The sequence below is a fragment of the Hibiscus syriacus genome, unplaced genomic scaffold (assembly GCF_006381635.1).
Source record: "Hibiscus syriacus cultivar Baekdansim isolate YM2019G1 unplaced genomic scaffold, ASM638163v2 tig00110637_pilon, whole genome shotgun sequence".
NCBI classification, from domain to species: domain Eukaryota; kingdom Viridiplantae; phylum Streptophyta; class Magnoliopsida; order Malvales; family Malvaceae; genus Hibiscus; species Hibiscus syriacus.
Window position 1 is genome coordinate 3,445,453 of NW_024062808.1, and position 72,089 is coordinate 3,517,541.

A 72,089-nucleotide genomic window follows, 5' to 3' on the forward strand; every position below is an offset into this window, starting at 1 on the left:
CCTCTTACTAAATATCCTTAAATTAGTGTTTGTAAAACACTCATGCTAGTATGTCATATTCTCCTATGCCATAACCAACTATCATGTTCATCCTTAGCAACTAGGCACAAGTTAGTCATATTTATTGTATCTAAATGCACCATGTAAATGTTTCCTATTCTATGACCAACAAGAATAATCTGATTAGATGAAATGTCAATGACTTTACAACCATTAGTTTCAAACATGACATTGTATCCCTTATCGCATAATTGACTAATACTCAATATATTATGCTTTAATCCATTCACATATAATACATTTTAAATTTGTATGGAAGAGGTATTACCTATAGTACATATACCTTCAATGTGACATTTTGAATTATCGCCAAAAGTCACATCTCCTCAATTTTTGTCATTTAGCTCTATGAACCGACTCTTGTCTTCGGTCATGTGTCTTGAACATCCACTATCAAGGTACCATAAGTTTGAATTTGTTTCTTGTGCCTTGTAGCAATACTCATTTCCCTACAAACATAGATTTATTTTTTATTTTTGGTACCCAATTTCTTTTGGGTTCATATTCATTAGTCTCCAAAATTCTAGTCCCCTTAAGCATCCATTTATGTAGGATATCCTTATCTTTAGTATTAATGAGTTCTTTACGAACCCATATACTTCTAATAATTTTTTCATTAGAGGTTCTTCGGGGACCTCTATGATTGTAGTTTTTAAAACTTTTTCTAACAAAGTTGGATTTTGAATTTTCTCCATTTTCAAAACGTTTTGTTCCAACTTTATCAAAAGAAGCTTTAAGATCATCAATTTTCTTTTGATGATCATCATTTAATCTTGAAAGTAAATTATGCAAATCAGTAATTTTCTTTTCAAACTCATCTAGTTTGATTTACAAATCTTTAATTTTACTTTCAAGATCATTGTTGGTCTTGGATACGAGATTATTTTCGTTTTTCAATTTTGAAATATCATTTTGTATTTTAAAAATAATTTCACATAATCCGAAGCCAACCCAGTATATTCCTCTAATAGCTCATCAAAAGAATAATCTTCAAAATTAAATGAGCTAGAGGTTACCTGAGAGCTTTCACCGATGGCCATCAAGCACAAGTTTGCTACTTCTTGTTCCTCTTCATCGGAACCTTCATCATCGCTCCATGTTACCACGTGAGCCTTGTGCTTTTTCTTCGATTGACCATTCTTCTTTAATTGTGGGCAATCGTATTTGACATGACCTGACTTTTTGCACTCGTAGCAAATGATAGGGCCATTCTCCTTCGGTTCGTTTTTGAAGCCTTCATTTTGTTTGAAATTTTATTTATTTATTTATTTATACATACATTGCATTTTGTTTTTATTACTGTCGGAGGTCTTTCACGGAAGCTGCTCTCAACCTGGCGTTGGGGCAGCCTACTACCCTACCTCCCCCTTACCCTATTTCATATGGGAATAGGGTTTTGTTTTTGTTGTTGTTGATTTCATTTGAATTTTCTTCCTCAGTTGGGATTCATCAATTTTCTGAACCGTTTGGAAAATAATGTCATTTCCTCTTTATCGTCATCTTCATCCGAATCACCCTCATCTCTTGTAAATTTTAGAGCAACTCCCACATTCTTCTTTTTCTCCTTCTCCTTCTTTGTCTCGTCAATATTCTCGAGGTTTACCTCATCTTGAAGCATCATTTCATGGGTGAGGAGAGAATAAATTATCTCTTCGAGAGTTAAAGACTTTACGTTTTTAGCCTCGATGATTGTCATTTTCTTTTATTGTCAAGCTTTCGGAAGAGAGTAAACTAACTTCCTCACAAGCTTCTCATTTGGAATGATCTATCCATATGATTTAAGACCATTGACAATCGTGGAAAATCTATCCATCATAGCTTTGATATCTTCGTCCGGTTTCATCCTGAAATTTTTATAGCTATGAGTTAGAAGACTAATTTTAGATTCTTTTACCTCGTCTGTGACTTCATGAGTGACTTGTAGTTTATCCCATATCTCTTTTGTGGTTATACAAGATGAAACTCTCTCATATTCATCTGGTCTAAGAGCAAAAAAAATAATATGGATAGCCTTTGAGTTGAGCTGGAACATTCTTGTCTCTGCTTCACTCCACAATCTTGAATGAGTGGAAGGAATGAAATATCTGTCTTCTATAATATTACATGCTCCTATGTCACTTTCTTGAATGAAGTACCTCATTCTATTCTTCCAATAAGCATAATTAGCTCCATTGAAGAAAAAGAGGCTTGTTGATAGGCATTGAATCAAGACCAAAGTCGAAGTTTGAAGTGGATGTCATTGATGACTTGAATATCGATATAAATCTTCCCAAATCGAATCATGATGCGATTAAACCTTCAAATGAGAAAGGCTCTGATACCAATTATTGACTTAATCGATCGACAAAAAAACTAAGAGGGGGTGAATTGACAATTAAAATTTTGGTGGAAGCTTTTGCATAAAATAGAAAAATAATTGCACAACGATTTAGAGTGGTTCGATTTTCTCAACCAAAGTCTATGTCTACTGTCTTAGCATTCCACACCAAGGATTTTCTAAAAAATTCACTAATTTGTTCTTTCTTTTGAGGACAAAGAGTAACCTTACAACTCCCTCAAGAATTATACCCCAAATTCTTGAGAACACTCTCTCCCAAAGAGAAATACACAAATTTGCAAACTTACAGAAAAACCTCACAAGGTAAGATGTTTGCACAATTATAGAACAAAGAAAGAACACTAAAAAAATAATACAATTGAGCACAATAAGTTTTCTTGAAAGAAAAATGAATATTGAATGAAAATTTGGCTTGAAATTCTCAAACTTGAGGTTTGATGCTTTTTCTTTGATTCTCTAGCTTCTTTTCTTAATTGTTGTTGATCAATGGCTCCTAAGCTTGTTTAAATACACCTTGAATCACTTCTGAATGTTGGGGATCATTGGTGAAGTCAATACAGCCATTATTATGTGAAAATAATTAAATAAAACAGTTGGGAGCTTGTGTGCATCGGTACACCATCAGGGTGCATCGGTACTCTATGTGTAAAATTCAAATATTTCGACCGTTATAAGACTTAGTGCATCGGTACACTAGGGGTGCATCGGTACACTAATTACATTCGATATTTCAAAAGAGCCAGGAGTGCATCAGTGTATGGTATGTGCATCGGTACATAAAATGCATTCGATGTTTCATTAAATTCAAGAGTGCATCGATGCATGGCTGTGCATCGGTACACAAAATGCATTAGAAATAGGGTGTGCATCGATGTATCATGAAGTGCATCGGTACATCCCTTTATAAAATTGATTTTTGGCTTGATTATGGTTCGAAATACTTCGTAAAAATTATTTCAAAAATATTTTAAGTTTAAAACACAATTTTACACTTTAGTAAGGATTGAAATTGATCTTTGAAAAGCTTGGAGTAATATTTTGATATTCAAATAATTGAATCAAATATACTCTAAAAATGATTTATAAAATATTAAAATTCAATAACACTTAATTTGTTATATTGAAACTTCAAAATGTTTTCAACAATTTTCCTTTAGCACAACATCACAGATTTTATCTTTATCAAATTTTAGTTTTGGCAATCCTCTTACTAAATCTCCTTGAATTAGTCTTTGTAAAACACTTATGCTAGTGTATCCTAGTCTCTTATGCCATAACCAACTATCATGTTCATCCTTAGCAACTAGGCACAAAATTAGTCATATTTATTGAATCTATATGCACCTTGTAAATGTTTCCTATTCTATGACCAACAAGCATAATTTGATTAGATGTAATGTCAATAATTTTAAAACCATTTGTTTCAAATAAGACATTGTATCCTTTATCGCATAATTGACTAATACTCAATATATTATGCTTTAACCCATTCACATATAATACTTTTTCTATTTGTATGGAAGAGGTATTATCTATAGTACCTATACATTCAATGTAACCAAAGGTTACCACTCCTCCATTTTTGTCATTAAGCTCTATAAACCGGCTCTTGTCTCCGGTCATGTGTCTTGAGCATCCACTATCAAGGAACCATGAATTTGAAATTGTATTTTGCGCCTTGTAGTCGTGCTCCTTTTCTTACAAACATAGTTTAATTTTGGATTTTTTGTACCCAATTTCTTTTGGGTCCATATTCATTAGTTTCTAAAATCCTAGTCCCCTTGGGTACCATTTTTGTAGGATATCCTTATCTTTAGTAACAATGAGTTCTTTAGGAACCCATATACTTCTAACGAGTTTACCATTATAGGTTCTTTGGGGACCTCTATGATTGTAGTTTTTTAAAAATTTTCTAACAAAGTTGGATTTTGAACTTTCTCCATTTTCAAAACGTTTTGTTCCAACTTTATTGAAAGAAGCTTTAAGATCATCAATTTCTTTTTTATGATCTTAATGAACTCTTGAAAGTAAAGTTATGCAAATCAGTATTTTTCTTTTCAAAATTTTCAATTTTGATTTGCAATTCATTAATTTTACTTTCAAGATCATTGTTGGTCTTCGATATGAGATCATTTTTCGTTTTTCAATTTTGAAATATCATTTTTTGTGTTTCAAAACTAATTTCTCATAATCTGAAACCAACCCAGTATACTCTTTTACTAACTCATCAAAAGAATAATCTTCGAAATCAAATGAGTTAGTGGCCATCACTCCAAGTAGCCACATGTGCCTTGTGTTTTTTCTTGGATTGACCATTTTTCTTTAATTACGGGAAATCGTATTTGACATGCCCGAGCTTTTTGCATTCGTAGCAAATGATCGGGTCCTTCTCCTTTGGTTCATTTTTGAAGGCTTTATTTATTTTGAATTTTCTTCCTGTGTTGGGCTTCATTAATTTTCTGAACCGTTTGGCAAATAATGCCATTTCCTCGTCATCATCATTTTCATCTGAATCACTCTCATCTTTTGTGGATTTTAGAGCAACTCTAGCTTTTTTCTTCTTCTTCGTCTCCTTCTTTGGCTCATCCCTTTTTTTGAGGTTTACATTATCTTGAAGAATCATTTCATGCGTGAGGAGAGAACCAATAAGCTCATCGAGGGTTAAAGATTTTAAATTTTTAGCCTCGATAATTGCCGTCTAATTTTATTGCCAAGCTTTTGGAAGAGAGAAAACTAACTTCCTCACAAGCTTATCGTTTGTAATGATCTCTTTATATTATTTGAGACCATTAACAATCACGGAAAATCTATCTGTCATAGCTTTGATGTCTTCATCCGATTTCATCCTGAAATTTTCATAGCTATGTGTTAGAAGACTAATTTTAGATTTTATGCCTTCATGAGTGACTTGTAGTTTATCCCATATCTCCTTGGTAGTTGTACAAGATGAAACTCTCTTATATTCATCTGGTCCAAGAGCACAAAAAATAATATGGATAGCCTTTGAGTTGAGTTGAAACATTCTTGTCTCTTCTTCATTCCACAATCTTGAGTGAGTGGAAGGTATGATGTATCCGTCTTCTATGATATTCCATGCTCCCATATCACTTGATTGAATGAAGTACCTCATTCTATTCTTCCAATAAGCATAATTTGCTCCATTTAAGAAAGGAGGCTTGTTGACGAGCATTGAATCGAGACCGAAGTCGAAGTTTGAAGTGGAGGCCATTGATGACTTGAATATCGATATAACTCTTCCCGAATCGACTTAAGAGGTGGTTAAACTTTCAAATGAGTGTAGGTCTGATACCAATTGTTGAGTTACTCGATCGGCAAAATAGCCAAGAGGGGGGTAAATTGGTAATTAAAATTTTGGTGGAAGCTTTTGTAGAAAATAGAAAATAATTGCACAACGATTTAGAGTGGTTCAACTTTCTCAACCAAAGTCTACGTCCACTACCTTATCTATCCACACCAAAGATTTTTCATAAATTCACTAATTTTTCTTTCTTTTGAGGACAAAGAGTAACCTTACAAATCCCTCAAGAATTATACCCAAAATTCTTGAGAATACTCTCCACCAAAGAGAACAATACAAATTTCACAAAATTACAGAAAACCTCACTAGGCAAGACGTTTGCACAATTCTAGAACAAAGAAAGAACACTCAAGAATGAATACAATTGAGTACAAATGGTTTTCTTGAAAGAAAAAATGAATATTGAATGAAAAATAGGCTTGAATTGCTCAAACTTGATGTTTAAGGCTTTCTCTTTGATTCTCTCTCAATTCTAGTTGATCAATGTCTTCAGAACTTGTTTAAATACACCTTGGATTGATTCTAGCTGTTGTGAATCATTTGGGTGATGTTAGAGCTGTTGTAGTATGAAAACCTTCTTGTAAAAGGCTGTTGGGAGTGTGGAGTATCGGTACACCTTCAATGGGTATGGGTACCTACAATGTAAAATTCAAATATTTCAACCATTAAATGATCAGGGGTATCGGTACCTCTAAGAGGGTATCGGTACCTATTGGGCATTTTGTTTTTCTCGGAGTCAAAATTGGCATAGGGGTATCGATACCCATTTGGCATTCTGTTTTTCTCGGAGCCAAAATTGGCATAGGGGTATCGGTACACCCAATGAGGGGTATCGGTACCTCCCTAATTAAAACTTATTTTTGGCTCGATTAAGGCTCGAAATACTTTGTAAAAATTAACATTTGAAAAACTTGGAGTAATATTTTGATATTCAAATAATTTAATCGAATTTATAATTTAAAATATAAAATCTTAAAATTCATTAACACTTAATTTGTTATATCGAAACATCAAATTGTTTTCAACGATATAGACCATATCATTCGATGCTAAACAAACATAGCCACGATGTTGTTAGATATAGCCAAGAAAAACACATGCCTGGGAGCGAATGAATAGCTTGTGAGATTGAAATGATCAAGTATAAGGAAAATAAAGGCACCCAAACACCTGGAGATAATCATAAGTTGGTGTCTGATCAAACAACTTCTCGAAGGGAGTATAACCATTTTAGAACTGATGTGAGCAGACGATTAAAAAGGTGGACAGCTACAACAACTACATAAGACCAGAATTTGTAAAGCAATGAGGCTCGAACAAGAAGAGTGAGAGCCATTTCCATAATATGGATGTGTTTTCTTTCCACACCATCGTTTTGCTGAGACGTGTGAGGACAAGTTACTTGATGATGAATCCCAGCTTGTAAGAGAACATTAGTCAATGGATGGTATTCTTCACCCCAATCGATTTGAACAATCAAGATGTCAGAGTTAAATTGAGTACGACCCAACTGTTTAAATAGATGAAAGACTTTGATGGCTTCATTCTTTTCCTTTAGAAGGTATAACCATGTATGTCTAGAAAAACCATCCACAAAAAGATAAGTAATACTTAAAGCCATTAGAGGGGATATGTGCAAGACCCCAAAGGTTTGTAAACAAAACTTAAAATGGTTTAGTGTAAATAGTGTTGGACCGAGAAAAGGGCAAAGCGTGACCTTTTGCCCATTTGGAAAACAGTACATAAAGAAAACTTCGCATTATTAACATTTCTCAAAGAAAAAGTATTACAAGTGAATCTTAGAATTCGTAAAACATCATGAAAAGGATGACCCAAACAATCATGCCAAACATCATAAGTAATCTTAGATCCACTAGCCAAATTCACCATAGGTAAAGAGTCTTCATTGGACAAGAAAGAACGAAATTCATATAAACCATCATATTCCACCCCACGCAGGACCACAACTCTCGTATCTTCATCACGCACTAAGAAGTTATGAGCATGAAATTCCAGAAAAACTCGATTATCACGAGCAAACTTAGATACAGAGATAAGATTCTTTTTAATGTGATGAACATGAAGCAAGTTTGGTAGCCGTAAAGAACGAGAGCCAGAATGCAAAGAAATATGACTAATTTTATTAATAGGCAAGGAATTATCGTTACTCATTAGTAACTTACCAAGCCTAGAGTAAGTTGTACTATCAGCGAGTTCCCCAGCATTAGCTGTAACGTGATACATAGCACCCAAGTCAACACACCAAGTAGTTATGTTGTTAGATGAAGATGAGTTTCCATGGCCATGACTAGATCCACAGTACCCAAAACCTGACGTAGATGCATTGTTAGACGACCATTATAGTCAGAAGAAAACACAATGGCAAGACTCATCAAAGCGATACCAGTATCGATCAACTAGATGGCCAATTTTCTCACACAATTGACATTGAAGTTTGTTACGACCTCGGCCTCAACTACCAGAAGCACTCGGAGGTCTTCCTCACCTACCCAATTGTGGATTCGAACCAGAATACGTATTGTCAACAGTAGAGTAACCAATGGAAACCTGAGCAACATTAGCACTAATATGAAGATTATCAAATTGATCAAAGTTCTTTTGTTGTGTCTCTACATCAACAAGTACATAAACAATACCTTCCAAAGTGAAAGGGTCACGACTCGTCATGATTATAACAATAAAAGGACGATATTTCGATGGTAAACCATTGAGGAATATGGCAATGCATTCAAACTCTAAGATGGGGCAGCCATACGCAGCCAGTGCATCGTAAATCTCTTTAACGTGAGAAATATAAGCTCACATGTCAAGGTCACCCTTCTTAACCGTTTTCATCTTGTAGTGTAGATTCATGATAGTGGTGATTGATTTGCTCGCAAAGAATGTTGTTACCATTTTTTAGATTTTTGAGGCAGACTCCGCTCCCACCAGCTGAGGAAGTAAAGATGAACTTATAGTAGAAAGTAACCAGGAGGTTAAGGCACTATCTTGAGCCATGAACACCTTATAATCTTCATTTTCCACTGGGAACCCATCATCTCCTTCCACCATAGCGGGCGGTGGTTGTACAACACCAGTCAATAACTTTTCAAGCCAATGAATTTGAACAGCAATCAACACTTTTTTCTTCCAAATAAGAAAATTATATTCATCAAGCACCACACTGATTTTCTTGTTAGTGAAAACCTTTCCAGTAGGAAACAAACGTCGCAGAACTAGTAACCCCAGAGTCGAGAGAAGCTCATTTATTTGCAACCATGAAGACGGGAAAAACAACTCCCACAGATAGTCAAAACACCAGCAAAAAAGCACCCAGATCAGAAGCGATTGATACCATGTTGTAAAACAAGTAAAAACACAGAATTAAAAAATGTATTTCTCATTGATCTCTTTCTGGTTTACACAAGGACTCCTCTTATAGGCTTAGACTCTTTCTAGAATTATAACAGCTAGTCATTTATGTTATAACAAACTTGCCAGCTCATGCAACAAATTTCACACATAGCACTAACCAACTCTCCACACAACACAACTCTATATTGGCTCAACATTTGATAATGACAACAAGTGAATTTAGGGATTGAAGATTTAATATTTAGGGATTTTTTTTTAAATTTTGCAAATTTAGAGGATTTTCTGAAAATTTAATTTTTATTATAAATTATATATAAATATTTTTTTGTATATATTAATATTGTTTATAATATATTTATATGATAAATAACATTTTAGTTTTAAAGCATAAATTATGAATAATATTGAGTGTAGTTTGATATGTATATTAGGTTTTTTTAATACAAAGGGAGAACAAGATCAAGGCTAAATCACAAGAGTATTAGCCAAGTTACCGTCGCGCGGTATATAATAAGATTGAAGTTGTCAATTGCGAGAATATCTATATTATTTTTTGTCAGAATTTTGTAAAATCTTAAGTTTCGTCAAGTGGTTAAGTTTTAATTTTCTTTTCAAAAAGATTAGAGTTTGAATTCTTTCAAATGTAAAATTTTAATAAATTTCTTTCAATAAATGATGTCGTTTTGAATTTTTTGAGAATCAAAACAGTTTCACCAAATGGCGTTATTTTGGTATGACAATCACGTCAACAATCGTCAATCATTGATATAATTGAAATGAAAATTTAATATTATAATTAAAAAAATCAAAGTTCAGTGATATAAACAATACAATACATAAACTTTAATGGTATCTGATATAATTTATCTTAAAATCTTAAGAGGTATGAAATCATAAAATTTCACGAATATGAAATTAGATATCAATAAACAATATAAAAAGTATTTCAATTATAAAAATTTTAAAATTTCTAAAAATGTTTTTGTAACTTACCATCCTTCTCGACTCTCCATCCATCCATCGGTAACTTTGATAACAACATTGACACAAATTCAGGATTGGTGAATGTATATACTCTTTTAATCAATTGGCATGTGGTTAAGTCTTTCGATCAAAGCTTTTGCCCTCAAATAGATAAATTTTTAGATAATTTCGGCTTACCACATCATTCGTTCTCCTAATCAATAATATACATCTATATATATTTTTTAAGGTGAATATTCACCTCTTTCATACACGTAAGTAAAATATTAGTAGTTATTTGAAAGATATTTTAAAATTTATGACTCTCATTTACTGGGATCACGAATGACATAATGAGACAGATTCATCAAATAATTTCTCATAAACTTTACGATTTTGTTTATTACGGTGGAAGATGTTGCTTAGTCAAACCGTATTTTAAATTGAATTAATTAAAGAAAATCCTTGGTAATTAAAGAACATCCTTGGTTTAACCGTAGTGTTTCATTTTTGGTTAGGTAAGAAGTGATAAGAAAAAAGTGAAACAACGGCATCTGTTTATGAACTTTTAGTCACAAGTCAAGCAAAAGCAGGAACACATGCTTCTTTTTACATTTCAACAGGAAAAAAGCATCACTTTTGAGCTTGTCTCCGGGAGACAAAAATTGTAGCGCATGCTCAATCTGTAAAAGTGATTTGATTTGGTCACATGGAAAGAAATAAGATTTTATGTAACGACGTACAAATATTTAAAAATTTAAAGAGAAAAATTACTTTAATTATAATTTAGAAAAAAATATTTAATAATTTTTTAAATTTATTTTCTAAAAAAATGATTTATATAGTGCATAATGGAAGATGCATGGAACACTTGACTATGTTACGGAATACGGCTATCGGATATAGCAAAATCGCAACTGATAATTTGAGAAAATAAAAATGAAGATAAATAAGACACAAAATTTACGTGGAAAACCCCTAAATAATATACGGTAAAAACCACGGGTAAAAGTAGAAGAATTTCACTATTAGAAAATAGGAATTACAACTTCTATCGATCTAACAAGGAGAAAACAATGACAATTCTCTCTTGATAAAAAGGAGAAAATAACTCTCAAGAAACTCTCTAAATTCTCTAGTATTGGGAGAAAACTAGAATGATTTAGGATGGTTTTGAAGCTATATAGGTTAGGGTATTTATAGTTAAAGCTTAAGGACTAATATTATAAATATCCTAAAGTCTAGGGACTAAAAGAGTAATTTTTCCATGCCATTTTTCAAACAAAACATGCTGCCAACTTGGACCAAATTAGCAGTCGCCGGCTACCATCATTTTTTATTTTCAACAATCTCCCACTTGAAGATTTTATTGGAACAATCATATTTTCACACCATTATTTCTACCTTATACTATCATGTTGCTTATGTTTCTGACAGGCCACAAGAGGATCGAAACCAAGTAAATGTATCAGCATTTACCGCCTTCGTCATGAAATCTGCTATGTTGTCTTTGGTATGGATTTTCTGCATATCTACCATCCCTTCTTCTATCTTTTCACGAATGAAGTGGTACTGAAATCGTATGTGTTTTTGAATGAAATATTGGATTTCTTGCTAGATGCAAGGTGCTTTGACTGTCACAAAACAAAGAGACATACTCTTGATTGTGCCCAAGCTCCTCCAATAGCATCTTCAACCAGATTGCTTCTTTACTGGCTTGTGTAGCTGCTACATATTCTGTCTCTGTTGTGGATGTAGACACAACTGACTACAATTTTGAATCCCAGCTTACAGATCCACCAGCAATTTTGAACACATATCCTATAGTAGATTTGCTTTTATCCAAATCCCTTGTATAGTCAGAATCAACATACCCATTGATAAGTAAATTTGATCATCTGTAACATAATGCAACATTTGAGGTCCCTTTGATGTATCTCAAAATCCACTTTATTGTATTCCAATGCTCTTTGCCTGGATTCACCATGTACCGACTAACCACTCCCACTGCTTGTGTAATGTATGGTCTTGTGCATATCATAGCGAACATTAAACTTCCCACTGCCGATGCAAACGGCACTCGAGACATATCCATCATCTCTTCTCCACTGCTAGGACTCATACAGGAGGATATTTGAAGTTAATAGGAAGAGGGGTAGAAATTGGCTTATAATCTGTCATGTTGAATCGTGACAAGATCTTCTTCAAATAATTCTTTGTGAAAGCCAAATCTTCCTATTACTTATGTCTCGGTGAATTTGCATCCTTAGAATCTTGTTTTTTGATCCCAAGTTCTTCATTTCAAATTCCCTAGCTAGTTGTGCCTTCAATTCTTCAATATGATCTTTGTTGGGTCCTGCAACCAACATGTCACCCACATACAACAGCAATATAACCAAATCGTTATTATCAAACCTCTTGAAATAAGCACAAGGGTTTGCATTAAGACTGTTGTATCCAAGGCACATAATGAAGGAATCAAATCTCTTATACCAACACCTCGATGCCTACTTTAGACTGTATAGAGATTTGTTCAACCTGCAAACCAAGTTCTTCTTTTCTTTTTCTTCAAAACCTTCAGGTTGGAGCATATAAATCTCTTCTTCAAGATTTCCATGAAGAAAAGCTGTTTTAACATCTAGCTGCTCTAGATGTAAGTTCAATGTAGCACACATTGCTAATACTACTCGAACTGTTGTTAGTCAAACCACAAGAGAAAAGATTTCATTGAAATCAATACGTTTTTTTTAGCATATCCTTTGACCACCAGTCTTGCACGATACCTCTCAACTTGATCGTTACCATTTCACTTGATTTTAAAGACTCATTTGTTACCAATTGGCTTCCTTCCTTGTGGTAGTGGCACAAGGTCTCATGTATTATTTTTATGAAGGGCTTTGATTTCTTCTTGCATCGCCATCATCCACAGTGAAGCATCTGAGCTGTTTATTGCCACCTGGAATGTTGATGGCTCATCGTCCTCTGTTAAAAGGCAGTATGTAATATTTCATTCTATAACATAATCTGAGTGCCAATTGGGACGTCTTCTCACACGATCTGATTGACGAGTTGTTGGAGCTTCAGAACTCTCTGGTTCTTGTTGGTTCTGCTTCAGAAGAATCTCCTTGTTCAAACTTCTTTTCCACATGTATCTGTGTAGTCTCTGACTCTTTAGCGCTATCATCGTCTTCTTTTCTTTGTAGTTTATCTTCTACAAAGATAACATCTCTGTCGATGATCACTTTTCGGGTAGTGGGATCCCACAAGCGATACCCCTTTACTCCATTAGCACAATTTGGTGATATGATCCCATATCATTCTAGATGTCTTCTTCTTCTCGATGCTTGACAATACTTCATCTGCTAACGCTATATGAAAAGTTTGCCATAGCATTCCCGTCCATTTCGATCCATTTGTTGTCATCTTTGAAATCTACCGGCCTTTCACTCATAGCTGCTAGACAATCGTCTTTCCTCAGGATGACCTTCATCTTCAATTTCTACAACGAGAAATTTCTCTCATTGAACTTTTCAATATCAAATTTCGTTGCCATAACTTATATTATGGATAGCTCCCACTATTTCACTATCGTGAATAGTTCTCTAAAACCTTCAAAGAATGAGTAATACCTTCTTACTTTCTTATGTTGGAGGATCCACCTTTTGGTGGCAACTACAAAGACAATAAGTAGATATTACACACTCAAATCTGGCTTTGATACCAATTGTTGCAGAATATGGCTATCGGATAAAGAAAAATCGCAACTGATAATTTGAGAAAATAAAAATGAAGATAAAGAATACACAAAATTTACGTGGAAGATCCCTAAATAATATAGGGTAAAAACCACGAGCAAAGATAGAAGAATTTCACTATGAGAAAATAGGAATTACAATTTCTCTCGATCTAACAAGGAGAAAACAATGACAATTCTCTCTTAATAAAAAGGAGAAAATAACTCTAAATAAACTCTCTAAATTCTCTAGTATTGGGAGAAAGCTAGAATGATTTGGGATGATTTTGAAGCTAAATGGGTTAGGGTATTTATAGTTGAAGCTTAAGGACTAATCTTGTAAATATCCTAAAGTCTATGGACTAAAAGAGTAATTTTCCCATGCCATTTTTCAAACAAATGCTGCCAACTTGGACCAATTTAGCAGTCCGCCGGCTACCATCATTTTTGACTTTCAACAACGTCTTCATTAAGACATATGGAAGATATGATGTCATCTCCTTTGCATAAGGAAGATATGATCGTGTATGGGCAAGAACGACTCAGAAGAGAATGACAGAAGACGGCGAAACTTTCATATGTCTTCATGAAGACGTCAAACATTATATGCATCTTCCATACATACTGTTTATTTCATCCTATTTTAGAGAATAATTCTGACGGATAATATAGGGAGAATTATTTTTCCCGCCTTATTATTTGCATGATTTTGTTAATTTAAAGGTTTGAAATTATAAAATTTTAAAGACACAAAATTAAATTATTAATAAAAAATATATTAAAAATAAGTTATATAAGAAATTAATTTTTTTAAAGAATACCATTGCAGATTACACCCCTGAAATGTCAAATTTTATAATCTGCAACTGTTCTATTATCATAATTTTTTAATGAAAACTATTGTGAATTATAAAGTCAAGGTTTATAAGTAATGAATTATCCTCTTAAATATTAAAAGTAATCTCTTAATTACTAATAAAAAAAACATAAGATGGGTCACTTTCATTTCGTTTTATTAAGATGGTTTACTAAAGGTTAACATTTTATTAAGTTTTGGTGACATGATAAGTTAAATATATAAAATTAAAATTATATTATTTCCACGTAGATAATACATGGATTAAGTTTTGGTCACTTTTCTTTCGTATTTGTACACTTTTATTTACTAAATTTTAAAAAATATAAGTTTTGGTCACTTATGTTATCGTTTTATTAAGTTTTGGTCACTTGGATGTTTTATTAAGTTTTGATCACTTGGATGTTGAATGTTGTTGGTTTGACGATGTGATCTGTCAGAAAAAAAGTTTAATTTTATTTTAACCCCTACACTTTAGACAAAATACTGATTATGAATCTTTTTATGAATTCAAATTAGTTTAGGGAATATATTTCAATTTATCCATTTTTAATAGATTTTCTTCTCAACCTTATTGTTGTTCATCATCTCTATGCTTCTCCTTCAAACATCTATGCTCCATTTGTCTTCTTTCAAGATGCTGCATTTCAAGAATAATGAAAGATTTCTAACTTCGGATAACAAATAATAATATCAAAAGTTCAGAGAAAAATGATAAGGTGGATATCTCGAGATAAAATGTAGCTGGGTAATCTTAGTTATACAAAATAAAATTCAATTTCCAAAGATTGAGATTGCATAATGTTAAATCCAACAAGAAACAAAAAGACAAATCAATGGATCCAATAACCCGATAACAGGACATAACTCTTCGTGGTGATTTTCCCTTGAGAAAGCGTCTTCGGTGAAACATAATCAATGGATCTAAACAACCTGATAACTGGATCCGTGAATTGATCTATTGAACTCAATCCAAAATCTATGATCGTTCTTTCTGGAGGTTCTGAGTTCGAGCATAATATTTGCAAGATGTATAAACGTTCATCATCAATTGGTTGAAAGTATTTCGAACATATACTACCTTATAAAAATATATTTGTCCTAGTTATATATAAATATTTCGGTCAGGCCCGTATTTAAGCATGGGCAAAAGGGGAACTTGCCCAGGGCCCCTTCTTGCCCGAGGCCCAAAATTATGGAATTCATATATAATTAAAAAATAATAAATTATTCTCTAGTCATCCATATATTATTTTACTTTTGTTTTGGTTATTCAATTATTAATTTTTTTTAAAAAATTATACTTAACGTTACATTTTAATTTTGTTGGTTATCCATCATTAAAAAATCAACAATGATGTTGATATGATATTTCTAAATTATTTTTTTTGTTTTTTATTAAAATTATATTTCATTTTTTTTTTGCTGTTGAAGGTGCACCCTGAGCAACTATTCAAGCCACCCATTTTTTACATGGGCCCTAATTTTCTATCATATTGTTTATTTTTTAATTTAACCCTTTAATTTTCTTTAATTTTTTTTATCTTTATAATTGATGCCCTTAATTGTTTTCAATCCCATTTTTTAAAAATTTATAATTGATGATCATATGTTTTACAATATCACTTTTTATCTTTATAATTGAGACCCCTAATTTTTTTCAATCCCATTTTTTTACTTATATAATTAAGGTCCCTAATTTTTTTCAATGTCATTTTTTATCTTTGAAATTGAGGCCCCTAAATTTTTTTAATATCACTTTTTACCTTTATAATTAGGCCTGTAAATGAACTGAACATTCATCGAACCGTTCATAAACCGTGCGGCGGGAAATTCGTTTATGTGCGTTTATTTATTAAATGAACGAACATGAACAAGATTTTGTGTTTGTTTAATTAAATGAACGAACATGAACATAGGTCTCGTTCGTTCATTTACGTTCGTGAACGTTCGGTTATGTTCGTTCGTTTATGTTCATTCGGTTATGTTCGTTTATGTTTAATCCAATCTTTTTAAATCAATTTTGGTGACCAATTTGTAAGTATCTTAAAAATATTAATTAATCTGATATTCTGATGACCAACTCCATAATTAACCCAATTTTATTTGGAAAATCCAACAATATTAACATGGTTAGTTCTTTTTGAACGATCCATAAGCTCGTACCCAACACCGTCAACATCCACTGCGCCGAAACCCTATGCGACTGCACCACCAGTTGGTTATCCGATGAGCAAAGAGGAGTCACAGAAATTGGTTGCTTTCGAAACCAAGTCCAAAGGTGATGGATTCCGGAAGGGGTGTTAAGTATTAAGCACTGTTTCTTCTACTCAAATAATCTTCTTTTCTTTCATATATAATGAAGTATTCCGAATTTACAAGTAAATAGTGATCAACCAGCAACTCAAGTCAGCTTACTTTGAACTCAATAACCCAATAATGGTGAGACCTTATTCCATATGTTGAGAAGTTCTTTAACGCGTTTCATCAAACAAATTTTGTGCACTATCCGGATATGGAAGTTTAGCCAACCGAGAAAGAATGGTTTTTGATGTATGAGTTGGTGTGAACAACAAACCAATATACTTCTCTCATCTCCCAATTTTCAACTTCTACATAGCACGAAGCTGAGGACATGTTTGTTTGATCCCCAATGATTAAGGTCGACAATCACATGAAACACAATATGTGTTCATCTCGACTGTTGTTGAAGGAGAGAGGAAGAAATAAAAGTGGAGGAACGTTAGGCAATCCCATATCAGTAGCAAATAAGCAGTTCGGGGTTGATAACTTATATAAAAGAAGATGGGGAGAATAGGTTTAAACATCTTTGCGCTTGGGGCAATGTCGAGCTTGAATCGAGCTCAGAATCGAGCTTCAATCGAGCTTGAGTCTCGAGTTTTAATCGAGCTCTTAATTTTTTTTTGAGTTCGAGCCTTTTCGAGTTCGAGTCGAGTTTCAATATTATATTTCGAGTTCGAGTCGAGCTTGATAATTTTAAGCTCGCGAGTTTTCGAGTCGAGTCGAGCTAACTTTGAAAGTTTTCGAGTTCGAGTCGAGCTCAGCAATACTCGAACTCGACTCGGCTCGTTTACACCCCTAGGTAGGGTCTCCAACGTTTATGTTCGTTTATTTTCGTGTTCATTTATGTTCGTGTTCGTTTATGTTTATGTTCGTTTATGTTCGTTTATTTATTAAATGAACGAACATGAACAAGTATATTCCTTAATAAACGAACATGAACAAAAAAAAATTCGTTTATGTTCGTGTTCGTTTCTGTTCGTTTATTTATTAATTGAACGAACATGAACATACCTCCATTCGTGTGCGTTCGGTTCGTTTACATGCCTATTTATAATTGAGGTCCCTAATTCTTTTTCAATCATACATTTTTACTTTTATAGTTTAAGCCCCCTAATTTAATCATTTTTATACAATTTATTAACATAATATTAAATTAATTGTTCAAAGTATTAGAATATACTTTCGTTTTATAAAGGTTTATATTCACTCAGGGCTCTAAAATGTCTGATACGACTTTGTAATTATTAGATAATTTATTAAATGTAATAAAAAATAATTTACAAACAAATTTATTTATTTTTTCTTGCTCTTACAATTTAAGTTCTTTTTCAGTACTCATTACGGGAGGCCTAATTTTTATATTTGCTCCGGACCACTAAAATCTCATAAATGGTCCTGATTTCGGTCCAAAGTCAGGTGAGCACGAGCTCTCGAACTGAACTTTTATCGGGTCTCTATTGGGCTGATTGGCCTTAGTTAGCACCGCTTAAGAGTGTGAACCTTAATTTTAGCTTTAAAGCTCGGCCCAGATATACTGCTGATGTTGGAAACGGCTTATAAGAGAGTAAATTATGCAACAAGTCACTCTATTTTATCGTCTGTAACAATCAAATCATTCAATTGAAAAAGTAAGCATTATTGAATTTAATTTTCTAGAATAGGCCATTTAATTAGAAAATGTTAATCGATTTATAACAATTGAATCACTTTATTTATCAATCATAATAATTAAAATATTCAATAGTATCAGTTAACATCTATTTTATTTTAATGATAAACTGACATTTTTATAGGAAAAAATACCTCACATATCACTCAATTATTAGTAAGATTATAAAGGGTTAATAAATTTCAAAAATTAAAAACAAGTCAATTAATCAATTATTACAAACATGTCAGTATATTATTAAAAATAAAAAATATAATTTTTTTAGTTACAATCAAGTCAATTTGTCAATTGTAAAAATTAATTTATCAATTTGTTATAATCAAATCACTCAATTATAACTATAAAGTTAATGCTCGTTACACACTTAAACGACATTGACATGTTTGTAACAATCAAATATGGAGTGACTTGTTTGTAAGTTTTTAAAATTTAGTGACTCATTTGTAATTTTATTAATAACTTAATGTCATGTGATATATTTTATCTTTTTTACAATCAACTGGTATGTTTGTTTCGCTATAATTCGTTTTCCAGAAAATGTTTTTCTCATTTTCCAGTGTTAGGTTGGCGAAAAACATATGATCAATGTAATTCATTTCCTGTTCTACTGAATTTCTTATGCATTTTCTAGAAAATAACTTACCATTTAATTTTCTGTAAGTTATTTTACGAACTTTTTACTTCAAAGCATAAACACTCAAAACATTATTATTATATATATATAATATTAAAATATTATTTTAATATCATTTTAATAAAAATATAAATTATTAAATCAAATTCATTAATAAAATAAAATAATATTATATTTTATTGTTATAATTATATTATTATACTTTTATTTTAATAATATATAATTAATAAAATTAATATAATTTATTAATTTTATAAAAATAATATTATTTAATTGTTGAATATTTAATATATACTCTTTAAAATATAATATTCTTATTTTAATATTAAATTTTTTAATATTTTAAAAATATTATTATTTTAATAAATAATTAATAATATATTATTCTCATTTTAATAAATAATTAATATAATTTTTAATATAATGTAGCAATAGTATTATTTTTATTTATAAAATTATAGATATAATATTATAATAATAATATTGACATAAATAATATTAAATAATATTATTCATTGTATTTTATATTTATAATAAAAAATTTAAAAAATATCAATAAAAAATAAATTATACAATATCATCCAAATATCATCAGGAAGATATAATTTATTTTATGAAATTCATTTTTTAGAATATGTTTTCCGAAACAAACATACCTGACTCGTTTGTATTTTGTTTTTTAAATTACGGAATTATTTATAATCTTATTCATGGGGTGACCATTTTCTCTGAAAATGGCGTCAACGCCTCGAACGACATCGGTCCAACTGACGAAGAAGCTGAAAGAGGATTTCATTGATATGCGTTCTTCAAAGAATCTCAACTAACTGGAGCCAGACCATCCATTCAGGATGGCGGGTAGGAGAAGTAAGCCGCTTGTGCTCTCTTCCACCAAAGTTGTCGTCAACTCGGTGCTGAGTTCTACGCGACTCAACGAAGCCGATCCAGCTGATCTTTCTGGTGACGGTTTGCGTTTGAAGGCGGGGATTCTAAAGATTTCGAAGGACAAATTTGATATTTCGGATCCCAAATTAGCTTCACTTGACGATTCAGCTTTGATAGGCCCCTCTACTTCTACATTGAAGAGACTATCTGTAACTTCTGGCTCACTGGTGAGTTTGAATTTTTTTGACTTAACTGAAGTATCTGCCTTTGCTGCTTACGGTTACTAGAATGAATTCTCCTGCTGTTGTATTTAACTTTTTTCCTGGTCGTTTATGCTATGTTTGTTTGCTAGGAGAACTTGTAAAGGGAAAGAAATGAAATTTGGACTCTTTTCTTTAAATTCCATGGTTCACGAAGTTAATTTTGATTTTGCGTTTGTGGTTTCTCTTGTTTCAAAGTCAAATTCTGAATCTTAGTAGAAAATTGAGTTAATATACATCATTTGTAATGTAATAACGATGACGATAATTATTGCAAAGAAATAAGGAATGTTCTTAATATAACAACTGACCTCAGGTCTTCCACTCCCCCCCCCCCTTTTTGTGCGTTTCTTTTAGGTGCTTGTTAAAAATTTGGACGCAAAGATTCAAAGAATTGCTCAAATTGTTGTTTTAGATCCTTCAAATTCCCATGTCAGCACGTCTCTACGACAAGAATCCTTTTCCGGTCCTCTGCATATAATGCTTGTCTTTCCATGTTGGAAATAAGATTAGTAGTTAATTTGTTACTAGTTAGGACTTAGTTTGTTATTAGTTTGTTATGATTTGTTGGTTACTTGGGCTATATAAGCCATACTTTTGTATTAGGTTGAAATATAGTTTATCCACTATTTAATAAAAAAACTTCTATCATCTCTCTCTCTTTACATTTTCTCCTTCCTTATTTGCTAACTCAGGCCACCGGCCTTTCATCACTATCAGCCTCCATGGTTGCTTTCTCACATGGTATCATTCGCTAAAAGATCCTGGCATCGTTTTCTCTTCAGCCGTTGCGTCGATGATTGAGTTCCTTTACTCTCACGTCATTGCTACTGCAGAGTTTGTAGATTTTTTTTTTCGATCTCCAGTTTTGTTGCCGTTGTTATGTTGCTTCTGCTACTAGTTGCTTCCATTCTCATCGATCTATGAAAGAAATTGATTCGTAGGTTGTAGTCATTCGTTGCTGCCTTTTTGGATTTATTATCGATTTCACTGCCACCGGTTATTTCTGCTTCCTTAGTTAAATGATATACTTCTTCAGTCGCGAGTTTCATCTGGGTCATCACTTGATGATTGACTTCCTTTCTCTCATGCCCTTGCTGCCACAATGAGTTACAATTCCAAAATTGATGGTGCTAAAGAGTTTGTGAGATTTGTTGTTTTCTCTAACACAATCAATAAAGAAAGAAAAGCAGGATTCTGTTTGGGAAGAGAAAAAAAAAAGAAACAGATTGCAAGTTAGATTGAATTTTCGTAGTGGCCTTTCTTTGTTTAGTTAGTTCTCGTGTTTCTATAGTTTAGCATGATTGACTTCTGCCGATTTTGTTATCTTACTGCTCTTGAAATTTGGTGTTCTATATGGCATGGTTCTATCTGCTTGGATTCTTATTGAAGTTTGGATACTATGCTGGTTGGTTCTTTGTGTGGTGAGGATATTGCAATTTTGCGTTATATGCGCCTCCAATGTGTTTGGCTAAATACTTCAGTGATATTTTTGTTCTGTTATGTGTTACACTGCTAGTTGAAAACAGATGTTGACTGGTTTGTGAGGACAAGTTCTTTGTAAGTTGATGTTGAATGTTGGACATTGATACAACATTGCTTTGCTCAGCTATTGACATTTTGGTTTCTATATTGACCGTTATTTCTTCTCCAAAGTTTGTCATGGAACTTTGAGGCTTAACAACCAAGTTACCGTAGAAGAAAATTTCTGGGGAGGGTTTAAGAGCTTAACAACCTTGCTTTCCTTAACCAGACAAAATATGGTGTTTTCTTGCCCAAGAGAGGCTTCAGATTGCATCCGGGAGCTCGAAGCTTAACCACATTTCTTCCAACAAAAAGAAGGTTTGAATAAGTGAAGAATAATGACAGTGAAAATGAAGAAAAGAAGGAAAAAGTCTTGAAGAAAAAAAAAGAGAGAAGTTGAATTCCACCTCACTAAGCTTGATTTCCTTTGCTGCATGTTGCTGATTGATTTGGTTTAAGCTGGTATTGCTGTTGAATTGTGGACACTTTTACTACAGATTTGGGTTGCTCGATTAATTTCAGTTTGCATTTTTTGTTACCTGTTTGCTTCTATCACAAGGTGATCATGAAATTTTGAGGCTTAACAGCCAAGTTTACTTGGAAAGAAAATTATCTGGGGAGGATTAAGAATTTAACAACTTTGTCCTCCTTAACCAGACAAAATATGGTGTTTTCTTGCTCAAGAGCGGCTTCAGATTACACCCAGATGCTCGTAGCTTAACCGCCTTGCTTCCAGTATAAAGAAAGTCTAAACAATTGAGGAAGGACAGTGAAGGTGAAACAAACTAGAAAGCATGAAGAGGTTTCTTTTTGGTGTTAGTAATCTGTTGAAGTGTTCAAGAACAATTGTCCATGTCTACATCAGCTTACTATTTTTTTTAAAGAATATCAAGATCTGAAGAAGCAGGTAGAATGTTGGAAATAAGATTAGTAGTTAATTTGTTACTAGTTAGGACTTAGTTTCTTATTAGTTTGTTATGATTTGTTGGTTACTTGGCTATATAAGTCATACTTTTGTATTAGGTTGAAATAGAGTTTATCCACTATTCAATAAAAAAACTTCTGTCATCTCTCTCTTTACGTTTTCTCAAGTTATCCGCCTAATTACTCTGTATTCTTCGACCATGATGTTGCCTATGTGTCTCCTCTGTTAGCTTTTAACATTAACCTACACATATCGTGCTTGAGATCTCTTGTCTATAAAGGAAAAGAGACTTTCGCTTCCCTCTTTGAAGGCAATGTGGATGATAAGGCTTGCATGGGAGACACTGATTCTTCTGCTATCAGTTTATGGTTGGAACCTTTGGGTCGACCGCCCAAATATGCATCGCACTTAAGGATTTCCTTTGTTAAGATACCAGAATGCAGTTCCCTGGAATCTTTGAGAGGAATTTCTTCTATTGAAGCCAATGATCGACAGGAAATGATTGATTCGGCATTGCACAAGTATTTTGAAGTGGATAGATATTTAACAAGGGAAGATGTTTTCAGCATTTTCTTAAATTGGAACTGCAATTTAGCCATTTGCATTCCTTTCTGCTCAAGGTTGCTAAATCAGAATGATAATATCATCTATTTCAAGGTAACGGTTTGTGTATATATTAGTTACTTCCAGTAGAACAATACATGTAGGTAGTATAACAATGTGTCACACTGTCATCAGACGGTAATTCTTGTATTCAGGTTGTTGCTGTGGAACCATTGTCGTAACCGGTTTTCGTCCGGGCACGAAATATTTATTTGGCGGAAAAATTGATGTGAATAAATGGTTTTTGAAAATAATTTGAGAGTCGCCATCGGCCTTTTGGGTTAGGTAGGTCGAATACCTAAAAATTATTTTTTAAAAGAGTTTTAAGAAAACATCAATTAAAAAATGAACTGATCTGCATTTATAACCAAAAATTCGTTCTTTTTAATAAAAAGGGATTTGTGGTCGGTTACGTTTAGGGAAGGATTAGCACCCCTACAACGCTCAAAATTTGTACTTTTTAATTATAAATTGTCTCTATTAAAAAATTTCAAAATATATTTAATTTATAATCCTATTATTTCGAAATTATATAAAAAATATTTATTTATTTAAAAATATCGGAAAAGTACTTCTAGGTGCCTTAAGACAGTTCTTTTCTTTGATATTAATAAATATTAATTTTCATAAAATTAAATAATATTTTTTATAATATTTAATTTTAAAATACCAGAATAGGACATCCAGTTGTATTAAGACTGCCATTTTCTTCGATATTGAAAAATAAATGTTAAAATAATTTATTTAAAATAAATATTTATTTATTATATATATATTTATGACTACATAAAAAATATTTAAATATATAAACAAGTAAAATTAAAATAATAAAAATACAATTAGAACTATATATTTAAAAGCAATAAAATAAATAAAAATACTTAAAATTATTGACTAAATTATATTAAATTAAAATTAAAAACCTAATTCAATATTAATCAAAATTATAGGGATTAAACATGCTATTTTCTTATTTATTAATTTAGTGACTAAAATAAAATTATATAAAATTCGGATATTAGAATAAAATAAATTAAAACATACTATTCAGATTAAGATATTAATTATTAAAATTATAGGACTAAATGTGTTATTTATCCTAAATATATTATTTTAATACAAAGGACTAAAATAAATAAAATTAAAATTAAAGAACCGAATTAAAAGGATTATAAACTCGATTTAGTGACTAAAATGTAAGAGATACAAGTTATAATGGCTGCGGACGGGATTTAACAATTAAAATTTGCACAAATAGTCCTTCCCGAAACGACGTCGTTCGGGAAGGCCTATTTAAGGTCTGAAACGGTTGGCCCGAAGGGCCAGCCTTCATTTCTCATTTTCTCCTCTCTCTCTTCTCTGAGAGAATTTCTCTCTCGCTTCTCTCTAAACAGAGAGAAGCCAGCCGGCCGGCAGCCGCTCGTCGGTGTTGATCCCGCCGCCGGCCACCGCCTTCGGTGGCTGGAATAATTTTTTTTTACATTAAAACGTAGATCGGACCGTCCTAATGACAGTTCCGATGGTCTTTTCTTCTAAACGGCCCCCGATCGGAATAGATCTAAAAAATACCTTCGATTTTCGAAGGTTTTTGGTGACGTCTAGAGGCCGGTGGTGACTCCGATCAAGGCGGTGGCTTTCACGGTAAGTCTCTCTTCTTCCTTTCCTTGCTGTGTTGTGGGGTTTTCTTTGTTTTTGTTCTCCGTTCTTCTCTTTTTTTTTTCTGTTGGCTATCTCTCCTTTTTTCTTCTTTGCAGGTTAGGTGATGGCTTTATAGCCATCACCGGCTTATCTCGGACCGTCCAAAAGGTGGAGTTCGGTGAGTCACCGAGCTATGGTGACTCACCCCATAGAGCTTGCGAAGTGGGCGGCGGGTGTGAAGCAGCAAAGCTTCTGGATTCTTCAGCGAGGCGGCGGCGTCGTGGCTGAAGTGGATTCGAGCATCTGGCAATTGACCGTCGACGTGGGGCGGCTGGAGGCAGAGGCGACTGCTGCGCTAGGGTTAGAAACCCTAGCTGAAACCCTAAATGTTTAGGGTTTCAGTTTGGTTTGGGCCGGTTGATTGGGCCTTTGATTTTGGGCTTGTATTTATTATTATTTTATATTTAATATATTTAATAATAATAATAATTATAATATTTATAATAATAATAATTATAGTAATAATAATAATAAATAAATCAAAATGGGTAAAAAAAATTAGTAATTTCAGCTGCCCCTCTTTGCTCATTCTTGTGTTAACAAGAATAGGGCAAAGACGAAAAGATATAATTTTTTTTATCCATTTGGCTTCATTGATTATGATGGAGATGTTGAATAAATTCTTCTCTCTTTCTTCAGATGAGTTTCTTCTCATTATGAACTTTCCGCTGGAGATGATGTGAACCTATTTCCTTATGTGATAGAGTATTCAAAAGGTAAATAAGCTCTTCTCATTATGAACTTCTTCTTTCTTTTTCAGATGAGTTCTTCTCATTATGAACTTTTTCTGGAAAGGTTGAGCTAATCTATTTACTTCTGTGACAGAATTATGCAAAAGGTGAACAAGCTCTTCTCATTGTGAACTTCTTCTTCTTCAGATGAGTTCTTCTCATTATGAACTTCTTTTTCTTCAGATGAATTCTTCTCATTATGAACTCTACCTGGCAATGTTAATCCATCAAATGATGAATTTAAACAAAAGGTTGAACAAATTCTTCTCATTATGAACTTATTCTTCCTTCTTCAGTTGACGAATTCTTCTCATTATGAACTCTTCTTCTTCAGATGACGAGTTCTTCTGATTATGAACTCTATCTGGCAATGTTAATCCATCAATTGATGAATTTAAACAAAAGGTTGAACAAGTTCTTCTCATTATGAACTTTTTCTTCCTTCTTCAATGACGAATTCTTCTCATTATGAACTCTCTTCTTCAGATGACGAGTTCTTCTGATTATGAACTCTATCTGGCAATGTTAATCCATCAATTGATGAATTTAAACAAAAGGTTGAACAAGTTCTTCTCATTATGAACTTCTTCTTCCTTCTTCAGATGAGTTCTTCTTATTATGAACTTCTTCTGGAAAAGCTGATCCATCAAGTGATGGATTTGAGCAAAGGTTGAACAAACTCTTCTCATTTGAACTCTTCTTCCTTCTTCAGATGAGTTCTTCTTATTATGAACTTCTTCTGGAAAAGCTGATCCATCAAGTGATGGATTTGAGCATAAGGTTGCAATTCTTCATTATGAATTTATTCTTCCTCCTTCAATTAATGAGTTTCTTCTCATTAGAACTCTACCTGGAAATTTTAATCCATCACATGATGAATTCAAACAAAAGGTTAAACAAATTCTTCTCATTATGAACTTCTTCTTCCTTCTTCAGATGAGTTCTTCTCATTATGAACTTCTCTGGAAAAGTTGATCCATCAGTGATGGATTAAATTTTGCTAAATCTTTGAAATTCCTGTCAAATTCAACATGGAGAATGAATGAAAATGCACCTATTTTTGAAATGCCTAAATATGATGCATGATTGTTAGTTATTTGATTTCAGATTGGTGAACTGAATATTTCTTCAGTTGTAGAAACCCAATAATCTTTCTTCTTCAAATCAGAGAATCTATCATCTTTGACAAATGTAGATGTAGATATAATGTCATAAAACCTCTTGAGAATAAACTCAATATTATAGGCTCTTGAAAAGCTTGCATTCATGCAACATGTTAATTCTGATAACAACTCATCTGATTATGAAGTGATCTTTCAAGATTATTTCACATTCTGATAACAACTCATCTGATTATGAAGTGATCTTTCAAGATGATTTCACAGATATCGATAGTTCTTTAATACGAGAAATCTTGAATTCTGATTCTGATGATGAGAATAAACTGTTATACTGACAAAAATGGGATTCTCAGAGGAGAAGCTCAATAGCCATGGAGATTGTGGTCCAGATTCATCAATTGCAAAATTGACAAATTTTATATGTGCTGCTCAATGGCTAAGGTTACTGACACATTTCTTCCGGTAAAATGGGAAGCCATTATGCAATGATCTCAATTACAAGAAAGGGAAACTTGGGCTATGATTTTTGGGAAAGGAATAAGCAAAAGAAGCTTGAAAAGAAACTTCTTAATGAAGACGATCATGCAATTCATCTTTTAATTCAAATGATGGTTCTATGTTTTATATCAACCAAATCAGAGAACTCAAGAACACTTCCAGAAGATGCTATTACACCTTCCTCTTCCAATTCAATAACTGGTTCTGTGGTTCATACCAAACCAGATCAGATAACTCAAAGAATACTTCCAGAAGATGCTATTGAGTCTCCTTATTTCTACTATGAGCAAATTCATCTTTCAAATTTAATGATTGGTTCTGTGGTTTCATATCAAACCAGATCAGATAACTCAAAGAACACTTCCAGAAGATGCTATGAGCACATTCCTCTTCAAATTCAATACCTGGTTTACCAAACAAGATCATAACTCAAAGACATTTCCAGAAGATGCTATTAACACATTCATCTTTCAAATTTAATGATTGGTTCTATGGTTTCATATCAAACCAGATCAGATAACTCAAATAACACTTCCAGAAGATGCTATGAGCACATTCCTTTTGTTCCAGTTAATGTTTGGACTGGGATATCACAGTACTTATTCGATGTAGAGCCAGAATTTGTAGATTCGAAGCATTTTCATGCTACATACTGAAAAGACTATATTCATGATTCTGCCAATTGAGAACAGATTTTCTCTTATTCTGCTTCCCCATGTGCTGATGCTTTCCATTGACAAAGAAATGATGGCCTTCCTGGATCCAAGAACAAAGTTGAACTGTTTATAAACATGTACAGGAAGTGCCAAATTGACAAAAAGGATCTGTAAGGATCTTGAAGCTTATGACAATGAGCCACATTCGAGTGTTCAGAAGTATGTTCTTGATGAGTGCTGAAAATGGAATCTAGTATGGGTTGGAAGGAATCAAGTTGCTCTACTGAACCTGATGAGGTGGAAATGCTTCTAGGTTTCTCTAAAACCATACACATAATCTATAAAGACATGTTCCATGGTGGTATCAATGTCCTGTCTCTTTTCTCTGGATCAATGATGCAGAAGTTGCCTTTTACTGTCTTGGCATACTTTGAAAGCAGATGTGCAAGAACTGAATGATGATCGATTGGAGCAATTGATGAGTAGATTTGTCGAATTCAACCTTGTTGTCGGTTGTATCTAGCATAACAACCTTATTGTTCATGGCTTTAAGATGGTGATGATTTGCTTACTTTGTATTCCATGTATTTAAAAGTATTAACATAAAGTGATATTCAGAAATCTTAACTTATTTCAAAATTATGTTAATTCATAGAAGAATAAATTGAATTTCGAAAATAAATTGAATCTCAAATAAATTGAACTTGAAATAGATAGAATTGTATTCAAAGTTATGGCAAGCATAAGAATGATAAAAATTCAAATGTCTCAACAAATTATTAGCATAAGTATTTCTAAATTAATCAGTTGACACAATTTAGAGAAATGATGTAAGCTTTTCTGGAAGATCTCAAACGTTGTCAAATGCTTGTAGATGTGAAGTTTCTCCCAAACTTCAAAATCTTAAGAGGGTTCAATTGCCAGATGCCTAATATCAACCTGCATTTGAGTCGCCTTTTCAGGTTTTCCACTCAAATCCTTCCTTTGGTTACAAGATACCCTTTGCGGGTTTTCACCTTGACCCCCATTTTTCTTCTTTTTTCTTTTTTCTTTTTCTCTCTTTTTTTTTTCTTTTTTTTTCTCTTCAAGCATAATATTTCTTGATAGAATCTGAGTTTATTGGATTTCTCAGAATTTTTCCATCCATTTCTGCCAAGATCAACGCTCATCCGGAAAGGCCTTTTTCACAACGTATGATCCTTCCAATTAGGCATCCATTTCCCACGGAAATCTTATGTATGGGCAAAATCTTTTTTAGTACTAGATCACCCTCTTGGAATTCTCTTGGATGTCTTTTTGTCAGAGACTTCATCATCCGTCTCTGATACATCGTCCATGGAAAATAGCTTTCAATCTTTCTCCTCACAAGGTTCAATTGATCAACTCTAGCTTGGATCCATTCAGATTCATCCAATTTTGTTTCTCTCAATATTCGAAGCGATGGAATCTCAACTTCAATTGGTAAGACTGCTTCCATCCCGTAGACTAAAGAAAACGTGTTGCCCCAATAGATGTTCGAACAGTAGTTCGTATGCATATAAAGCAAAGGTAACTTCTCGTGCCAATCTTTGTAAGTTTCAGTGGTCTTTGTAATGATTCTCTGATGTTTCTTATTTGCTGCTTCAACTGCCCCATTCATCTTTGGACGATATGCCACTGAGTTTGCATGTTTGATCTTAAACTGTGCACAAAGTTCGGTCATCATTTTATTGTTCAGGTTCAGAGCATTATCTGTAATGATCCTTTCTGGTAGGCCATACCGCAAACTATCTCTTTCTTTATGAATTTGCAGACTGTGGACCTCTTAATATTGGTATATGAAGCAGCTTCAACCCATTTGGTAAATAATCAATTGCCACAAGGATGAAGCAATGTCCATTCGATGCTTTTGGTGTGATTGCTCCAATTACATCTATTCCCCACATAGAAAATGGCCAGGGTGTTGTCATTACATGTAAAGGAGATGGGGGTACATGAATCTTGTCTGCATATATCTGGCATTTATGACATTTCCTTGCATAATCAATGCAATCTGTGTACATGGTAGCCCAATAGTATCCATATCTCATTATTTTTCTGGCCATGGAAAGACCATTTGCATGTGTTCCACATATTCCACTGTGTACTTCTTCAATGATGCTTCTAGCTTCCGGTATTTAAACATCTCAATAGCATTTGATCATTGCTTCTTCTATACATAATCTCTCCATCAAGAAAATATCCAGCAGCCATTCTTCTCAAGGTTCTTTTATCAATTTCCGATGCATTTGGTGGATAACTTTGATTTTTGATATATTGCAGATATCATGATACCATGGTTTACCATCTACCTCTTCTTCCACACTATACCATGTGCAGGAATTTCATATACTTGCATTTTGATTGGCATCATATCAACTTTCTTAGTTGCCTGAAACATAGCAGCTAATGTAGCCAGAGCATCTGCCATTTGATTTTCTTCTCGAGGGAGATAATTGAAGGTAACTCTCTCAAATTCTTTCACTAATTCGAGGGTAAAATTTCGATATTCTAACAATTTGGGATCTTTTTTTCCCATTCTCCTCACAATTGATATACCACTAACGATGAATCTCCATATATTTTGAGACATTTGATTTTTCTTTCTATAGCTGCTTTCAATCCCATGACACAAGCTTCATATTCCGCCATGTTATTGGTGCAAAAGACTCCAGTCTACTTGTAAGGGATAATAAATATTTTCTGGAGAAATTAACACTGCCCCGATTCCTCGTCCCAAAGCATTAGATGCTCCGTCAAAGTAAAGCTTCCAAAATGCAGATGCATCATTTGTTCCGACTTCTTCATTCATGGATATGCACAACAAATCTTCATCGGGAAAATTGAAACTCAAAGGTTGATAATCATTTGATACACGACTGGCCAGAAAATCAGCTATGACACTTCCTTTTATCGCTTTTTGGTTGACATATACAATATCAAACTCATATAACACATCTGCCATCTAGCCATTCTGCCTGTCAAAGCTGGTGATTCCATTAAGAATTTCAAAGGATCAAGTTTTGATATCAACCAAGTAGTATGGTATAACATATATTGTCTGAGTCTTCGAGTAGTCCACACTAAGGCACAACATAATTTTTGTATTGGTGGATATCGAATTTCACAATCAGTAAATTTTTTACTCAGATAATAAATAGCTTTTTCTTTCCTTCCAGATTCATCCTGCTGTCCTAGTACACATCCCATCGAATTTTCGAAGACCGTCAAGTAGAGTTAACGGTTTATCAGGCATTGGTGATACTAAATGGGGGCATTGGATAAATATTTCTTAATAATATCCAAAGTTTCTTGACATTCTTCATTCCAGACTTCAGGATTATTCTTTCGAAGTAATTTAAACACTGGATCACATTTGTCAGTTAATTGAGAAATGAACCGAGATATATATTTAATCTTCCCAAAAGCCTCGAACTTATTTTTTGTATTGGTGGTGGAAGATCTTGAATTGCTTTTACTTTATCTGGATCAATCTCAATTCCTTTTTGCTGACCACAAATCCCAAAAGTTTTCCAGAAGTTACCCCGAAGTGCATTTTGCGGGGTTGAGCTTTAATTGATATTTTCCTCAATCTTTGGAAAAGCTTTCTCAGATTTTGAATATGTTCTTCTTCAGTTCGGATTTGGCAATCATGTCATCTACATACTCAATCTCTTTGTGCATCATGTCATGAAACAAAGTTACCATGGCTCTTTGATACGTTGCCCCTGCATTTTTCAATCCAAATGGCATCACTTTATAACAGAATGTGCCCCACATGGTTACAAATTTGTTTTTTCCATGTCTTCAGGATTCATTTTTATCTAATTATATCCTGAAAAGCCATCCATAAATGAAAACCATGCGTGTCCTGCAGTATTATCTACCAATGTGTCTATGTGGGGTAATGGAAGCTATCTTTCGGACTAGCTTTGTTGAGATCTCTGTAATCCACACACATTCGAACTTTCCCATTTTTCTTGGTACGGGAACAATGTTGGCTACCCATTCTGGGTATTTAGCTGCCTTAGGAAACCTGCATTGATCTGTTTCATCACTTCCTCTTTGATCTGCAACAACATTTCTGGCCTCATTCGTCTGAGCTTTTGTTGGACCGGTTTTATATTCTGGATTGATTGTAAGCTTGTGTATCACTATATCTGTGCTTAAACCAGGCATATCTTGATAAGACTAGGCAAAGATATCTTTGAACTCTTGAACGAGATTTATCAATTCTTGTTTTATCTGGATTGTCAGAGTAGTACCAATTTTCCCTCTTTCATTTCTTTATCTGTTCCCAAATTCACATTCTCAATCTCTTCTTTATGGGGTAGAATTTGTTTGTCTTCTTTTTATACCAATCTTAATAGTTCAGTAGGCACATCACATTCCAGTTCATCCTCACACCCATTGATTTCTTCCAGACATATGGGTTGCTCTAAATTAATCTCTTGATTAAATTTAGGATAAACATGCTATTAACATGGTGACACCTGCAAATTTAAGTCGGACATATTTCCGAAAGAATATAGTAAATTCATGAAATAAATAAATGTAAAAATGTAAGAAAATGTAAAGAATGATTGCCATCTGAAAATTTTAAAGAAAATTTCTTATATTTAACATAATTTCCTTTACAAGACAAGTTTTCATATTTTTGAGCTAAACATAGAGATTAGTTCTGATATTACTCTGCTTTAATATTAAAAACTATAGGAAGAATCTTCAGTGGTCCAATTGTTGAGTGTTTCTCCAGGAAAACATGGGCGAATCCTATCCAAGTATTTGCTAGTCTTGTTGTCATTCATGATCATGTTGATAAATAATCCATTCATAGCTTCTTCAACTATGTTCCATTCATAGCTTCTTCAACTATGTTTTGATCTTTCGTCAACTTTTCTTCTTTAAAGACTTCAACAAGCTGCTGTTCTACATTAATTGTTCCCCCTGATCTGAATGTGGTCTTCAACTGTGGGAAAAAGTGTTCCCAAAGGATTTCTTTCCCTTTCAACCTTGCCTTTCTGTCTTCACATCTTCTTTTCATCTCTTTGTTCTTTTGCTGAAAATTGGGCTTAAATCCAAGCCCAAAACGATCTTTCTTCATCTGTATATTTATAGGAACCGAAATCCCTTGAAGACTCTTTCCTAAACCTTTCCCAGCTTTAGCTCCGATACCTAAAGTTTGTCGTACCGTCATCTTGCAATCAGATAATCTGGGATATGGAATTTTTTCCTTCTGCAATAAAGGTTGCATTTACAAATCAAGAGCTCGGAAAGAGCATTCAAGAGCATCATCATTGGTTTCGATATATGGAACATCACTTATTACAGACGCAATGATTTCTTCTTCATCCGACGCATATTAGTTTCCATCAACAACAAATTTCAATTTCTGATGTAATGAAGAAGGAACGGCTCCTGCTGAATGAATCCATGGCCTCCCTAATAAACAATTATATAGGGTGGATGTCCATCACACAAAGTCAATATTGTACACGACTGGTCCAATTAACAACGGTATTTCCATTTTCCCGAGCACCTCTTTTTGAGTACCATCAAAGGCTCGCACTACATTCTGATAGCTCTTCATGTGTGATTGATCCAGAGCATTCTTTGAAGTGTGACTAGAGGCATCAATTGAGAGCGGATCCATTTCAATCAATACTCCTGGCAACACATGACCATGACAATGTGTCGTGATATTCAAAGCTTTTACCGACCCCATTCCGCCTTCAGGTATTTCATCCGTGAACGTTATGTAATTGTCAGCGGCTATATGTCCCACAATTCTGTCAAGTTTATTGAGGGATATATCTCAGGGATAAATGTTGATTGAATTTTCATCAAAGCATTTCTATGTGCTTCTGAATTCATCAATAGATCAAGAATAGAAATTCTCGCTTGTTGTTTGTGTAGTTGTTCAACCACACTATACTCACTATGTTTCAGGAATTTCAAAAATTCTTGGGCTTGTTTTTCTGTCACAGGCTCATTGAATGCTGGAGGGGATTCATCATCAAATACCTTCTGAGGTATTGCCATGACTTTTCCTTTTGCTTTCACTTGTTCTGAAGCATTGGATGTTTCAGGAGAGTAACATCTCCCACTTCTTGTAAAGAAACCGACTTCGCTCACTGCTTCAGACGTCGATGTTTATCCAAACTCTGTATTTTCTCTTCTATTTTTCTAGAGAAACAGATCCTCCTACCATTGAAACATTGGTAGTATAATTCCAAGGTACCCTGCGGGTATCTTTGTATGGAAATGGTAGAGGAGTGGTGATAACTACTTTCGGCTTTATTGGTGCAGGAATCACCGTAGATGATTTCACATTAATGATCACAGGATCATTTATTCTTTGACTAGGTTTAGAATCCTCTGATGAGCAAACATCATCTTCTTTTTTCCCTGGTTCTCTTCGAAAGAATTCTATTTCTCTGTTCATCAATTTTTGCACCAAATCCCTAAACTCAGGACATAGTTGAATTTTATTCCCCCTTCTCTTGATGATATTCACAATTCTTGCCTTCATTCTGCTTTGGCCTGAATTGTTGTGGAATTATACCGGCTAAAGAGAGTGTTGGAATACCCAAACAAAAGGAGATTTAATTTCAGAAATGTCAGTTTTTACTTTCTTTCTGTTCTCTTCCTGAATTGCATTCACGTTTTTATCTCCATGATTTGGCAATGGATTTGATGCAGATGGTGTATGAATTCCAACTTTCCAGTGTTGATCAAATTTTGAACCACCCTTTTGAATGCCAAACAGTTTTTCAATAGAATGACCCGTATTCCTTCATGGTAAACACAGTGTGCCTTTGATCATACCAAGGAGGGAATGGTGGTTGCATGGGAACCAAAGGATAGGGCCGTATGACATCTGCTTTTAACAGTGAATCATAGATCTCAGCATATGGTACTGGTAAAGGTGTAAAAGACAACTTTTCATTTTCTTTCGAGATCCTCTGGTCTCTGCTCGATTAGTGTTTGTTTTCCTCTTTCTTAACCTTTGGCTGGGTTATTGTAACACTTTTCGATGAATCCTTGATGTAAGAATTTGCATTGTTGACTTCATTCTCTTTTTTCCGGTACATAGGTCTTTTGGAACTATACCCCTCATTTGATTCAATTTTGCCACTTTTCAAGACATTTTCAATGAGTTCTCCAGAAATGACCAAATCTGCAAAATTTCTGGTTGCATTCCCCATTAGATGATTTAAATAAGGAACTTTCAATGTATGGACAAATATTCTGTGGCCTCTTTTCTGACAAAGGTGGTTGAACTTGGGCTGCTGTGTCACGCCATCTCTGGGCATACTGTCTGAATGTTTCATTATTCTTTTTCTCCAAATTTTAGGAGTCCATCTATCAGGGACCATGTCTGTTACGTGGCGTACTGCTCTAAGAATGCTTTAGCCAGATCTTTCCAGGATCTAATGTTGGCTTTGGTCAATTGAGTATACCATTTTAAGGCTGGTCCTGTCAAACTATCCTGAAAGCAGTGAATTAACAATTTCTCGTCTTTCACATAACCTGCCATTCTGCGACAAAACATAGTAATGTGGGATGAAGGGCATGTAACGTCATATTTATCAAATTCGGGAGCTTTGAACTTGATGGGGAGGATTAGGTCTGGAACCAAACTCAACTCACTAGCGTCAAACCCATAAAATGATTCAGTTATTTCCACGGATTTCATTCGTTCTTCTAAGCTCTTGATCTGTCTGGTCAGTCTTCTTTACTTTTTCTTTCTCATTTAGCTCATTCAAATCTGGGATTAAATGCTCAGTATTAAAATCCCCTATTTTCACATCTGATATAAGTGGATTTTGCTTGAAGATGCAGGATCCACTTGTCTATTTTCATGTGGTTTGGCTTCTTGAAATGCTGATGTCGAGCATTGATTTGTATAGGTAGTACCAGAATGATAAATTGGTTCTGGTGGAAAACCTAGAGGATACATAGGTTCTTGGTCGAAAGATACATGATTTTCATGCATTTTTCCAATGATAGCCTGTCTTTTAAACATGTCCTCTATTTTCTGCATCATGCTGTCTTGTGAATTTGCAATACTGTCTTCAATTTTTTCCAGCTTCATTCTCATTTCTGCTTGTTCTTTATTATGCTGTTCCTCAATACGTTGTATTTTATCCTCCATAATTCTCTTAGTAGCTTGTCTAGTACCGTAGTGATGTTGTATTTCTCTTTTGGCCAGAATAACTGCGATTGAAAATCTTTTAATATTATTTTTTCAAATTTTAATTATGAATTTTATCTTAATAATAAAAAAAATATTCATAAAGAAAATCATGAAATGAATAATGAATGTATGCAAAATGCATGTATGCAAAAAGGTATTGATCCCAAAAAGTTAACTGTCATAGAACAACTTTCATCGGCATACAAAAGTTTCTTTATAATAGTTCATAACTACAGATAAGGCGTAGCTTTCCTATTAAGCTCTATAATTTCTTTCATTAACCATGACACCTTCTTTCCGCACTTAGAAACTGGATCAACGTGATGCTCAATTATTTTGGCTTCAACAGCTAGTTCCCCAACATATCTAGCAACTTCGCTCATTTGTACCATGGCCTCGAACACCCATATTACTTCTTTCTTCACTTCTTTCAACATAGAAATCAGTTGACTTTTGCCATTGTTCATTCGTTCCTTCAAGAGTTTGCTCTAACTCAGTGATTCTGACTTGACAATTGCAGAATTTTTCAAGATCTCTAATGCGTCTTCGCAGTGAAGCACTTTCCTTATTACTTTCTTTGAGATCATTAGGTCCTAGACAAACCTTTTCTTGAAATAATGATTCTTCAAGTTGCAAAATGTAAGCGTTAAACTCTGAGTTTTTGTTTCTAGACTGATCCAGATCTTCTTCAAGTTTTGTTCGTGCTTCTTGCGTTCTTTGATTAATCTCTGTTTGAACATTCTTGTTTCTGCATCTTTGCATCCAATTGCTAGCCACTTCTTGCTCTACCTCAATTTTGGGGTTGAAAATCTTTCTTTCCAACTCCCATTTTTCTTTTCAATTTGAACTCTTTAATCTTTTGGCCCCTGACTTCAAGTTCAGCATCAGCTGGTTCATTTCAGATTCAAATCCTTGAACATGATATTTTTCTCACCTTCAAATTTATCAAAGATGTCATTCTTCATTTCTTCTAAATCTTTGGCTCGATCCCTTTCTCTTTGCATTTCATTCATGATCTCGCGTGTTCAGCCTTGTGTTTATAATTCGCTCTTCTGTCGACCTCAAAATCTTCCATTTTTGCTTTCTTTCTCAAGGCTTTTGAGTAGACGGCTATTTTTTTCCTTTCAGATCTTCAACTCGACTTTTCTCGATGTTCAACTCTTTGGTCATCTGTACCATTGATTGGCTTGGTCCTGATGCTTTCCAGGATTTATATAACTCTTGGTAATTTTTCTTTAATGTTTTAAATTCACCATCAATTTTTTCTTTGTTTTCTCTCAACATTGCACATTGTGATGAATGAAAGTCAATATCAACACCCAATATAGCTTTATCTCGTCTCATTGCTCTAATTCTCTTGACCAGCCTTCTTTTTCTTCTTCAAACTCAACTCTCAGGATTTTAATCTCTGATGGAACCACCTTAATGCGATCTTCCATAGAGATATCCTCATTTTGATCTGGTAGAGGAATATTTTCATTTTTCCTGCCATATCTCCATTCCTCATAATCAGGAGTTAGCATTTCTTTTGCTGCTTTAGCTCGGATACAAAAAGTTGTTTTCCAAGCTGTAACGGCTTCCATGATATTTCTTTTATAATTTTTGCCGTGGAATGCGAACTCAGATGAATGTAATCCAGCGGTGACAGGTACAAATTGACGACCTTCATACTGTCTTATGACCAGAAGTGGTGCATATCCAATTCCTCCCCATAATCCGAGCAGCATTATCCAATTGTAATCACCACATTTGTAAAAGATTCCCTTTGGATTTGCCACGGGGCTCGCCAAACAACTCATTACTTTGCAGATTTCGAAAAGCATTAATCCATATCTTTCTTAATTTCTTTCGGCCATTCTGCTCCATAAATTCTTTTAATGGTGAGTAATCCGTGTTAAAGCGTCGGTATGAAACCTTTTCTGTCTCCAGAAATGGCTACGGACCCAAACATATAACAACTGGGTACACCCTGAGAATCGTCCACCTCCTAGCTTTCTACAAGCATTTAACGATCTGAAGGTCTCTGCTAGAATTGCAGAAGCAGGATTAATTTTTTTCGGTAACTGTTCAAACAAATCTACCACTGCAGCTTCAACATATCCCAATACTTTTGGGAAGATGACCATACCATACATACCCAGAGAAAATAGATCGAATCGTACTTTAGTGTCTGGATGACTCTGAATAAGTTATTAATATTGGTCCAAGCAATGCCTTCGCTTTCGCCTTTTGTTTGTACGGATGCCACCCATTCTTCTCGTACCCCGGCAATCTTTGCTAATTTAACTCGAAAGGGTTGAGTTTTAATTGACTTTGAATAGATTCGATTCTCCAAAGCCCCTTCGATATGTAGCAAAGTTGTGTACTCTTCAATAGTAGGGACCAAGTCCTCCTTATTGAGAGTGAAGCAATTGTACCCTGGATTCCAGAATTGAATTAGGGCTCTGAGTAATTCATCATCAGCTTCGACATAGAGCAAATATGGGATGTCTCCGTAAGTCTGATAAAACTGCAATTTTTTGTTTGAATCCCAACTTTCCCAAATGCTTCGCAAATCTTGCATATCATTTCTTTTTAGCGAAACTGGAGCATAACTGGCCAAGTCAGATATATAATCATCCTGCAAACTGTCTCCTTCTTGTCTTTGTAAGTCCTCAGCCCACTGTCTTACTTCTGAGTTTAGAATTATTTTTTTGAACACTTTTTATCCATGGATGAAGGCTTTCCAATGAGACAATTAACACGAGGATCAATTCCTTTTATCCTGTATGATGCTATGCAACAGAAAAGATAAAGAACACACAAAAGAAATGAATTAGTTTACATAATAAAGAAATTTAATAATAACATTTACCTAAATATTATTATTTAAACATGCTTTTTCATAATTTAAATAATTTAAATATACATGTAATTTAATCAGTAAAAAATAAATTAACAGGAAATTAGAATTCATTTCTCCTGTGTGTACACCTATTTTGGACAAAATTTCGGCATGACTTCAGATCGGAAGAGTTTCTAGGGTTTATTATGTAAGGTTTCAGATCTAAGAATAAAGGTACCCGAATTGTCCTTGTTAGTGCCCCCTTGGGTTGCTAACCCTCAATCCTAGTCCATCACAGACTAAAATGGATCGAGTTCAATTCGAGGGGATACATTTCTCTATGCCTGACACGGAGAATAAATTCTCACGAAGACATAGAGCATATGAACCCCGAAAGTTACTTGCTAGGTCTGACACGGAGAATAAATTTTCACGAAGACGTCGCTTTCACTCCCACTTAAAAAGGATAACTCAATTATAGAGCTTTATGTTATGCAATGCAAGTGTTGTGTGTGAGGAGAAATGTTCAAACCTCTGACAGAAAAATAAATAATGAAATAAAATACTTGCAAATAAAAATGAAATATTATAAAAATATACATACTGAAAAATAATATATATAACAAATTTGAAAAGAAAAATCATAAATTAAATATATAAATTTTAATTTATAATTAATAGAGACAATTTGTAATTGATTTTAAAAGTTTGACCGGTCCCCAGCAGAGTCGCCAAGCTGTCGTAACCGGTTTTCGCCCAGGCACGAAATATTCATTTGGCGGAAAAATTGATGTGAATAAATGGTTTTTGAAAATAATTTGAGAGTCGCCATCGGCCTTTTGGGTTAGGTAGGTCGAATACCTAAAAATTATTTTTTAAAAGAGTTTTAAGAAAACATTAATTAAAAAATGAACTGATCTGCATTTATAACCAAAAATTCGTTCTTTTTAATAATAAAAAGGGATTCGTGGTCGGTTACGTTTAGGGAAGGATTAGCACCCCTACAACGCCCAAAATTGGTACTTTTTAATTATAAATTGTCTCTATTAAAAAATTTCAAAATATATTTAATTTATAATCCTATTATTTCGAAATTATACAAAAAATATTTATTTATTTAAAAATATCGGAAAAGTACTTCTAGGTGCCTTAAGACAGTTCTTTTCTTTGATATTAATAAATATTAATTTTCATAAAATTAAATAATATTTTTTATAATATTTAATTTTAAAATACCAGAATAGGACATCCAGTTGTATTAAGACGCCCTTTTCTTCGATATGAAAAATAAATGTTAAATAATTTATTTAAAATAATATTTATTTATTATATATATATTTATGACTACATAAAAATATTTAAATATATAAACAAGTAAATTAAAATAATAAAAATACAATTAGAACTATATATTTAAAAGCAATAAAAAAATAAAAATACTTAAAATTATTGACTAAATTATATTAAATTAAAATTAAAAACCTAATTCAATAGTAATCAAAATTATAGGGATTAAACATGCTATTTTCTTATTTATTAATTTAGTGACTAAAATAAAATTATATAAAATTCAGATATTAGAATAAAATAAATTAAAACATACTATTCAGATTAAGATATTAATTATTAAATTATAGGACTAAATATGTATTTATATAAATATATTATTTAATACAAAGGACTAAAATAAATAAAATTAAATTAAGAACCGAATTAAAAGGATTATAAACTCGATTTAGTGACTAAAATGTACAGTTATAATGGTTGCGGACGGGATTTAACAATTAAAATTTGCACAAATAGTCCTTCCCGAAACGACGTCGTTCGGGAAGGCCTATTTAGGTCTGAAACGGCTGGCCCGAAGGGCCAGCCTTCATTTCTCATTTTCTCCTCTCTCTCTCTCTCTGAGAGAGAATTTTCTCTCTCCTTCTCTCTAAACAGAGAGAAGCCACCGGCCGGCAGCCGCTCGCCGGTGTTGATCCCGCCGCCGGCCACCGCCTTCGGTGGCCGGAATAATTTTTTTTACATTAAAACATAGATCGGACCGTCCTAATGACGGTTCCGATGGTCTTTTCTTCTAAACGGCCCCCGATCGGAATAGATCTAAAAATACCTTCGGTTTTCGAAGGTTTTGGTGACGTCTAAGCCGGTGGTGACTCCGATCAAGGCGGTGGCTTTCACGGTAAGTCTCTCTTCTTCTTCCTCCTTGCTGTGTTTGTGGGGTTTTCTTTGTTTTTGTTCTCCGTTCTTCTCTTTTTTTTTCTGTTGGCTATCTCTCCTTTTTTCTTCTTTGCAGGTTAGGTGATGGCTTTATAGCCATCACCGGCGCTTATCTCGGACCGGTCCGAAAGGTGGAGTTCGGTGAGTCACCGAGCTATGTGGTGACTCACCCCATAGAGCTTGCGACGTGGGCGGCGGGTGTTGAAGCAGCAAAGCTTCTGGATTCTTCAGCGAGGCGGCGGCGTCGTGGCTGAAGTGGATTCGAGCATCTGGCAACTGACCGTCGACGTGGGGCGGCTGGAGGCAGAGGCGGCTGCGGCGCTAGGGTTAGAAACCCTAGCTGAAACCCTAATGTTTAGGGTTTCAATTTGGTTTGGGCCGGTGATTGGGCCTTTGATTTTTGGGCTTGTATTTATTATTATTTTATATTTAATATATTAATAATAATAATAATAATAATAATATTTATAATAATAATAATAATAGTAATAATAATAATAAATAAATCAAAATGGGTAAAAAAAATTAGTATCTTCAACCATCAGATGAAACTATTCTTCGAGTTAATCGCATTCAGACTGCTCTAGTTCTTGGAGGCCGTGTGCCTTCTTCTGTTCCTCCCGGTTTGTTAATTTCTGGAACAAGAAGTTTTGCACCCTTGCAAGGGGATACAGTGAAGGTTGTAGCATCCATTCTTACGCCACCTCTATGTGGATCACCACTTTCTTTGAAATTTAGAGTTTCTGTTCTACTACATGGTCTACCAGGTGCAGTGGATGCTTTTCTTATCTCTTGTTACTTCTAAAGTGTGCTACTTCCTTAGTTGATGGATATAATTTAATGGAAAATGAAATCTTTGATTGATGACTCAACTTAGTGGTCCTTCTGTTCAGCACACTTATGCTTACCAAACTTGTTACTAGTTTTCATTATGCGATTCCCAGGGACAGCAATAAATTGTTATGCTGCTTGGTCACCGAGGGGAGGACTGATTCTAGTTTATCTATGCTTGTTTACATATTGGTTAGCTGTGTCCTATTATATATTTATTGCAGGGTGTGGGAAGAGGAGCGTTGTTAGATATGTTGCTAAGCGACTGGGTCTACACGTAATTGAGTATAGTTGCCAGGACCTGACAGCATCTTCTGAAAAGAAGACCTCTGCTGCTCTCTGAAGCTTTCAACAGTTCACAAAGGTGAAGCAGCTGACTTACTGAATATATCTTCAGTTGCCAACACTTGTTCCGATTTTATTAACCTATACCTTCGCCCTTTGCATCATAGTTATCCTGCTTCCCATAGCTGAACTTTTTTCAATTTTTTTGAAAGTTCAATTGTTGCTTCTTTTGATAGAGATTGTATGTTAAGAGTGTCTAATATTGCATCAATATATGTGTGTTTGTCTGATAAGTGCTTTATTTGGTTAATATTATTAACTAAGTAGTGTTACCTCCTTTTATAGTGTTAATTTGGGTTGTTTTTATTCGAATCTATGCATGACTCTATTTTTCAGGAAATAACAATTAAAAGGCGAATTAAACAGATTTTTCTATTTATTTGGGAAAAGTCGGCGCCAATCAGATTCAAATTTCGATCCAAGCACAAACTCTGATGAACTATTCCAAGTAGCAAGATCAAAGGAGAAAAGCAAGGTGATCCACAATTCTTTAGGAATTTAAAAGTTGTAATTGAATTAAAACATTTGAGATTTTATTTATTTTATTAGGAATTTTATTTTGCATAGAATTTTAGTTTACTATTGCTAGAATTTTTAATATTTATTAATTAGAAATTTTTAATTTGTTAGGAATTAAGAGTTTGAATATTTTAAGAGTTAGTATTTTATTTTTATTAGGTTAACTCAAGACTATAAATACTCCTAGGGGTGAAGCTTGAGAGATGTATAAGTTTAGAATTCAATATAGAACTGGTTCTCGATTTTCTTTTGTTTTAGGTTTTCAGTTTAATAAAAATGTTTTTCTTCTTCATCTTCTTTCTTTCTACACGCCAAGCATGATCTCTACCATGATTGGCTAAATTTTTCTTTAGCTGATAGCTAAGCGAAGACTCGATCAATTCTCGTGAGAATTGCAAAAGCGCTTCTTATCTTCAGATTTCTTTCTTGATTTTCGACAAACAAGAGGAGGCAGTAGGCCTTCCTTCAGACATCTTAACATCTTCAATCCAAAGAATGCACATTGGTTTGATCGAAGTTTTGATATATAGTTGGGGATGAGAATCGACTTGTAGCAAATTCAATTCGCTAAGAATAAACTTAACGGCAGTTCATTAATGGAAATCAAGATTGGATTCAATTCTCATCGAGACACTATAATCTGAGCACAAGTTTTTCTAGTTCCAAACCAACATTGGCGTTAATATCTATAGTTGATATTAATCCAAACAAGGGCTAATTTTCAAGGATTGACTTTGAAAATCAGTTCATAAGAGAAAAGAGCAAGTTATAAGGGTGGAGCCTTGTAGATTGTAACCGACAAGTATCTTAAGTAAAATCTATTTCAATGATCGAGACGGATTGAGGCGAAGCGAAGCTAGAGGTTATCTCTCATCTTTATTATTTCTTTACAATTTACTTCTTCTATTTTTTTTATTATTGATTTGACTTTAATTTAATTTATTTTATTTAGTTTACTTTATTATTCGAAACCCAATCTTTTTAATTTCATTGTCTACAGATTTCTTGGTTAAAGATCAATTCAGATTGATATTAGAAATTTTTGAAACCCTATGGACCAACACCCTTTTTCTCTATATTACGTTCATAGCATAATTATATGAGAAAAAAGATTAATTATTTGACAATTACGACGATCGTCAAATTGGCGCTGTTGTCAGGGGTCACGGAAAAATTAATGATTAAAATTTATTTTGATTTATGACCAAGAGAAATCTAGGTGAACTAGCAGATTGAGTACATGAGATCGAAGCACTAGCCCGAAGAATACGTTCACGTACACTACAAGAAAAGAGACAACAACAACAAAAATCACAACAATCTGAATCCAATCAAGAACATAAACCAAAGACACCTTTAGACGATGAGACCTTCTCTAACGCTGAAGAAGACATCGAGAAACCGATTCCAATGGATCAACAGACAATTCGAGAATTAGCTGCGGCACCTACCGAACAACAACCGTTATGCACCGCATTCCCTCATGGAGAAACACCGTTTGAGCTTAAAACGGGTTTGATTCATCTTCTACCTACTTACCATGGACTGCCCAACGAAAGTCCTCACAAGCATCTTACTGAGTTTCATCTAGTTTGTTATAGCATGAAACTACATGGAATATCTGACGGTTAAATTAAACTATGTGTTTTCCTTTTTCTTTAGCAGACTCGACTAAAGATTGGTTATTTTATTTACCTCATAATTCTATTAATACATGGACTAATATGACTCGTATTTTCTTGAAAGGTTTTCCATGCAATGAAAACGAGTGAATTAAGAAGAAAAATATTAGGAGTACAACAAATAAATGGAAAATTATTGTATGACTACTGTGAACGATTCAAGAAACTTTGTGCAAGTTGCCCACGACATGGACTATCTGAGCAAACACTTCTTCAATACTTTTACGAAGGATTACTTACTTTAGAGATGAATATGGTTGATTCAGCTAGTGGAGGAGCACTCATTAATATGACTCCATATTCAGCGAGAAATCTGATTTCAACTATGGCTGCTAACTCTCAACAAGTTGGCTCTGCAAGTGAACCCACTCGACGGGTTCACAAGATAAGTACAAGTTTTTTAGAAAATAAAAGTGATAAATTAGCTGATATTTTTCAAACTCTTGTTGCAGGAAAAACGACTACAACTAGACTTTGCGAAATATGCATAACGCCAGACCATCCCACATATTGTTGTCCAATGTTACAAGAAGACTCTATCGCACAAGTCAATGCAATTGGAAATTTTTCAGGACCTCAACAGAGACAATACAATCCTAACACAAATACCTATAATCCAGGGTGGAGGGACCATCCGAACTTCAACTATGCGCAGAACCAAGTGCCTCCTCAATAGCAAGCCTATCAACCAAGGCCACCTTCACCTCAGCAATATCAACCGCATAAATCATCATTGGAGTCCATTGTCGAATGGTTGGCACTGTCTCAAGAACAATTTCAAAATATAACAGAAGATTACTTTCAAGAGCTCGAAAAGCAAATGAGTCAACTGGCTCAGACCGTGGGACGAATGAAATCACAGGGAAAGTTACCAACTTAAACTGAGGCGAACTCACGAGAAAATGTTAGTGTTATCACCCTTCAGAGTGGCACTATTATCGCACCAATGCCTAAGAAAGTTTTCGAAGAATCAAAGAAAGAAAAAGAAGAATCAAGATCCCAAAAAAAAAAAGAAGTTGACATGAAGTCCGAGAGAAAAAAGAAAGATGGCTCACAACTTCTTCCTATGCTATCTCCCTATGCCACACCACCTCCCTTTCCCTCCAGGTTAGTAAAACGCGACAAACAAGCCGAGGAAAAGGAAATTCTTGATATTTTTCGAAAGGTGGAAATTAATAACTACTTCTAGAGGTAATCCGAAATATACCAAGATATACCAGATTTTTTAAAGATATTTGCACAAACAAAATGAGACTTACCGACAATGAAAAAGGTAAATTTAGGAGAGAATGTCTTAGCTGTTTTCCAACGTAGACTTCCACCTAAATTAAAGGACCAAGGTATGTTTGTTATACCCTGCAAAATCGGAAACATGTGAATTAAACGTGCTATGTGTGATCTTGGTACTTTAATTAATATTATGCCTTTGAAGGAAACTAAGGTAACAATTCGATTCGCTAATATATCAGTCATTTATATCTTGAGGGACATCTTCAAAATATTCTTGTTAAGGTAAATGATTTAATTTTTCCGGTGGATTTCTATGTCATTGACATGGAAAATGAATTAATTAATTCTTTCTCCAAAATCATTATTGTCCACTCTTTTCTAAGCACAACAAATACTAAAAATGACGTCATGCGTGGAATTCTTACTATGGAATTTGATGGTGAGGTTGTAAAATTTTATGTTTATAAGGCGATGAAACATCCTAGCTTTGTGGCTAATGTTAGCTTTGTCGATATAATTAAACTTCCCATAAATGAACATAAATTTTTTTATGAGTTGCACAAGAATTCAAAGGTTGGAACTGATATCGCTTCTAACGTGGACTCGCATTCATATAGCAAAAAGCTAAGTAAGAATTTAAATTTTATGCCTTCCCATTCTAATGATATCTCATCTATTTTGCAAGCATTAAAATTGGAATTAAAATCGCTTCCTAAACATTTAAAGAAAACATTTTTGGGTGAAATATATAATTTATCGATTTCGGATAAACTTCCAAAGATGAAAAAGATCCGAAGAAAAGCTTGTGAGAATGAAAGAATTCACAAGGATAAAAGGAAAAAAATTATGATTGTAGAATTTCTCATGAGAAATTTCTTCAATGGAAAAAGTGTATGAACTGGAGGAAACATCTTTCTAGGAACCTGTAGTCTGAATCAAGTCATCGAGCTAACGACGTTAAACAAAAGCGCTCTAATGGGAGGCAACCCAATTTTACTATTTACTTTATTTTATTTATTTATTCATTTTATTTTTATTTTTCGTTATATATTTAGGTACATATGGAATCTACAAATTTTGCAGTCACTAAACACGAGGAGTGTCTCTATTCATTCTCATATGCTTTAATTTTACATATTGGGACAATATGCTTTAAGTGAGGGGTAGAGAACGCTTGCATCGAATTATTGCTCGCTTGTTTATATGCTTGAAATTGAGTTGCCTTGGTTGATCTGTTGAAATCTCTTACTATTAATCTTGAATCTTGCTTTGTCTCATTGATTACCTTATAAGTTTATGATCACGCTTTTATCGGATTTAGGGTGCATGATGGTAAAAATAGCATGATTAGTATGTTTTTCTTAAAATTTTTCGCTTAATGTTTCATGAATTCGTTATTTGATATGTTTCTTGACTCAATACTCATTGCCCCTTCTTGTGAGATTTGAGTCTAAACGAGCATATCTTCTTATTCTTGCTCATTTGTTTGATTGAGTGTTTCGGATTAATTTTGACATTCTAAAACTTGTGATTAAATGCATATCGAGACCACATGTTGAAACTTGATGCTTTAAAATGATTATGACACTTGGGATTAAATCACTTCTCTACCCAAATTTTCTATCATTTATTTATATCCCATAATGAACCCACTTTGAGCCTTTACCCTTTTCTTTATTTTTACCACATTACAAAACCCGAAGCCTTTCAATTTTTATTTTTTTCCCTTGCTTGTTACCATTGTCGAGACATGAGATAGATTTACTCCATGAACGAAAAATTAAGAGAAGAAAGAGGAAGCAGTTGAAAAAAATCGAAAAAAAATCTGGATCGAACAAAGCGTTTGAAGAAGAAAAAAAGGAAAAAAAAGAAAAAGAAAGAAAAGAAAAAAATCCAAAAAACAACAAGGAAAATCAAAAAAAGAAATCAAGAAAAAATCGATTGTTTGATTACACTTCTTCGAATTTGTTTACTTTGTCAAATTTGTGGCTTGAACTCATATATTTTACATCTCTTGTATTGACTTTTGAACCCAATTTTTTGGCCTTTTTTCTACCCAAACTAAACCCCATTACAACCTTGTTAAAGACCCTTTGATTATATGCATCTTATTCGAACGAGTCGTGGAGACTTGATATTCTTACAAGCCCATGGTAATGTCTTTATTAATCTTGGTTTTGAGCGATTTATTTTCTTTCTCTTACCCTAAACACTTTGAGTGATAATGAGTGAATCCTTGTGAGGTATTGTCTTGTTGCATTGAAATTGATGGATAATTGGAATGTTTGGCTTTTACTTAAATCTTACATGTTTCCTTAATTGTTACCTTGTTTCCGATAATTGATGTGATCATTAGCTTGTTTGGTTTTCTTTGATATATTGTGAGATTAAATATTAACAATTTGAGATTTTGATAATTGATTGAATAAGTGAGGGGAATTTGATGAGTGTTTTATTTGGTTAATATTTTGTTATTAATTAAGTCATGTTGCCTCCTTTTATAGTGCTAAATTGGATTGTTTTTATTCGAATATATACATGACTATTTTTCAGGAAATAACAATTAAAAGGTGAATTAAACATATTTTCCTATTTATTTGGGAAAAATCGCCGCCAATCAGATTCAAAGTTCGATCCAAGCACAAACTCTGATTAAATATTCCAAGTAGCAAAAACAAAGGAGGAAAGCAAGACAAACCATAATTCTTTAAGAATTTAAAAGTTGTAATTGAATTCAAACATTTGAGATTTTATTTATTTTATTAAGAATTTATTTTGCATAGAATTTTAGTTTACAATTGTCAGGATTTTTAATAATTATTTATTAGGATTTTTAGTTTGTTAGGAATTAAGAGTTTGTATTTTATTTTTATTAGGTTAACTCAAGACTATAAATACCTAGGGATGAAGCTTGAGAGATGTACAAGTTTAGAATTCAATATAAAACTGGTTCTGGCTTTCTTTTGTTTTATAAAATATGTTTCTTCTTCATCTTCTTTCTTTCTACACGCCAAGCATGATATCTACCATGCTTGGCTAAATTTTTCTTTAGATGATAGCTAAGCGAAGACTCGATCCGTTATCGTGAGAATTGCAAAAGCGCTTCATATCTTCAGATTTCTTTCTTGATTTTCGTTAGACAAGGGGAGGCAATTAACTTTCCTTCAAACATCTTAACATCTTCAATCCAAAGAGTACACATTGGTTTGATTGAAGTTTTGGTCTGTAGTTGTGGAGGAGAATCGTCTTGTAGCAAATTCAATTACCTAAGAACAAACTTAGTGGTGGTCTACTAAGGAAAATCAAGATTGGGTTCGATTCTTATCGAGACACTATAATCCGAGCACGGGCTTTTTACAGTTCCAAACAACCATTGGCGTTAATATCGATAGCCGATATTAATCCAATCAATGGTTAATTTCAAGGATTAACTTTGGAAATCAGTTCACAAGAGAGAAGAGCATGTTTACAAGGGTTGGACCTTGTAGACTGTAACCGTCAAATATTCGAAGTAAAATCTATTTCAATGACCAAGACGGATTGAGGTGAAGCGAAGCTAGAGGCTATCTCTCAACTTTATTATTTCTTTACAATTTGCTTTTTCTATTTTTTTTTATTATTGTCTTCACTTTTATTTTATTTTATATATTTAATTTACTTTATTGTTCAAAACCTCCCATCTTTTCTAATTTTATTGTTTATAGATTTCTTGATTAAAGATCAATTCAGATTGATGTTAGAAATTTTCGAATTCTTGTGGAGTGACACCCTTCTTCTCTATATTACGTTCTTAGCATAATTATCCAAGAAAAAATTAATTATTTGATAATTACGACGCTTGTTGTTGTGTCTTAAGTTTGGAATTCTTCATGATAAAATAGTTTCCCTTACAATTCAATCAAGGTAACTGAGCGATTTCACTTCTTTCAGACTTGATACTTACATGATGATAGATATCATGCAAAATGAAAGTACCTAATATTGTTGTTCCTCAACCATTCCATGGGCTCACTATCCTATATATCTATTTGGTGGCAGATACTCCACAACAATACTTCTACTATGCCATTTTGATGTTTTCCTGAATTTGGCATCCCATGAAGGTTTACCAAGCGACCAAATTGGACTTTCCTCTGAAGTTGCATCGGTCATCAGAAAGTTCACTGAGCCAGTTGCTAATGATGAAGATGGTTATGCGGAAGACAAGTCAAATAGTGATTTTGTAAGACTCAATTTGTCCTTTCTTAATTGACTAGGGACGCTTTTTGAACTTTGACAATTGCCAGATTGATCTGTTGCATCTCGTTACTGCTTCAATTGAGAAATTGAAATCAAGAAGCTAAAAATTGATTTGTGAATTTTTCTTTATATTTACTTTCATGAACTTAAAAATATGTTTTAAACGGATCACTTATATGGTTTTGGTGCGGGCAGTAAAGGACAGTGGAAATGGTGGTAGGCACCAGGTGCTGTTGGTTGCTGCTGCTGACCAGGGTTTTAAATAGCGGTCTGCGACCGCGATAGCTCTCGCAAAATAGCGGTAGCATTGCCTTCTGATATACCCGCTATACCCACAATAGCGCCCGCTATGGCCACAATCGCGATAAACACGACCGCGATTTGAATCCCTGCTGCTGACAGTTCTGAAGGCCTGCCGCTAGCTATCAGGCGTTGTTTTAGCCATGAAGTAAAGATCGGTCCTTTTTTTTTTCAAAGAAGTAAAGATGGGTCCCTTAACTGAAGAACAAAGGGATGAAATGTTGTCCCAGTCACTGCAAGGTGTTTATGAATTCCTTTCTGATGCAAGAAAAAAAAGGCATATTTCATCTCCTATGTATGTGCAAGTTTGGCTAAATTTCTTTACGAATATTTTGAATCTAAGCAGCGCAAAATTTAATGCTTTATCTCAATTTGCAATATTTACACCATAACTGAGCCCAACATTCAAATTTTATATAAAGATCGAAAAGGATGTCACCTGTTCAATTTGTCCAATTGGGGAATAATAAATTGCAACTTGAATATATAAATTTTGGATGATTTTATGAATGAATAAGAACTCCAGGTGAAGCATTTTATAAAATTTTTGTTTGGGGTGGTTAATTGCAGACTTGCTTAGAGGACTTTGTGAAGGACATGTTAGGACAGACATGTGGCTTCATGTCTCAGGATTTGTGTGCTTTAATTGCTGACACTGGTGCTAACTTAATCCCCCAAGAGCAATTTTCAAACGGGCAAAGCAGAATCCTCACAATTAGATGATTTTATTAAAGAAGTACGGAATAAATCAAGCAATGCTGCAGCTAATTCAAGGGGAAAAGAGGACTTGGAAAAAGCATTGGAGCGATCAAAGAAGATGAATGCATCTGCATTAGGAGCTCCAAGCGTAAATTTTACAGTTCAGATTTAGAACTTAATATTATGCGATTGCCAACTTGAAGCAATAATGATTCTTTCGATTTCTGATGTAGAGCAGATAATTTTAGCCTGATTGATTTCTGTAGGTTCCTAATGTGAAATGGGAAGATGGTGGTGGATTGGTGGCTGTGAAGAAATCAATTTTGGACACTGTTCAGGTTGGTTTTTCTGTATCTCTGATTTCTTTCTCCAATAATGGGTTATTCTGATATAAATTATTTTCTTTAACCATTTGTTGAATGATTTGAACCCCTTCGTTCTTTTTCATGGGAACAAGAGCAAATCAGCTTTTGCGTATAGGTGTTCGTTTTTTTAACCATTTCAGAAGCCTGCTAGTCTGAACTCCTTTACTTACTGTTTTTTTTTTAACTCTGCAGTTACCTCTCCTGCATAAGGATATATTTTCGTCTGGCTTGTGCAAGCGTTCTGGTTTTCTTCTATATGGTCCTCCGGGAAAAGGGAAAGTATATATATATATATATATATATATATATATATATATTAAGATATCTTTTGTGGCTTTCCTTTTCCTGTTCTCAATTTTTCTGCTTTAACTGTCAGACTCTGTTGGCAAAAGCTGTGGCAACATAGTGTTCCTTAAATTTCCTTAGCGTAAAAGGGCCTAAACTAATTAACATGTACATAGGAGAGTCGGATAAGAATGTTCGAGACATTTTCCAGATGGTAAACAAAAACTAACTTGTTTTGATCATGTATGGTAAATTGGGTTGCATAATTGTTACAATATTTTAATCTTTGCAGGCCAGATCAGCCCTACCATGTGTCATTTTCTTTGACGAACTTGATTCTCTTGCTCCTGCTCGAGGTGCTTCTGGGGGTGTTATGGACAGAGTGGTTTCTCAGGTTTCTATTGACACTCTTGCTATGGCATCGACTGATAAGCTCTCTTCAGTTTTATTGTTGCTAATCATGACAATTTGCTTATTGCGAGATGCTTGCAGAGATTGATCGCCTTAATGATTCTTCCCAGGTTATTTATGCTTTTTGTTATGAAAATATTATATACCTTTTCTCTTTTGTCCTTGTAACAATGAAAGTTCTCTTTCTCGAGGTCCTATTTATTATAGGAGCAAGCAACAGACCAGATCCTATTGACCCAGCTCTTCCATGGCCTGGTAGATTCGACAAACTGCTATATATCGGAGTTAATGCTGTTGCATCTTACAGAGAACGGTTAGTTCATATTGTTATGATAGCAGCTAATCTATCATTGAAAAGCAAGAAGAAAGGAGAATGAAGAATAACTTCTCATTCATTTTATTGAAAACCAGAATACTACATTCATACTTAGCAATAGGTGCTTATATACTAAGTAGAATAACAACACTAACTCAATTGACAGCTTAACACGCAAAGAGAGTGAATACACGTGAACTGAATACACATAAGCAAACAAACTCATAACAAAATCATAACAAACCAATGCTTAACATCATTCAGTAGGTAACAGCAACATAGTAGAGCTGCAATGTATTTCATACTCCAACATTCACCCTACTCAATTACTCTTGAAGATTTGCATTCACCAACATTCACCCTAATCATCAACCCTTTAAACACTTCGATTTGCATTCACCAACATTAACCCTGCTCAATGATTTTGCTATGCTTCAAACTGCTTTCATCAACATCCTCAACAACGGCTTCATTACACAGTGCAGGAATTACAGACTTATCTTTGAGTTGAGTAATTAGTAACCGCATTCTATGTTTTATAAATAAAGGATCAGATAGTGGTTTCGTGAAAACATCATCCACTTGTTCAATTGCTGGAACTTCATGAACCTATAGTGTTCCAACAGCAACCATCTCTCGCACAAAGAATAAGTCCAGTTCCACATGCTTAAATTTAGAATGAAGAACCGGATTAGCACACACAACAACCGCACTTGAATTATCACACCATAGAGTAGGTGTACCATGCACCACAATATGCAACTCAGAAAGTAAAGATAAAATCCATTGCATGTCAGCTGCAGCACATGCAACACTTCGATATTCAGCCTCAACAGTAGATCGAGCTACCATCTGTTTCTTACGAGAACTCCATGATACTAAGTTTCCAGCAAAGGAAATACAATAACCAGATGTTGAACGCCTATCATCTACATCTGATCCCCAGTTAGCATCAGCAAAGCCAGATAGCGTTAACTTGGAGGAAGGTCAAAACCATAACCCAAAATCAACTGTACCCTGCAGATAGCGTAGGATTCGCTTCACTGCCTGAAAATGAGACTCAAGTGGATCTTGCATAAACTGACATACTCAATTAACTGCAAAGGCAACATCCGGACGAGTAATTACAACATACTGTAATGCACCAACAATACTCATGTAGTAAGATGCATCTTTAAAGCTGGGTTCTCCCTTATTTGACAACTTACAACTCGACACCATAGGTGTAGGAAGACTCCTAGCCCCATCAAAACCACTACGCTGAAGCAAGTCCTTAATGTACTTTCTCTGACTCAACACAATATCACCTGAGTCATAACAGACTTCAACACCCAAAAAATAGTTCAAGGTTTCGAGATCCTTCAAGAAAAACTGCACATTCAATTTGTCAATGACAAGTTGCACTTCATCAACTTTATTCCCAGTAAGTATTATGTCATCAACATATACTAACAAGTACATAATACTGGTAGCTGTCTTGTAAATATAAAGAGATAAATCAGATTTGGCTAATACAAATCCCTCAGACTCCAAGTATATACGGAGTCTTTCAAACCAAGCTCGATGAGCTTGTTTCAGTCCATAAATACCTTTATGAAGCTTACAAACAGTATTCACATCACCTAGCTCATAACCTGGTGGCTGAATCATATAAACTTCTTCAGTGAGAATGCCATTCAAGAAAGCATTATTGGTATCTATTTGTCTTAACGCCCAACCATTAGTCAAAGCAAGGGAAAGTATAATACGAATTGTAGAAGGTTTAACCACTAGACTGAAAACCTCATGAAAATCAACTCCTGGTTATTGAAGAAAGCCCTTTGCTACAAGCCGAGCTTTATAGCGAGCCACAGAACCATCAACATTTTGTTTTACTTTAAACAACCATTTGCACGCAACAGCTCGCCTATTTGTAGGAAGAGGAATCAGAGACCATGTTTTGTTATGAAATAATGCATCATATTCAGCTTGAGCAGCAGCCTTCCAATGAGGATGCATGAAAGCCTCTTTTATATTGTGAGGCTCTCTAATAGCACACGCAACTTGATAAATTCTCGGTTTCCTAATGCCACTTTTACTCCTAGTAATCATAGGATGCGTATTAGTAGTTGTGTCAGGAGGAACACGAGTATCATTTAGTAACACAGTTGATTCAGGAACTATTTCATGTGGACATGACTCACTATCAGTGATATATGATTCAGCAAAACCATCAACTAGCTGATTCATACTGATATTAGTCATACTTGGACTAGGAACAATATTTGATTCATCAGCATTTGTGCTAGAAGAAACATCCTGCCCATCGATACCACAAGTATCATGAACTGGAGTTGCATGAGCACTACTTCTAGTACTTCTCTCAATCGAAGACTGATGATCTCGTGGAACCATAACCACTGGCAAGACACCATTCGAAACATGAGGGGATACACTATGATTTTCAGTCACCTTGCACACACTGTAGAGAAATACTGTCTCATAAAAAATCACATGCCTAGAAATAAAAATTCGGCCATTTTCATCCAAGCATTTATAACCTTTGTGAGAAGAGCTGTATCCAAGAAACACACATTGCCTAGATCGATACTCCAATTTGTGCCTATTAAAAGGTCTCAAGAATGGAAAATAAGCACAACCAAACACTCGTAGGTCGGAATAGTTAGGTGATGCTTGATATAATTTCTCAAAAGGTGACTTGCCACTAAGAACATTAGTTGGTAGGCGATTTATCAATTACACAGCTGCTGTAAACACATGACTCCAGAATTTCAAAGGCAAATGAGCTTGAGCCAACAAAGTCAGCCCCATCTCGACTACATGCTGATGTTTCCTCTCAGCTCTTCCATTCTGTTCATAGGTGTTTGGACATGAAATTCGATGTTGAATTCCATGATCACGAAACCATGTATGAAGAGGTTGATACTCACCTCCACCATCACTTTGCACAACCTTGATTGTTTTACCAAACTGAACCTCTATCATTTTGTAGAAATGAATGAAACACTGCCCCACCTCAGACTTATGCTTAAGCAAATAAAGCCAAGTATGCCTACTAAACACATCAATGAAGGATACATAATAGACATAGCCATCTGAAGAAGTGAAAGGAACTGGTCCCCATACATCCGAAACAATCAATTGAAAAGGAGAAGTGTATTCAGTCATCGAATTACAAAATGGAAGCTTATGTGCTTTGCCTTGTAAACAAGCAGTACAAATTTGAGATAAGCTACATGCATCAGTAGACACATTACAAGTTTTCATAACTGCCTTTACAGTTTTAACTGAAGCATGGCCCAATCTTTTATGCCACAGATCCAAAAGAGATTGTGATCTTGACACATTATTAGCATGATAGCTAGTATTCTTTTCAATAGTAGGATGTAACTGATATAAACCTTCATTCGTGAGCTTCCCTCGCAATAGAATGGTCTGAGTCTGAGCATCCTTCACAAAACAGTCGAATGGATGAAATTCAAGGAATACATTGTTATCACGAGTAAACTGAGAAACTGATAACAATTGTTTCTTAATATCAGGAACATGCAGCATATTTTGCAAGATCAAAGGCTTGAAACTAGTCTGCAAGCAGCCTTGACCAATATGAGTTATGGAAACACCCTTACCATTACCCATTAGAAGTGTGTTATTACCTGTATAGGTAGTTCCTGAATCAAACACTGAGAGATCATTCGAAACGTGATGAGTAGCACCCGTGTCAGGATACCACAGTGCACCAGCAGTAGAAGACTGAGACGCCACACTCGAAGGCGCAACACTAGGCAAAGCAGAAGCATACGCTACTGTTGGTACCGTTGGATTGGATGAACTAAATCTAGTATCCATAGGCATGGATCCAAAAGATGAGTATGAAAAACCATGATAAATCTGAGGTGGTAGTCCGGGAATTCCAGGATACAACGAGGATGGATAAATCATACCAACTGAATAAGGTGATGCCATATGATGTGAGTAAGCTTGCATCCTAGGAGCATGTGAGGGAGATAAGTGACTACCAGCATTTGAACTTGGAGACTTCTTCCAAGTATCACTCTGCCCAGCCTCAGTAGAAACACTAGTGAAGTCTCTATCAAACCGATGATAGCACTTTTGAACTGTGTGACCAAACTTACCACATATCTGACATTGAGGTCGATTGGAACCATTAAACCTTCCACGACCACGCCCTGGATAGTTATTACCTTGCTGCCTAGTAACTTGAGAAGACTGCTTCTCAGACGTCCCTTCACTTACTGAAACATCATGAGCACGAGAATCATTCGAACGAACCACTAGATTTGCTGAGAGACCCTCACTAAGAAAGGTCTTCTGCCGAGCTTCACAATCAACAAGCATTTCAGTAAGGAAATTTAGTGATAAAGAATCACGAGACACAATCGCAATAATAGACTCAAACTCCATGGATAATCCAGCAAGCACAACACTTACCTGCTCCTGCTCCGTAACAACACAACTAGTTACATTTAACATATCACATATAGATTTTACCTTTGCCAAATACTCACTTACTGTCAAACATGCTTTTCGTTGAGAATGTAAAGTGTGTCGAAGTGCAGAAATTTTAGCACTAGATCTAGCCCCAAACAATCGTGCTATGGCATTCCAAATAACAATGGAGGACATTAAACCTGTAAGATGAGGTAAAACATCCAAGCTAACTGTTGTCAACAACCAAGACGCTAGTAATTTATCTTGTTGTTTATAAACGAAAAAGGCTGGATTCTCCTCAACCTAACCAGACCCATTTGTAATCCATTCATCTGGAACAACACTATCAGTCGTAACATATTTCAGCAAACCATATCCATCAAGAATAAGAGCTACTTGATGCTTCCATAACAGATACGTACTCTCAGTAAGTTTGACCGTGTCATGTTTGGGAATATGCTGAACACAGGATGGAGTAGAGAGAAGCACAGAGGAATTCCTAGGGGAATTCACTGAAGACACAACCTACGGTTCAACCATTGCTCTTCACCAGCAAATGCAATACTACGCAGCGAAAAACGCGTTTCCAGGAAAAGAGACTGATACCATGTTATGATAGCAGCTAATCTATCATTGAAAAGCAAGAAGAAAGGAGAATGAAGAATAACTTCTCATTCATTTTATTGAAAACCAGAATACTACATTCATACTTAGCAATAGGTGCTTATGTACTAAGTAGAATAACATCACTAACTAACTCAATGGACAGCTTAATATGCAAAGAGAGTGAATACACGTGAACTGAATACACGTAAGCAAACAAACTCATAACATAATCATAACAAACCAATGCTTAACATCATTCAGTAGGTAACAGCAGCATAGTAGAGCTGCAATGTATTTCATACTCCAACACATATCTCCGAGCCTTTTCTCCCATTCATGCTTGTACTGTATTCTGATTTTCTTCATTTGATTCGTCTTCTTTATACGGTTAATTCCACTCTTGGTCCGGATTTCTTAAAGCACGTACCAGAAAGTTTAGATTGCACGAAGACATATCCCTCTACTCAATTGCAAAGAGATGCCCGCCAAACTTCACCGGTGCAGATATGTATGCAAAATGTGCAGATGCTTGGTTTTATGCTGCAAAGCGTAAGGTGAGTAAAACTCGGCTTTTTTCATTGAGGAACCACTGTGAAGGTATCGTATCATCAATCTCAAGGCAATGTACCTTGATTTTTATCTTATCATGTATTAGGTACAGCTTCTTTTTTTGTGTAGGTGTCGTGTTCGTATTCATCTTCCACTGATCAAGCTGATTCCATCGTTGTAGAATATGAAGATTTTGTAAAGGTACAGTGCGGTTCTTAGCCCCATAAAGGGATGGTTGGGGGTAAAACATGTACAAGAATCTGGATTTCAAATGGAAATTAAATGGCAGAAAGCTAATAATAACAATTGATTAATGTTTTTGTGTGATTATCTCGTAAAGACGCCTTTTTTTCTTTCGGCTAAACCATCTAAAATCCGAATTAATGTTTAATGTCCTAGATATGCAGGTGCTGGGAGAGCTTTCACCATCCCTTTCCATGGCAGAGTTTAAGAAGTATGAAATGCTTCCAGATCAGTTTGGAGGGTCTTCAACTTGAATGACAGGTCAATTGTCAAATTACATATTTACAGAGATGCAATAAAATATGCAAAAAAGCCAAGATTTTATACCATTTCTTTTATGGATGAAACGGTAAAATTTTTCAGCTCCGTCAATACTCACAATGTAATAAATATTCAAATATAATTTTTTATTCTTTCAGGTTCAGTTTTTCTTTTTTCAGCTCATCATGTTCTTTTCCCTATATATTTTCTTTCATATTGGATATTGGTTTTGAATAATTATGCAGTCGTCCAATGATTTAGGGTCATCTGATTTTTAGTGAGGAGACCAGTGATAGATCTAAAAATTAAAAAATGGGTTCAAAATTTTAATGCTCATATTTTAAAATATTTGGGTATGCAATTTTTTTTCATCAACAAATTAAACTAAATTTATCATTTTTCTCAAAATAATGAGTGTGCAGTGGCTCCCCTAGAGAGCCACATACCTCTGTCCCTGGAGGAGACGAACATGCAATGGCATCATTTTTTAATGATGTGTCAGAATCTTGTTGTGGTTCGAAAAATATTATTCTTAAAACGTGCAGGGTTTTGAAAATCAGAATCGACATAAGTTATTTTGGGTTATGTATGATCGGACAATTATAAACTCTATATTTTAAAATGTTTTTAAAAGAAATCTTAAAAAATAATTTTGGAGGTTTGTATTCTACACTATGATCAAAATCGGATCGACTTTCACTCAAAATGATGCGATCCAGTTAAACATCTACACTTGCTCATCATTCTTTTATCTTTATACTTGAGGATGAAATTGGAGCACATTTCTATTTTGTGTTTTGCATATCTATGTTACATGTTTCATTCATATCTTACTATGCTATGATCACCATGCTTTGCATATCATACATATTCGTGTCATTGGTATACTTTATACCATGCATCTTAAGGTGACTTATATGTTTCCATTCATCTACCTTCATACCTTGCATATTAAATGAATACTCTTGATATGTAATGCATTCTATAGCTCACTTCTTTATATTATACTTGTACTTGGCTATAATATGCATGCTCCATGTTACAAATCATTTACATATGTTGCATTACATTTGCATACTTTTAAACTAAGCGTGATCATGCGTTCTTTATGCTAAGGTAGCTGAGGGAGCTAAATCTAGCTAGAAGGGAGCTAAGGACCAAGTAACTGACCAGCGGAGTGTAGCTAGCCGCAAGTGAACTGGTGTATGAGCTGAGGAGCTGGAAGGACACTGGGCACCCAGTTGAGCTCCTACCTTGACCAAGTCACCTAGCTAGCTACCTAGACATCACCCTTGGTGTCAAAACCAAGTCATGTGCAAGGCACACTATTGGTCGAACCATCAAAAACCTATTAGGCCATGGAAGGTCATGTGCATTCACAAGGAATCATGTGTATTCACTTAGGCGCCTAAGGATGAGAAGGCATCACCATTCGACCAAGCATACATTAAGCACCTTAGCCGAACCAACATAAGCATTCATCAAAGCCTTATAGCCGAACCTTCCTCGCCATTCAACCATGGAGAGTCACAAACATTCAATGAGCATTATTACAACCGAACCATCATCTCCATGTGGCCATGAGAAGATAAGCATTCAAGGAGGCTTTGGCCGAACTAATTCCTTCACTATTCGGCTATGTAAAGACATTAGGATTCAATGAATGATCATGTATCTACTAGGGGACACCTAGTCTTGCCGAATCACTACCTTACCATTCGACCATGTCCCTTGAAAACTATAAATAGCCAATGCCTTTGGCTTTGTAAGGCATCTCATTTCACATCAATTTACTTAAACTTTGTGAGAGTTGTAATACCCTTTTACGAATACGAGTCAAAGATGTCACATCAAACATTTCAAAAATTTCTTATTTGAAAATTGGTAAAATTTAATTTCTTTAAAAAATCATCAAATTTAACCTTAATCATTAAAAATATTTAATCGCGTAAAATCAAAATTATAATATTTTAATATATAAATCAAAGCCAATTTCAGGCAACAACATGACAGTTCACTACTGTTTTATATAAAGAGTGAATCTGCCTAAATAAAAATTCATCTTTATGCTCATAAAAATATAACTTTACTATAACATACATTAAAATCCATATTTTTAACTAACTAACTATATATATAGTTACTATAGTCCACACATATAATCTATAACAAAATCACTTAAGCCTTATAGACATATCAAAGCTTTTCTAACCCATTTTAAAATATAACTATATTAAAATATTATGAACACTTATTATACATATACATGCCAACTAGAAATCAAAACAACAGTAGAATGGCATTATTAATACCGATAAGTGGTCTTCGATTTTTTATGCCAATCTACGCTCCTTACTCCACTTGCTTTCTTTTACCTAAACATGAAAATCAACACACGCTAAGTTTATACTTAGTGAGACAATTATAACTATTAAAATAAATATATCAATACATATGTATATAGCAAGTATAGAACATAATATTGATATCATATAATAATATATAATATAAAATATATTTTCAAACCATTTTCCTCATATTGTAACTTGTAAATCAACAGTTCAGATATAAAACATCTTATATCAAATCAAAGAATTCGATGAAAGATTTTCTTTCAACGAATCAACCAAATTTGTACTTTTTATTTTCATTCAATTCATATGCCTAATGTATAACAGATGAGAATGCAAGGTATGTGAGTCAGACGAGTGTGCACGCCATATGCAGTTTTACTGCCTGTGAATAAATTGCACATTTAGTGCCTTGTGAATCATTTGCACCATAGGTGCTACGTGTGTGTACATGTACTATAAAACATAGTAACATTGTACCTATGATCAAGAATATATCGCACTAATATCATTTACGTGCAGGCAACATATCATATACGTGCCATATAATGTATCATGAAAGTACGTTTTGCATCATGTATTATTTTGTGCTATGTACTAATACTGTGGTCAATAATCACTCCACCTCTTGGGATTTCAATTGTACCTAAGACTCTCAATATGCATGTTGAGTTAATCGATCGATGGAATAGGTCAAGAGGGGGTGAATTGGCAATTAAAATTTTGGTGGAAGCTTTTGCAGAAAATTGAAAGAAGTTGCACAACGATTTAGAGTGGTTCGACTTTCTCAACCAAAGTCTACGTCCACTACCTTAACTATCCACACTAAGGATTTTCCAACAAATTCACTAATTTGTTCTTTCTTTTGAGGACAAAAAGTAACCTTACAACTCCATCAAGAATTATACCCCAATTCTTGAGCACACTCTTTTTCAAAGAGAAATACAAATTTGCAAACTTACAAGGAAAACCTCACAAGGCAATATGTTTGCACAATTCTAGAACAAGATAAGAACACTCAAAGATAATTACAATTGAGCACAAATTGTGTTCTTGAAAGCAAAATGAATATTGAAAGGAAATTTGGCTTGAATTGCACAAACTTGATGTTTAATGCTTTCTCTCTTGTTTCTCTATGATTTCTTATTTCTTGTTATTGATTAATGGCTTTAGAACTTGTTTAAATACTCCTTAAATTGATTCTAAACGTTGGGGATGCTTAGTGGAGTCAATAGAGTCGTTTAAGTGTGAAAACAATTAATTAAACCAGTTGGGAGCATCAGTGCATCGATGCATACCCATGGTGCATCGGTGCATCAGTGTAAAATTCAAATATTTTGACCGTTGGACCCTTAGTGCATCGGTGCACTAAGAGTGCATCGATGCATCAAGTGCATTCGATGTTTCAAAAATAGTCAGAGTGCATCAATGCATGGCTGGTGCATCGATGCATCAAATGCATTTGATGTTTTCATTAAAACCCTCAGTGCATCGATGCATGGTATGTGCATCGATGCATGAAATGCATTCGATGTTCAATTTATTCCATGGTGCATCGATGCATGGATTGGTGCATTGGTGCATCACTTTGAAAAATTGATTTTAGACTTGATTTTGGTTCAAAATACTTTGTGAAAATTGTTTTAAAAATATATTAAGTATAAAACACAATTTTACACATTTAGTAAGGTTTGAAATTGATCTTGAAAGACTTGGAGTAATAATTTTATATTCGATTAATTAAATCGAATATACTTAGAAAATCATTTGTAAAATCTTAAAATTCATTTAAACTTAATTTGTTATATCGAAACATCAAAATGTTTTCAACAATCTCCCCCTTTTTGATATAACAAAACATTTGTGTCATTTTAAGATTTTCTAAAATTTGAAATCAATTTTGAAAAATTACTCCCCCCTTATTATAACACTTCTCCTCTTTAACACTTAATATTTCTCCCCCTTTTTGTTAAATCAAAAAGACTATAAAACATTTTAAACAAGGTTTTGAAAAACATAGCCAATTGATTTGAAATATATATAGCTTAAGCTGCTAAGATCACAATCAAAAGAGAGATTAGCCATTAGTTCCACAATCAATATTCATAATCAAATGTGAAATGGCATAATTGGTCATAATGTAACTAATATGTAAATGATGCAAAAATAAAATTAATAATCATTAAGCTCATAATGAAAATTCAAACCAAACAAAATATATATATTAAGTTCAAAATCCAATCATCCAAACCATAACAAATTCAAGCATTTAACAATTCAAAACAAATAATCCAGAAACATCAAAAAGAATCCAAGTATGAAAAACTAAGAAAGTATAACAAGGAACCAAATCTACTCTATTGAAGGATCGGGAGGAGGAGGATAATGAACTCAAACTTCAAGAGTGAGAGCGTTCATACGTTCACGCATATCCCGCTGAAACTCAGTAGTCTGAGACTCCATGGAGGCAAACCTCAGATCAAACGACTCTAAAAAAGATCAAAAATATGGTGGCATTTGATCTCCTTGTCGTGCTGGTTCCGGTGCAGGCTCATCGTCTAGTACATGATCATCGATATCTTGCATAAGCTGTTGAAGCTCGGGATCATTGTCAGCAGCCAGTGCCGGAGGAGAAGGAGGAGCACGAGAAGAGCTAGGAGCAGCTCGTGAAGAACTAGCTCCCGGAGTTTGCTTACCAGGTCAAAAAACCCAAAGACCGGTTTCCTCGTCTTGTTTCCAATCCGCTTTCTTCAAGGACGTAAGATTGATTTGATTTTGGAGTGGGATAGGATTGTCGAGAGAGACGTTTAGACCGAGTTTGATAAACATGTTACTAAGAAGACATCCATAAATCAATGTTTCGACATGTTTATGATGTCTACTAGTTTACTAAATATAATGTGGGGCAGATTTATTTTGATCTTATTCTTGATACAGTACATCCACCATAAATCCCTAGCACGAAGAGTGGAGTACCTACCTCCAGATGGTCTAAACCACCAAGAGATCATCAAATGAAGAAAACGATCGTGATGAGATCGTAGAGTACTAACACTAGAGTTTGGAACATAGGGATATTTTACATTTTCATTCTCATTATATAACCCATCATCATCTAACCCAAAATGGAAAGCTATAGTTTCGGGGTCAATTTTAATATATTGGCCTAAAAGATAGGATCTAATAGCTATAGTCCCATATTGAGTTTCGTTTTGAATGCATATCACATTGGAGTAGAAAATGCGGACTAACTGGTGATAAACGATAGGTTTGAGATGAAACAATTTATCAAACTTCCAAGTTTTAAGAGTCGGAAGGTATTCGAAGTCAATGTCTATCATGGCTTGAAGAGAAGGAATACACTCTTCCCGGATTCTATAGGATTGAAAAGAATTTATGTACCTAGAGTAAAACTCGTCTCTACGACGCTCAGGCATATTAAAACAAGATCCTAATAGGCTATTAGGTGGAGGAGGAACGGGATTTGAAGGCCGGGATGAATGACTCGATAAAGTCCTAGGGCATTTGGGATTATACATATTTTAAAGGTTCGGAATAAGGAATGTAACCTGCAATTTGAAACACATGTATGCACAATAATCAATCCCAAAACTCAATTGAGTCCTCAATAATTCAAAGTTCTCTAAACCGAATCCTAATGGGCAAGGTTTTGAAAATTATTTGAAAATATTTTTTGTAAAATCATAATATGTATAGTTTTTATGAAAACAACATAATTAAATCAAAAACATGAAATTAAATTCAGATTTTTTATTTTTTTTATTTCGAAAATTCAAAAATTCTTTGAAAATTTGTGAGTTTTTGATGAAATTAGTTGTAAAATCTAGTTTCTAATCATCAAACAATCAATGCTCGATATAATATTCATCATAGAACTAATTAAAACTAGTCCTAAGATCAAAAATCAATAAAATAGAGTTTTCAAAATATTACCTTGAAAATTTCGGATTTGAGAGGAATGAGATGTTGTTTTTCATGATTTGATGATAAAAGCAGGATTAGGAGTTGAAGAATGAAAGATTTCTGATCAAAACTGAAGGATTTGGAGCAAATTTGAGAGTAGGAGAGGGAGAGGAGGCATGCGCCTGAAGAGTATAGTTTTTAGGGTTTGAAATAAATGAGAAAATAAGCCTTATAAACCCCAAAACCCGACTGATGCATCGATGTATGACCTTGTGCATCGATGCACATTCAATGCGTGCATCGGTGCACCTTCAAGGTGTATCGATGCACATTCAAGGATGCATCGATGCACTGTTAGGTGTATCGATGCATTCAGCACAAAAATGTCAAAAATCCATTTTAAACACACAAAATGCTAAATTAATTAGCTCTAGTGGTATTGGCAACTCATATATTGAAAATTAATTATGTTCAATCAATCAATTTAATCCTTAAACTACATTTGAACATAAAATTAATTTTCATCAAGCAACATTAACTCCCCCTAACTAATAGCAAATAATGCAATAAAAAATTATTATTATAAGCATTTTTCATTTATTCTTAAAAGTGCTAAAATTATTTTAAACACTAAGTAAAGATAGGTCAGTTAAACCTAATTCTCTCCTAAGTGTCCAAAATCTTTCCTTGTCTAAAGGCTTTGTAAAGATATCCTCTATTTGGTGCAAAGTATCAACAAATTCTAGAACTACATCTTCTTTAGCGACATGGTCTCTAATGAAGTGATGTCTTATTTGAATGTGCTTAGTTCTAGAGTGTTGGATGGGATTTTTAGTGAGACAAATAACACTAGTATTGTCACACTTGATAGGAATGGTACCTACTTCAATTCCATAGTCAAAAAGTTGTTGTTTCATCCATAAAACTTGTGCACAACAACTACCAGCTGAAATATATTCCGCTTCAGTGGTAGATAATACTACACAATTTTGTTTCTTTGAAAACCAAGAAATCAACATATTTCCAAGGAATTGGCAAGACCGGAGGTGTTTTTCCTATCTAATTTGCATCCTCCATAATCCGCATCAGAGAAGGCATGCAAGCTAAAACTAGAGTCTCTAGGATACCAAAGTCTTAAACTAGGAGTGTCCTTAAGGTATCTAAAGATCCTCTTAACAGCTAGTAAATGTGATTCCTTAGGGTGTGATTGAAATCATTGACCTATATAATTTAACATCCACACATTTACCTCCTTCATCTAAGTCAAGCTTTGTTGATGAGCTCATTGAAGTGTCATGAGGTTTCCCATTTTCCAGTCCAAACTTCTTGAGCATATCTTTGACATATTTAGCTTGATTGATGAAGATGTCATCTTTTCTTTGCTTGATTTGGAGTCCCAAGAAAAATGAGAGCTCCCCCATCATGCTCATCTCGAATTCACTTTGTATTAGCTTAGAAAATTCTTGGCAAAGAACATCATTAGTAGAACCAAATATTATATCATCAACATAAATTTGAACTACTAATAAATCTTTACCTTTATGCTTTAAAAACAATGTAGTGTCAACATTCCCTTTGGAAAAACCTTTTTCAATTAAAAAGTTTGACAATCTTTCATACCAAGCTCTAGGAGCTTGTTTCAAACCATAAAGCACTTTTGTCAATTTAAGAACATGATATGGAAATTTTAAATCTTTAAACCAGGAGGTTGTTCCACATACACTTCTTCCTTTATAAAACCATTTAAAAATGCACTTTTAACATCCATTTGATATAATTTAAATTCATGAAAACATGCAAATGATAATAATATTCTAATTGCTTCCATCCTAGCTACAGGAGCGTATGTTTCATCATAGTCTATGCATTCTTCTTGAGTATAGCCTTGAGCAACAAGTCTAGCCTTGTTTCTCACTATATAACCACTTTCATCAAGCTTATTCCTAAATACCCATCTAGTACCTACAGTAGATTTATTACTAGGCCTTTCAACTAATGTACATACTTTACTTCTCTCAAATTGATTTAACTCTTCTTGCATAGCCATAATCCAATGTTCATCATTTAATGCTTCTTTAACATTCTTAGGTTCTATGCATGAGATAAATGCAACATAATTACAAATATTTCAAAGAGAAGGTCGTGTTGTTACCTCTTTGGATGGATCACCTATAATCTCACCATCCTTGACATAGTTGTACTCTCTTGGATAAGATACTTCCCTTTCTTCAATGGTTGGATCCTCGAGAGGATTACGAGTTTCCTCATCTTTCATTTCTTCCTTTGATGATGGTTCTCCAACGTCATGTCTAACGTCATTTGTATTTATAATGCATACATCATCATTCACACAAGAATCCTTCCTCGGAAGGAGATTATCATCGAAAACAACATGTATAGACTCTTCTACAACTAAAGTTCATTTATTAATAAGGAATAACCTAGAAAAATTCTTTCATCACTTTTAGCATCAAATTTGCCAAGATTGTCTTTACCGTTGTTTAAAACAAAACATTTACATCCAAAAGGATGAAAATAGCTAATGTTAAGCTTTTTATTTTTAAAAAGTTCATATGGAGTTTTCTTCAAAATAAGCCTAATCATTACTCGATTAATAACATAACAAGCGGTATTTGTGGCTTCCGCCCAAAAATATTTTGGCAAATTGTTTTCACAAAGCATGGTTCTAGCCATTTCTTCTAAAGTTCGATTTTTCCTCTCAACAACTCCATTTTTTTGAGGGGTTCTAGGTGCTGAAAAATTATGGCTAATACCATTAGAATTACAAAATTCAGTAAATCCAAGATTTTCAGATTCAGTTCCATGTTCACTCCTAACACTAGTTATAGAGTAAACTTTTTTCATTTTGGATTACTTTTTGAAAACGTGATAAATTTTTCTAATGCTTCATCTTTAGTACTTAAGAATAGAACCCAAGTATACCTATGTTGAAAACATTTTGATATTTCGATATAACAAATTAAGTTAAATGAATTTTAAGATTTTCCAAAAAGGTTTTCTAAGTATATTTGATATAATTATTCGAATATCAAAATATTACTCCAAATATTTCAAATGTCATTTTTAATCCTTACTCAAGTGTAAAATTAAGTTTTAATCTTAAAATAATTTCAAAACGATTTTACAAAATATTTCGAACCATCTCAAAGCCAAAAAATCCAGATTGCTCAGAGGGAACCGATTCCCCCCCACGGGGGTACCATTCCCCCTGAATGGTTTGGCTCCGAGAATTCCAGTATGCTCGGAGGGAACCGATTCCCCCCCCAGGGGGTACCGATTCCCCCCTGTGTAACGGTCGAAATATTTGAATTTTACACTTAGGGAACCGATTCCCCTTAAGGGGTACTGATTCCCCCTACGCTCCAAACTGTTTTATTAATTGATTTCACACTAAAATGGCTATATTATATTCATTAATGATCCCCAATGTTCAGAAGTTATTCAAGGTGTATTTAAGCAAGCTTAGAAGCCATTGATCAACAACAAGAAACATCAAGCAACTAGAATCAAGAGAGAATCAAAGAGAAAGCATCAAACCTCAATTTTGAGCATTTTAAGCCTATTTTTCATTCAATATTCATTTTGCTTTCAAGAACACTTATTGTGCTCAATTGTATTTATTCTTTAGTGTTCTTTTCTTTGTTCTAGAATTATGCAAACAATATACCTTGTGAGGATTTCCTTGTAAGTTTGCAAATTTGTATTGTTCTCTTTGGGAGAGAGTGTTCTCAAGAATTTGGGGTATAATTCTTGAGGGTTTGTAAGGTTACTCTTTGTCCTTAAAAGAAAGACAAATTAGTGAATTTGTGGAAAATCCTTAGTGTGGATAGCTAAGGTAGTGGACGTAGACTATGGTTGAGAAAGTCGAACCACTCTAAATCACTGTAATTTCTTTCAATTTTCTGCAAAAGCTTCCACCAAAATTTTTATTGCCAATTCACCCCCTCTTAGCCAATTCCGTCAATCGATTAACTCAACAATTGGTATCAGAGCCTAACTCATTTGAAGGTTTAATCACCTCTTGAGTCGATTCGGGAAGAGTTACATCAATAATCAAAGTCATCAATGGCCTCTACTTCAAACTTCAACTCCGGTCTCGATTCGATGCCCGTCAACAAGCCTCATTTCTTCAATGGGGCTAATTATGCCTACTGGAAAAATAGGATGATGTAATTCATTCAAGCAAGTGACATGGGAGCATGGAATGTTGTAGAATAAGGATACTTCAAGCCTCTCACTCATCCAAGATTATGGAGTGAAGGAGAGACAAAAATGTTCCAGCTCAACTCCAAAGCCATCCATATCATATTTTGTGCTCTTGGACCAGATGAATACGGAAGAGTTTCATCTTGTACAACCGCCAAAGAAATATGGGACAAACTTCAAGTCACTCATGAAGGTACCGATGAGGTAAAGAAATCTAAAATTAGTATTCTAACGCATAGCTATGAAAATTTCAGGATGAAACCAAATGAAGATATCAAAGCTATGATGGATAGATTTTCAACGATTGTCAATGGTCTCAAATCATATGGAGAGATCATTTCAAATGAAAAGCTTGTGAGGAAGTTAGTCTACTCCCTCCCAAAATCGTGGCAATCAAAGAAGACGGCAATCATCGAGTCTAAGGATCTAACATCCTTAACTCTTGAAGAGCTAATCGGTTCACTCCTCACTCATGAAATGATGCTTGAAGATGAAGTGGACCTTGATAAGATTGAAGAGACACCAAAGGAGAAGGAGAAGAAGAAAAACATTGGAGTTGCTCTCAAATCCACAAAAAATGAGAGTGATTTGGATGAAGATGACGATGACGATGACCAGGAAATGGCATTGTTTGCCAAACGGTTCAGAAAAATGATGAGACCTTACCGAGGAAGAAAATTCAAACGAAATGAAGGCCTCAAAAATGAACTAAAAGAGAAGGACCTGATCATTTGCTATGAATGCAAAAAGCCGGGGAATGTCAAATATGATTGCCCACAACTGAAGAGAAAGGGTCAATCAAAAATTAAGCACAAGGATCATATGGCTACATGGAGCGATGAAGAAGGTTCCGATGAAGAGGAACAAGAAGTAGCAAACTTGTGCTTGATGGCATTCGGGGAAGATTCTAAGGTAACCTCTAACTCATCTGATTTTGATGATTTATCTTATGATGAGTTATTAGAGGAATATAATGGGTTGGCTACGGATTATGAGAAATTGTTTTTAAAATATAAAAATGATGTTTCAAAATTAAAAAATGAAAATAAACTCATATCCAAAACCAACAACGATCTTGAAAGTAAAATCAAAGATTTGCAAATCAAACTAGAAGAGTTTGAAAAGAAAATTTTGGATTTGCAAAATTTACTTTCAAAGGTCAATGATGATGATCAAAAGAAAATTGATGATCTTAAAACTTCTTTTGATAAAGTTGGAACAAAACGTTTTAAAAATGGAGAAAATTCAAAATCCAAATTTGTTAGAAAAAGTTTTAAAAACTACAATCATAGAGGTCCCCAAAGAACCTCTAATAGAAAAATCGTTAGAAGTATATGGGTTCCTAAAGAGCTCATTACTACTAAAGATAAGGATATCCTACACAAATGGATACCTAAGGGGACTAGGATTTTGGAAACTAATGAATATGGACCCAAAATAATTTGGGTACCAAAAATTAGAAATTAATCTATGTTTGTAGGAAAAGGAGCATTGCTACAAGGCACGGGAAACAAATCCAAATTCATGGTACCTTGATAGTGGATGCTAAAGACACATGACCGGAAACAAAAACTGGTTCATTGAGCTTAACGCCAAAAATGGAGGAGAAGTGACTTTTGGTGATGATTCAAAAGGTCACATTGAAGGTATTAGTACTATTGGTAATACCTCTTCCATACAAATTAAGAATGTTTTATATGTGAATGGATTAAAGCATAATCTATTGACTATTAGTCAATTTTGTGATAAGGGATTCAATGTCATGTTTGATATTAATGGTTGTAAAGTCATTGAAACTGCATCTAATCGGATTATGCTTGTTGGTCATAGAATAGGAAACATATACATGGTGCATTTAGATTCTATTAATATGACGAATTTGTGCCTAGTTGCTAAGGATGAACATGATAGTTGGTTATGGCATAAGAGACTAGGACATGCTACTATGAGTGTTTTGCAACGGCTAACTCAAGGTGATTTAGTTCGAGGGTTGCCTAAGCTTAAATTTGATAATGATAAAATCTTTGATGCTTGTGCTAAAGGAAAACAAAAGTGAGTTTCTTTTTAAATCCATTAATGACGTATCAACTAGTAGAGTATTACAATTGATCCATATAGATCTTTTTGGGCCAACTAGGACTACTAGCTTGGGTGGAAAACAATATGCATTTGTCTTGGTAGATGACTATTCTAGATATACTTGGGTTCTATTCTTAAGTACTAAAGATGAAGCATTAGAAAAATTCATCACGTTTTCAAAAGTAATCCAAAACGATAAAGGTTACTCTATAACTAGTGTTAGGAGTGATCATGGCACTGAATTTGAAAATCTTGGATTTACTGAGTTTTGTAATTCTAATGGTATTAGTCACAATTTTTCAGCACCTAGATCCCCTCAACAAAATGGAGTTGTTGAGAGGAAAAATCAAACTTTAGAAGAAATGGCTAGAACCATGCTTTGTGAAAATAATTTGCCAAAATATTTTTGGGCGGAAGCCACAAATACCGCTTTTTATGTTGTAAATAGAGTAATGATTAGGCCAATTTTAAAGAAAACTCCATATGAAATTTTCAAAAATAAAAAGCCTAACATTAGCTATTTTCATCCTTTTGGATGTAAATGTTTTGTTTTGAACAACGGTAAAGAAAACCTTGGCAAATTTGATGCTAAAAGTGATGAAGGAATTTTTCTGGGTTATTCCTTAAATTCTAAAGCTTATCGAGTATTTAATAAAAGAACTTTAGTTGTAGAAGAGTCTATACATGTTGTTTTTGATGATAATCCCCTTCCGAGGAAGGATTCTTGTGTTAATGATGATGTAGGTATTATAAATACACAT

The 72,089-nt window shown here is 34.1% G+C and overlaps 1 pseudogene; it reads left to right on the plus strand.

Annotated features, from left to right (window-relative positions):
* Nucleotides 1–19,983: 19,983 nt before the first annotated feature.
* Nucleotides 19,984–58,897, plus strand: LOC120136876 (annotated as a pseudogene).
* The last annotated feature ends 13,192 nt before the right edge of the window (nt 58,898–72,089 follow it).